At 48.7% G+C, this 60,948-nt stretch overlaps 2 protein-coding genes and 1 long non-coding RNA gene across 4 annotated transcripts; 2 read left to right on the top strand and 1 right to left on the bottom strand.

The window, feature by feature from the left end:
- Positions 1–209: 209 nt before the first annotated feature.
- Positions 210–42,338, top strand: Tcea3 (transcription elongation factor A3). Its single transcript, XM_077791665.1, has 11 exons — positions 210–432; positions 5,550–5,612; positions 6,298–6,403; positions 6,895–7,039; positions 14,078–14,140; positions 25,557–25,720; positions 25,892–25,953; positions 29,555–29,704; positions 34,547–34,693; positions 35,470–35,541; positions 38,050–42,338. The coding sequence occupies exons 1-11, from the start codon at positions 364–366 to the stop codon at positions 38,056–38,058; spliced, it is 1,050 nt and encodes a 349-aa protein (XP_077647791.1). The 5' UTR covers positions 210–363; the 3' UTR covers positions 38,059–42,338.
- A 3,608-nt stretch (positions 42,339–45,946) lies between these two features.
- Positions 45,947–46,769, bottom strand: LOC113193178 (uncharacterized). The gene is made up of 2 exons (XR_003302114.1): positions 46,609–46,769; positions 45,947–46,213 (listed from the first exon to the last, which is right to left on the bottom strand). It is a non-coding gene; the product is annotated as an uncharacterized LOC113193178 (long non-coding RNA).
- On the top strand, positions 46,207–55,676 carry Znf436 (zinc finger protein 436). Of its 2 annotated transcripts, none has more exons than XM_026403575.2 (3): positions 46,207–46,386; positions 48,624–48,750; positions 51,573–55,676. In XM_026403575.2, the coding sequence occupies exons 2-3, from the start codon at positions 48,645–48,647 to the stop codon at positions 52,823–52,825; spliced, it is 1,359 nt and encodes a 452-aa protein (XP_026259360.1). In that variant the 5' UTR covers positions 46,207–46,386; positions 48,624–48,644; the 3' UTR covers positions 52,826–55,676. The 2 variants fall into 2 exon arrangements, with proteins under 2 accessions (XP_026259360.1, XP_026259359.1); XM_026403574.2 differs by lacking the exon at positions 46,207–46,386 and adding an exon at positions 47,464–47,841.
- The last annotated feature ends 5,272 nt before the right edge of the window (positions 55,677–60,948 follow it).

Genomic DNA, 60,948 nt, shown 5'->3' with positions numbered 1-60,948 from the left:
GCCCGGGACAAGAGCCTCTGAGCTCGCCAGAAAGCCCTCTTCCCCCAATCGCCCTTCAGTCCCCCGGCACTCCTGGAAGGGTCCTAAGTGAAGTGCCCCGTCCCTCCAAGAGGCCCGACAGACAGGCGCAGGCAATCTTGGCCCGGGCGAGTCCTTGAAGTCTATATTTAGTGCACGTCACCCCTCCCCCTGACTGTGGGGAGGCGGGGGGGGGGGAGGGGAGAGCCCCGCCCCCGCCAGGCGTGTGTGTGTCCTGTGTGTTTGGGGCCCGCGCGGGTTGCGCGCCCTCTGCTCCGGAGCCCGCTGCCCCGCGTCCTGACTGCTGCCCTGCGTCCCTCGCCGGGCCAGGCGTCGAGAGCCAACATGGGCCAGGAAGAGGAGCTGCTGAGGATCGCCAAAAAGCTGGAGAAGATGGTGGCCAGGAAGAACACGGTGAGGCTGCAGAGTTTGGGCCGCAGCCCCCGCCCCGGGAGGCGCGGCGAGGGCGAGCCAGGGAGCCCAGGGGCGTGTGCGGGCAGCGCGCCCGGCGGGCGAGAATGGGGCACTGGGACCCCAGGGAGGCGGGATGGTGTAGGGCGCAGGGCCCCAAGGGACACTTGCTGGGCACCTCGGGGTGGGCGTGAACACGGCCCAGGGTGCCGGGGGATCGTGCAGGCCCAGGAGGCGGAGGCGCAGCTCGTGCATGTCCCTCTGGACGCTTCGGGTTCACCGTGGACGGTTTGTGCAGGGTCGCCAGGGAAAGCGGGCGTGGAGCCTGGAAAAGACTTTAGGAGTCCCTGCGCTCACGGTGTGTGCAAAGCCCCTGAGTGGCGGGGAAGGGTGGGACTACAGGAACAAACTTTGGGTGGCCCGAGAAGGATCAAAGAGACGGGCTGAGAAGGGTGCTGAGCAGCGTTTCCTCCGCGCCCCGGAGGGGATCTGCTGGAGTGGAGCGGGTCCCGCCAGCCCACAGCCTGGGTGCCAGGAGCGGTTCTGTTGGCAACTTTTTCCTTGGCCGCTGGGTGGGGCCGGGGCGGGCGGGGTGGAACAGGTGCGGGCGGGGGAAGGGGCAGGCGGGAGGCGGGGCTGGGCGGCCCTGCGCGGGGAGGTGCGCGGCGGGAGGGAGATGGGGGATCCGGGCCCACCGCCCTACCTGAGGGTTCCTGGGCTCGCAGTCCCAGCAGCGCAGAGCGCGGGCCCAGCGCTGAGTTAATGTTTGATCTTCCCGTGATCTTTGCCTCAGGCAGGAGGCTGCCGCGTCGCCTTGCCAGAGCAAACTTGGCCACAGTACCTGAGGGCATGGGCTCACCCTGTGAGGAAAAGAGAAGGGAGAGGACCCGTGGGTATGCCCTCCACCTTAGCCCTGTCCTAGGGTCCTCTTCCTCCCACCATCCGTATCCTGAACGCTGCATCAGGACCTGCATTTCCAGTACATTTCTTCACCTTAGAAACTTGGGAAGGAAGGGCCCACAGAAAGGTGACCAAGGCTAGAGGGAAGCGTCCCTGGAATCATGAAGTGTCAGGGGGTCCTAGGGTGGACAGTAATGAGATGGCATCCATATAAAGACCAGAGCCTTGGTTTCTTCAGCCATCAGTAGGGAATTCCCTGCCTCAGGATCTCCTGGGTGTTCCTCAGTGTGTGAAGCCCCATTCAGCCTGCTGCCTCGTAAGAGCCAGAGGTGGAGACTGGCTTCTCCACAGCCAGTGGACACAGAAAGGTACAGTGGAGCCCTGCAAGGTGCTGGGAGCTTCTCCCCTGACACCCAGCCTCCACCTGTCCCCTGCAGGGCTTCTCTAAATCCTCAGTAAAACAGAGGGGGATGGGTGTGTTCCCAGCTAGGGGTGGCAGGGCCCAGCCAGGTATCCGGAGCTGAATTCTATTTCAGATAGACAGGTTATCCCAGCACAGCCTCTTGCCAACCCTCACTAGGGCCAGGAAAGAAATTCTGAGCCTCTGGGTAAGGCGTGGGGGTGCAGTTCAGGAGAGCTTAAGGGATCTAAGAAAGAATTAGGATAAAGACCAGGTCCTGCTCACTCCTTTTATGGCCCAAGGCAAGTCACTGTACTTTCCTTCTTTTGGCCTTCGGTTCCTCCTTTGTGAAATGGGAAGAGCAAACAGTGTCCCTTGGGGATGGGTTCCCCTGGAAGTGTCCAGAGCCCTCCCAGGAAAGCTGCGAGCCTGGCGGTAGGGTCCTTACAGTGCAAAACCAGTCTACAGCCACGTCTGCGCCTGGGCTCTTGGCAGCATTTGGGTGGGCACAGAGCTCTGGGCATCTAGCCGAGAAAGGTGGGGCCTGCCCTGGGAGTGAAAGTGGGCCCGCCCAGTGGTGGTTAGGCAAAGGAGGACACACTTCCTGTAAGAAGACGGATGCTCCACGTTGCAGCTCAGCCCAGGGCTTATTATGAATCCTGAACTCCCAGGGACTTAGGGTTTTGTCAGATGCTGTGAGCTGCTGGTACCAGCTAAAACAGCTTCCAACAGACAACCAAGCACCCACAGTCACAGCTACAGTTACATCAACAGACAGTCACACACAGACACCCCACACAGCAATAGCCAATCAGGCATCTAAGAACCTAACTGTGTGGGAATCATGGCTACTGACACTGACATGACAGGCACGACCCAAATGATGCACACTGACCATGATAGTTGTAGAAAGGTACAAAAGACAACCACACACAGAAATGCACACAACCCAGCTAGACGGAGACTTGCAAAGCTACGGACTCGGCAAACAGTCACATTCACACATTTGGACACAGTAACTCAGCTGTCATTCCACAAAGACAAACACCGATGGGCCCCGGGCTGCATACTCAGAGCTCCACACCTGAATCAGAGAAATTGCTGGCTACACACCTAGAGAGACACACCTTGTAACCTTTGCACGTGGCTTTCCAAAGCAGGTACAACCCAGGCTTGTGGCTATTCTCCCGTCTGACCCCACTTTACAGACAGGCATCCAGTGGCAAGCAGAACTGTTTTAGCACTGATTGTAGAATTTTCAGGAATTTTGGAAGCTGGTTGTTAAACTCGGCCATTATTTTAAAAATCAGATTGTCTGCTTTTAATTAAGTTATATGAAAAACAGAGGTAATATTTCAAAATCATCATTTCCTCATTATTTTACTCTCATCTATAGTCTAGAGGTAATTTATTTCTATTAAATAAATCCAGATGTTGAAAGTGCTAGATGGTATGGTACTGCACTTTTCTTCCTTTTATTTGTTTCAATTCGGTGACAGCATGTCAGTAGCTTGAGCTTGGCCATGGGAAGAGTTTTTCCACCACAGAAATTGGCAAACACAACAGATCAAGTGGTTTTTTTTTTTTTGGACAGCTGGCCATCAAATGTTAGTCAGCACGTGACCTTGCTATTCCCTGATCGTGCTTGTCTAGACAGATCTATGTCCATGCCCTCATAGTTTGTCAAGTGGTGAGATTCCAGAGGCCTGAGTTTGAATCCCAGTCCAGCTCCTTACAAAGTTGGAACATTGAGCAAATTATTTAACTTCTCTATTTATTGGATTCCTCTTTTGTGAAAATGGGATAATCAATCTGTAAAAATTGGGGAAATAAATAGTACCTACTTCCTAGGGTCATTGTGAGAACTCAGAGCAGGTAAAATTCTTAGAAGAGAGCCTGGCACATATTGTAGACCGAGTTGTAGGCCCACAAGTTTGAGCACACTCACATCTGCAGGATGCAGCTCTGAAGACACACTGAACCCAAGATCTATAAGAGGCTAAGGACTGACAGAGGGCAGCCTGCGGGAGGTGGTCCAGGTCCTCCCAGGGCGGGGTTGGCAGCTGGAACCCTGCAAAGGACATCCAGGACACAGTCAGCTGGTGTTCCCCAGGGAACCTATCTCAGGACTGGGGGCTGGGACTGGCCTCGAGACACTCCACTTGATCTTAGGTGGAGAAGCAATGGCCTGGCTTCTAGGAAGGGGGAGAGAGGAAGAAGGCTAAAATGGGTCACAAGTGTGTACAGGGCCTGGCAGCCACATTTTCAAATCTAAGCTTCCCTCCTTCCCCTCCCATCTATGCATGCATTCATCTGGGGAGCTCTGGGCTCTGTGCACAGCCCTCAGGCCTCAGATTAAAATGGTTGTCTTTAGCCAAGAGGGATAAGAGTGTTTGTCCACACAAAGACTTGAACATGAGTGTTTCTAGAAGCCTGAAGTGTAGGAACCCCAAGCTGGAAACCACCCAAAAGACCCACCCACAGCAAATGGATAAACACTATGGTACATGCACACAATGGAAAACTACTGAGCAATAAAAAGAAACTGTTGATGTCTGTGGTGACCAGGATGAATCTCAGAATAAAGAAGCTAGTGGAAAAGTGTTCAGCCTGCACTTTTTTTTTTAAGTATCTATTTTTTAGTTGTAGTTGGACACAATACCTTTATATTTTTATTTATTTATTTGTGGTGCTGAGGATCGAACCCAGGGCCTCACCCGCGCCAGGTGAGCACACTACTGCTGAGCCACAACCTTAACTCTCAGCCTGCACTTTTTATATATATTCCTTAAAAATGCAAGGTCATGCCGGGAGCAATGGTACATACCTGTATAATCCCAGTAGCTCTGGAGGCTGAGGCAGGAGAATCTCGAAAGTTGCTTAAGCAATTTAGTGAGGCTTAAGCAAATTAGAGAGACCCTGTTTTCAAAAAGAACAAGCGGTTGGAGATATGGCTCAGTGGTAAAGCACCCCTGAGTACTGCCAAAAAAATAAAAAATAAAACAAGGTCACCTACAGTGATACAAAGCAGAGCAGTGGTTTTCTGGGGTTGGGGGTGATGGGAGGGATGGATTAAAAGAGAGCCCAAGGGCTGGGGTTGTGGCTCAGTGGTAGAGCGCTCGCCTAGAACGCACAAGGCTCACCAGGTTCGATCCTCAGCACCACATAAATGTAAAAAAAAGATATTGTATCCACCTAAAGCTTAAGAATAAATGTTTAATTAATAAATAAATAAAAGAGAGCCCAAGAAAACCTCTGGGGATAATGACCATGTTCTTATCTTCACCTTAGTGGTGGTTTCATGGGTTAGACATTTGTCAAAACTCATCAAATCGTACACTACAATATGTGTCTTTATGGTATGTCAATTATACCTCAGTAACACTGGGGGGGAACGCTCACAAGACCCAGGTGCAGTGGTGCGCACCTGAGGCGGAGGCAGGAAGATGCTCGAGCCCACGAGTGCGAGGCCAGCCTAGGCAACATAGTGAGACCCTATCTCTGGAAAAAAAAAATAAATGCCTACAGTCGTCACCTGTGAAAGCTCACAGCTCCACACAAGTACATCTAGAGGAAGACAAACAGAAGGGGGAGGGCACGGGCAGAAGCACAGCAAAGCAAAGGCCCCGTCAGAGGTCAGAGCGGGTGGTCAGGCTGGACTCCGTGCAGCTCGGTGCCAGAGGCGGAAGTCAGAAGGTTACTCTGGGAGGGGACTTCTTCCTTTTCTGCTCCACGTCTGCCCTTCTATTAGGTGCGTCTTGGGCCCTCTCCTCCCACCAAGCTCACACAGTAGTCAATCTCACCTTGTGACCTCCCACAGGAAGGGGCCCTTGACCTTCTGAAGAAGCTGAACAGCTGTCAGATGTCCATCCAGCTGCTGCAGGTGTGTATGGGGACTCTTCTGGGGGAAGGAGGGACCCTGGGGGAGACCTGCAAGGGTGGAGTCAGGGAGGAATTTCTGAGAGGAGTCTTGTGGGAGGGGCATCTTGAGGTGCAGACATGGAGGTTGGTCCAGAGGGACCCAAAAGCATCTTGGAGGAGGCTGGGTGCTTTCTAACTCACAGAGGCTTTGGTCTGGGGAGGCTGATTTGCTTTCCTTGAGCACCCTAATTCCCAAGACTCTGGGCCTGTGGAATGCACGAGGCCAGGGATCCAGGAAGAGGGAGAAGTTCCACTGTCTTTAAATCCTCCCTGGATTGCCCCCAAACTTACAGAAGCTCCTGGCTCTGGAAGATGAGCACAGACCCAAAGTGTGGGAGCCGGAGTCGCCATCGAGATGAAACTTGAGCTAACAGATGCCAGGGGGCTGGGAATGGGGAGGTGTCCTGAGCAGCCAACTCTCCTGTCCCCAGCTGGGCACTGACCCCACACAGCGAGGCAGGTCAGGGCCTCAGCTGTGGGCTAGCTGTAGGACTGGGGTCGTTACATCAGCCACTGATCAGAAGAGGGGCTCTGGAGAGGTCCAGAGAGGAGAGGATGTGGGGACTGAGCCATGGCAGGTGCTGCCTCGGGGGACGGCCAACCCTGCTCGTCCATTCCAGGCAGCCCTTGACCCCTTTGCTTTGCAGACGACCAGGATTGGAGTTGCCGTCAACGGGGTTCGCAAGCACTGCTCAGACAGGGAGGTGGTGTCCTTGGCCAAGGTCCTCATCAAAAACTGGAAGCGATTGCTGGGTGAGAGGGGCAGGGCTGGTTTTCACCGTGTTTCCCTCCTGGCCTTGGTAGGGGACAGAGCCTGGCTCATAGCAGGCGCTCAGTGTGTCTGCTGAGTGACTTAATAAAAGGCAGACGGACCAGGGAGGAAGCTGGTGAGGAATGTCCGCGTTGTGTACAGGAGAGCGAGCGTCACTATGAGCTTGCCTGTGCGTGTACTTCTTTGCATGTTTTTGTTTGTGCCCGCAGGACGTGGCTACCTGCACACAGTTGTGTTACTATGCACGTAGATGTGGGGCCACTTATATTTATATCCCCATGTGAAAATGTGTTTTATACACATGCACGCATGCTGTGTGTGCGTTTGTGTTAAGTGTGTGTGTGTGTGTGTGTGTGTGACAGTATGTGCACCTGTCCTGGTCCCTGCCCTTCGTTCCCTCCTTCCCAAAGTCACACGGGGTTCTGCTGAGAAGGTGCTGAGCTGAGGGACAATGCCTCCCTTTTGCTTTCAGACTCCCCAGGACACCCCAAAGGGGAAAAAGGAGAGGAAAGAGAGAAAGCCAAGAGGAAGGAGAAAGACCTCGACTGTTCAGATTGGAAGCCCGAAGCAGGCCTTTCTCCCCCAAAAAAGAAAAGAGGAGAAGAGCCCCCAAACAGGTATTTCTCTTCTGGGGTGGGGAGAAGGGGCCTGACCCTCATCCCCCCACCCGCCAGCAGCTCTGTGTATAGTGTCTCACTGCAGCCTCGCAGCCTGGGAGGTACCGTCATTGTCTCCTACAGTGCTCCCTCCAGGGGACTTCGGCTCAACCTGACAGAACCAAATAAACCCAAGGTGGCACTGACTTTGCTTAGGAGGCAGGGAGGGGACACAGGTGTGCCAGTAGGCCTTGCTGGGCCTCCAGAGCTGTACTCCAGCCACCGGGCAACAGCCCAAGGCAGGGAAATGCGACCGCTGTGGGTGGGGGACCCCAGGCTTAGAAGCTCCATGTCCCAGATATGGTGCTGGTCCTGGAGGCAGAGTGTCTGGGATCCATCAAGGGCGCCACCCACTAACACCACCCACAGCCCTCGCGGCAGCACAGAGCTGGGGATCTCCACTGATTATTTGCAGTTCATTCTCGGCCTTTCCTGTCTAGATAGCTTTTCCAGCCAGGGGTCATTTGCTCTCTTAAGTGGCATTGCCTGGTGACCCACCCCATGGGCCACTTTTGTCTTGTCTTCAGGGCCCCTGGGACTGGAGCTCGTTTGTCCATTGGGAAGAAGTGTTTGGGGAAGCTTTTTCTTGGCATTCCCATCTGCCACCAGGAAGCTGAGGTCAGGGGAGCAGGGGCTGCCCCAAGACCACGGGGCTATTATGTGATGGAGTGGGGTTCCAATCTTCGTCAGGCCTCCACCCTTCTGCCAGCAGGAATAGAACAGTTGTTTGCCTCAACTCTGTCCCTGTTCCCCCTTACCCACCCTAGCCAGGTCATCCCCCAATTGCATGAGTCTCAGGTTCAAAGGCCATAAACTTCATAGTAGATTAAAATCTTCATGAACTTCTAAATAAGTCTTGAGGAGGCTGAGACGAGAGGGTCACTTGACCCTGGGAGTTTGAGGCTAGCTTGAGCAACATGCGATCCAGTCTCAAAACCTACCTGTTCCTTGTGTAACCAGAAGATCACTTAACTCCTTAGGGGAATGGGTGGTTACATTTGTCCATCTAGTAGATAAGGGGGATGGTATCAGATAACATCTAACTAAGTCATTTCTGTATTTTCAACGTGCATCCCTTTTGACCCAGTGCATCCTCTATGAAGAATTCATTTAAAAAATCAACCACATCAAAGCATAAAGATTACATGGTCTGCTGGGCCTGGTGGCACATGCCTGTAATCTCGGTGGCTCCAGAGGCTGAGTTCAAAGCCAGCCTCAGCAACCTAGTGAAGTCCTCAATTTGGTGAGACCCTGACTCAAAATAAATCATAAAAAGGGCTGGGGATATGGCTCAGTGGTCAAGCAGCCCTGGGTTCAATCCCCAGTACCAAAAAAAAAAAAATCACATAGATTACATGTTCTATGGGTAACATTTTTCTGCTGATGTTTCTGAAACATTTTGGAACTCTGAAACCCTTCCTTCTTTTTTTTTTTTTTTTTTTTCTGGGCTAGAGATAGAACCAGGGCCTTGAGCATGCTAACAAGCACTCTACCACTGAGCCACACCCCCAGCCCCTCTGAACACTTTCTAAATGAACATTTATTATAATTATATAAAACAAAGATGTTTTGAAGAAAACATCTTAGGAGACAAGACCAGGAGAAGAGTGATTCTCAACCAGGAGGGTGGAAAATACCCTAACCAACCCGCTCTGGTTTTGGGTTGTAAAAGAAATATCCTGCAGTGCACAGAATATTCCCCCCACATTGAAGAACTCCGGTCAGCCCTTCGTGTCACGGGCTCCATATCCACGGATGGCATATCTGTAAATTCACCAAATATAGGTCAAATATATTTGGGGAAAAATTATGCCTGGACTGAACATCTACAGGCTTTGTTGTCATTATTCCCTCTAAAAGACATAGTATAACAACTGTTTATATAGCATTTACATTAGGTTGTATTTTAAAAGTAATCTAGACATGTATATGCAGGAGGGTGGGCAGAGATTATGTGCAAATACTATGGTATTTTACATAAGAGTCTTGAGCATTTGTGGATTTTGGTATCCATGGGGGGTTCCTGGAACCAATCCTGCGTGGATACTGAGGAATGACTGTCTTTATTAATGTTTAAAATACCTGTGGGGCTGGGCCCGGTGGTGCATACCTATAATTCCAGCAGCTTGGGAGGTTGAGGCAGGAGGATTGCAAGTTCAAAGCCAGCCTCTGCAATTTAGTGGGGCCCTAAACAACTTAGTGAGACCCTGTCTCAAAATAAGAAAATAAAATAGGGCTGGGGATGTGGCTCAGTGGTTAAGTGTCCCTGGGTTTAGTGTACCCCACCCCCCCAAAAAATTAAAAAATATCAGTGGGACCCACATGGAGAAACACTGTAGGACAGAAGAATATTTAATGATATGGTGAAATGTTCACTAAGTATTGAAAGAATGTGAACAATATACTATATATAGTATAATCCTGTTGTTATAAAAATGAAAAAGTGAATTTTATGAATATGCATGGAAAAGAAAACTAGAATGGCAATTGCAGTTATTTCTGGATGGTATCATTGAGAAGTTTCTTGTTTTTTTATCTTTCAGTAAGTTTATATCAATTTTCTTTTCCAATAAATATGTACTAATTTTTTTTAAAAAATTAACATTTTTAAAGTTATAGATGGACATAATATCTTTTATTTTTCTTTATTTATTTGTATGTGGTGCTGAGGATAGAACCCAGTGCCTCACATGTTCGAGCAAGTGCTCTGCCACTGAGCTAAAGCCCCAGCCCATATGTACTGATTTTGAAATAAAAAATATTGAGGGGCTGGGGATATAGCTCAGCTGGTAGAGTGCTTGCCTTGCATGCACAAGGCCCTGGGTTCAATTACCAGCACCACAAAATAAATAAATAAGTAGATAGATAGATAGATAGATAGATAGATAGATAGATAGATAGATAGAAGATAAAAAAAGAGCTAGAGATGTAATTTAAAAAAAATTGAAACAACTTTTTAAAACAAAGATGTAGTCAGGTGTGGTGGTGCACACCTGTAATCCCAGTGACTGGTGAGGCTGAGGCAGGATGATTTCAAATGTGAGGCCAGCCTCAGCAACTTAACGAGAATGTCTCAAAAAAATAAATAAGGTTGGGGATTTAATTCAGTAGTATAGTGCCCCTGGACACAATCACCAGTGCCCGTAATAAACAAACAAACAAAAGATATATCTCTGTGATTGTAATTAAGACGATCTTTACCTTCTATATTTCACAATAAAATTTTAAAATCTCTATTTTTAGTTTTTCTCCATGATGATCCTGTATTGCTTTTGAAATAATCAGAACAAACAATGCACTTTTGAGAAGTAAACAAATAAGTGCAATGAAAATCTGTTGTAGAAATCATGGGAAATATAGAAAAGTAAAATAAAAGCATCCGAATTCCCACCACCCAAAGACAAGTACTCTTAATATTTGGTATATATTGTTTCTTTCTGTTCTGTTTTTGACTTGTTTTCCAAACTTATCACCAACTTCACGTCTGCTTTCTAAAACATAATGAGCACCGCTACTACTGCTCGTGTGGCCCTGTGGACCTCCTTCCACTAACAGGTCTGGCCATATCAGAGCACCTTTGGGTTCTAAGCACCTTGGCAAATGAGGGACAAGAATGGAGAAGGTTCTTGTGAGGTGAAGTTGAAAGATAAACAGTCGTTGGGAGAGGAGACCTAATGGACTATGGGGCTGATTTGGAGAATAGTGAACATAGACATCCAGGTAAAGATGACAGCCTGAGCCAGGTGTGATGGTGCACTCCTGTAATCCAGTGACTCAGGAGGCTGAGGCAGGAGGATTGCAAGTTCAAGGCCAGCCTCAGGAACTTAGTAAGGCTCTAAGCAACTTAGTGAGACCCTGTCTCGAAAAACAAAAACAAAACAGAAAGCCAGGCGTGGTGGCACACACCTGGAATCCCAGCAGCTGGGGAGGCTGAGACAGGAGGATTGTGAGTTCAAAGCCAGCTTCAGCAAAAGTGAGGTGCTAAGCAACTCATTGAGACCTTGTCTCTAAATCAAATACAAAATAGGGCTGGGGATGGGGCTCAGTGGTTGAGTGTCCCTGAGTTCAATCCCCAGTATCAAAACAAAACAAAACAAAACAAAAAGCTGACAGCCAGATCATGTGTAGGTTTTTTACTTGGTGATCAGGAAAGGAATTCTCTTTAAAGGACTTCAGGGATAACCAGTATGAAGAGGGGGCGATTGGAAAGCAGAAAGCCAGGCTCTGGACTGACCTTGATCTCTTACTCTCCCCCTTAGTCTCTGAGACTTGTTATTGTGGCCTGAAAAATGAACATTGTTATCTCACTTCTTTCTTCTTAAAAATGAAATATTTTATTTGGAATATATTTAATTATATTGATTGTATAGTTTGACTGTCTTATAATTTATTTTATTATACAGGCAATTACTCATTGTAGAAAAATTTTAAAGATATGAATGGGGGCTGGGAGAATAGCTCAGTGGTAGAGCTCTTGCCTATCATTCACCAAGCCCTGGGTTCCATCCCGAGCACTACAAAAAGAAAAAAAAGTCATCTATTTCCTAGAATGTATGTATGTGTGTGTGTGTGTACATATACATAATTATATTTCTTCTAGACTTTTTCCTATACATCACTATTCATAAAATACTTATTTTTTTAAAAAAGGAATTATTCTCTGTATGCTATTTTGTAACGTTTTCACATACACATATTTATTCATTTCAACAGTAAGTCATGTTTCATGTAAAAAGTGTAGAAAACAAAACAGCAGAATAACAGAAATAACCACTGTTAATATGTTGATGTCTATATTTCTAGTCTTCTAAAAACACCTCTGTGTACATGTATATTTTCTTAATAAAATTTGAAGCCCACGTTATGTTCTCCTGGAATACTCAGTTGTCACACCAGCTCACCTTCCATAGCCTCGGGCTCTGAAATGTCACTGGGGCTCAACAGAGCCTGGGAAGGCATGTCCCCATTCTGCTGGGAGAAGCAAAGGGGCAGGGGTCCTACCTCTGCTCAATTGATGAACTTCCTCTCTTTGTCATTTTCTGAATTATACACTTTCTTAGTATACAGACATCGTAGCCACATTCGTGAAATTTGAAATAACGATCAGAAACCTTTGCCCTCAGTGTACCACCTCTGGCAAATGATCTACCTACATAACTCGGGTGTCCGTTACTGAGAGAGTGCAAACGACTGTCTCCTGTTTAGGAATGTTCCTGTGGTGTCTAAGCGCTTTTTCATGTTTCTGGATAGTTTTTGTAAAATGAATGTTTGCAATAACTGTAGATATTTCTGGTTTGCTCAACAAAGAAAAAAAAAAAAAAGAAGAAAGTGGTGGGTCTCTGGACTGGAGCCTCGTGTTCCCTCCTCTCAGCCAGACACGATGGTCCAGGCCTGGAATCCCAGCGACCTGGGAGGCTGAGGCGGGAGGATCACAAGTTCAAAGCCAGCCTGGGCAACTTATTGAGACCCTGTCTCTAAAAAATAAGAGGGACTGGGGGTATAGCTCAGTGGTAGAACACCCTGGATCCAACCCCCAGTACGGTAAACAACAATAATAAATAATAAATAAATTTAGTAACTGTGACCTCTGGAGAAAGGTTCCTTTCCACCTGTCTAGTTGGATGTTTCTGCACGTTTGATTTCACAGCATTCAGCGTCTACTTGGTGAGCACCTACTTGGTGCCAGGCACGATTCTGTCTGTTTGGAATAAGCTTGGCCACATGGTAAATTGGGTTCCCCAGAAGCAGCCCCTGACACGTAGATTCAAGTGTAGTGGTATTGTGGGAAGTGATTCAGGAGGTGTGGATAGAGGAGTGGGAAGCAAGACAGAAGAGACAGAAGTTGGAGGGACAGAGGGGCGGGGTAGAAGCTAGAACAGTGTGATTTACCCAGCAGCTGACCGGCGTGGGCACTGGGACTTAAATCCTGCTGGGGAACTCTGGGTGACATTGGAAAACATATGTCAAATTGTCCCTCCGAGGGCTGAGGCAACCAGGGTATTTCTCCCCAGTCCCCATGTGTCTTCTTGAATGTTGCTCCTGGGGTCTGCACCTCTCCAGGACTGACAGACAGCACCCCTGGCTGGCCTGGAGAATCCCTGAATGCAGAGGCCCTGGGGAGCTTGAGGAGGAAGCCCATGGGTCTGGGACACTGGACTCTGCAGAGTGACCAAGACCTGCCCAACCCTGCTCTTGTGGAATTTTCCTGGAGGGCAGTTAGGGAATAAATAGAATAAGAAAGTCAGTCATGTACCATGTTAGAAGGTGACGTGGGCCATGGACTTAGAAGAATTGGGTGAGATGGGGAGTAGAAATGCAGTTTGCAAACATTAATTTTATAAAACCAATAAATGGAAGAATAATCATAAAAATAATGAAGTTAAATGCATTTTGGAAAATTAAGAAAAAAAAATTCACCCCCATCTCCACACCCTCCCCTAACAGTGGCTGTAGCTACCGTTCAGGTATGTTTTCTTTTCATCTTCTTCCCTCCTGGACATTGGTTTTCTTGCGTGACTTCAGCACAGTCTACATCTAATTTTGTCCCCTGCTCTTTCAGTTGCCATTTTAACTCAGCTCCGGTGTCTTCAAAGTCTTGGTACTTCTCTCCCTGCGCCTCCTCCCCCGTGCCCTGCAGGGGTGGCTGGAACCCATCTCTCGGTTTCCCTGGCTGCGGATGAGAACAGGCGCCCACCAGGGCCTGCCTAGCAGCCAGGAGGAGAGGGGCCTGCTGGGAGCTAGTTGTGAGTAATTAGTGACACCTGGTAGAACAGGTGCAGGGGATCTTCAGGCCTCCCCTCCTGTGGCCTCACTGGACGGGACAGGTGAGGGTGAGCAGCCAGCACTGCCTGGACCTCCCTCTCCAGGTGCCCTGGCCAGGTGGGTCCTCATCCTCCCCCAGCAGGCCTCCTCGCTCCAGGACCCTTTCTCGCAGCCTCCTGGGGAATCAGCGCTGGTCCAGCCTGCCAGACGGCTCACCTCCAATCTCTCTTCTTTCAGGAGAGACTCTGTGGACTCCAAGTCTTCCACCACCTCCTCTCCAAAAAGGCCTTCGATGGAAAGGTAAGGAAAGTCACTGATTTCTCCATGGTAAAAGTCCTAGGGCGTTCAGCAGGTGTCCCCCTCTCTGCTTAAGGGAGGAAGCCTGAGGAGGGGGAGGAGGAAACCGCATGCATCATGTTGCCTCTAAATTCTAGGCCCCACAGGAGTGGCTTCTCTGCTGGGGCAGCTGACCAGGTGCTGTTGCTCCTTCATCTTGAAACATTCTCAAGGTCAAGTTGAACCCAGAAAGGACAGAGGTCCTAAAAGCCTTTTTCTGGAGTGATGCATCTGCATTTGGGCTAAACTGCTTAGGATGTCCACCAAAGGGTGTCCACAGATCATCCAGACATTGGGTCATCAAATAGTTACTGAGGGAGCCGGGCGTGGTGGCCCACACCTATAATCCCCAGTGGCTTGGGAGGCTGAGGCAGGAGAAACACAAGTTCAAAGCCAACCTCAGCAACTGAGAGGCCCTAAGCAACTCAGCAAGACCCTGTCTCTAAATAAAATATAAAAAAGGGCCTGGGGGTGGGTGGGTGGGCGGGCTGGAGTTGTGGCTCAGTGGTAGAGCGCTTGCCTCATACTTAGGAGGCACTGGGTTCCATCCTCAGCACCACATAAACAAATAAGCAAAATAAAATTATTTTTTTAAAAAAGGGCAGGGAATTTGACTCAGTGGTAAAGTACCTCTGGGTTCAATCCTCAGTACCAAAAAAAAAAAAACAGTACCGAGGGCCTGCTGCGTGCCAGGAAGTGTTCCAGGTGCCAGGAATACAGATACAAAAGAAGAAAAGTCCCCGCCTGAGTGGGAACAGGCAGTACATTCAGTAAAGAAGTCACACAGCGGTGCAGGAGGCGACTAGAAGTACAGGAAAGCAGAGCGGGAGAGGAGGATGTTCATCAGAGGGATGAGGAGAGCCTGTGTTGAGAAGGTGACCTTGGGGCAAAAATTTGAAGGAGGTGAGGGAGTGACTGGTGCAGATATCGGGGTCTTTTCAAGCTGGGGGTGCTAGGTCTGATAAAGTTCAGGGACACTGGAGGTGGAGGGAGCAGATTGGGGGAGTGGGAGGGTTGGAGGGGACATTTAGAAATGGGAACCACTGGAAGGCACTGAGCACTGGAATTAAATCATATTTACCAGGATCCTTCCGACTGAGGGTGGATTGCAGGGACCCCTGGGTAGAAGCAGAGACCAGTCAGAAAGCCAATGAGATGATTCAGGCCAGATATAATGGTGGCTTGGATCAAGTGGGAGAAACGTAGGTGAGAAGAAGGGGTGGATTGAGGATCTATTTTGGAAAAGAGCTGATAGGATTTCCTGGCAGGTTGGATGTGCAGTATGAAAGAAAAAGATTTAAGATGATTCCAAGGTTTTTTCATCGGAGCATCTGCAAGGATGGAGTGGCCATTAATTGGTATGGACAAGACTGTGTGGAAATCGGGCTTGGGGTGGAATATCAAGAGTTCAGGTTTGGAAGCTGCATACACATGCCTGTAATTTCAGCTATTTGGAAGGTTAGGGTGGGAGGATCACAAGTTCAAGGCCAGCCTGGGCAATTAGTGAGACCCTGTCTCAAAATAAAAAATAAATAAAAGGACTATGGGAAACTGGGCACAGTGGTAGACACCTGTAATCCCAGTGACTTAGGAGGCTGAGTCAGGAGGATTGCAAATTAGAGGCCAGCCTCAGCAAGTTGGCAAGACCCTATCTCACAATAAAGTATAAAAAGGGTTAGGAGGGGCTGGGGATGTGGCTCAGCGGTAGCGCGCTCGCCTGGCATGCGTGCGGCCCGGGTTCGATCCTCAGCACCACATACCAACAAAGATGTTGTGTCCGCCGAGAACTAAAAAATAAATATTAAAAATTCTCTCAAAAAAAAAAAGGGTTAGGAGTGCAGCTCAGTGGTAAAGTACCCCTGTTTTCAATCCCCAGTACCAAAAAGAAAAAGGGGGAGGCCTAGGATGTAAGTCAGTGCTTGCCTAGCAATGTATAACACCCTGGATTTAATCTCCAATACTGAAAAAAAAATAAAGTTCAGGTTTAGACATGTTGGATTTGAGGTATGCGTTAAGTCATTCAGGCAGAGAAGTTGAATAAACAGTTATGCAAAGGTGGAATTCAGGAAGAAAGTCTAGGCCAGAAATGTAAATTACAGAGTCATTAGTGTGTAGCTGGCATTTAAAGTGACATCACCAAAGTGACATCATCCAAGAGATTGTAGATAAAGGAATGAGCATGGGTCACGGCCCAAGAGGGAGGACAGAAGTCAGAACAGTAGGAGAAGTAGGGCTGGGGAAGAGTAAGGCAGACAGGGAGGTGGCTTAGAAGTGGATCAAGTCCAATGGTGGGGGTCCAGGTGCCATTCTGCATTCTGGAGAGGCCTGCTGGAACAAGCAGGGTGTTGGCCTCTAGACTATGTGTGACAACTGAAATCGTTTTAAGCCTAATGTACCAGTAAGACTGCCATCGGAAAGAAGAGTAAGGGCACAAAAATTAGGTCATCTACAGCATCATCAAGATCAAGCAGGCCTGAGATGTTGACACAATTCCAATATGGCAGCCACAGCTGGGGGGGGGGTCGAGGCTCTCTGGAGTGCTCCTTGGAGAAGGAGCCTGAAGCTGTATCCTGCCTCTGAAGTTCTTAATCAGGAGAATTATCTTAATGAATGCACCCGACTAGAAATGTCTGCCATGGGTCAGGCCTAGGAACAGAGGCTTCAGTATCTTCTTGCTTCTAGACTACTGGTTCTCAGTAGGAGTCACTTAGACATTTGTGGACACTTTTTGGTTGTCATGACTTGAATGGGGGTGAGGGGTGGGGGCAGGAAGACACTACTGGCAATTAGTAGGCAGGGACCATAGATGTTAAGTGAACAGTTGTCCTATCCCCAAATCAAATGCTGACCACTAATCCAGTTCTGGGTTTGATGCTATAATCCAAACAGTTGACCTTGATGTAGGACTGATGCCTCCAGACCACTTTCGTGACTTTGCTTCAGTGCCTTAAAGTCTCCTGGCTCTCTCCACTAATGCATTTTCCCCCCTAAAAGTCAGTCAAGCAGAATATATTTGCTCTTCTAGAGGTTGTACTATTTCCTGCTGGTTCGGTATTGGGGGTGGGCAACCTAAAGGACACAAGCAAGTCTTGGAAATTCACTTTTTTTTTTCTATTTAGACTGTTTTCTGCACTGTTTCACGCGTCTTATTCATTCATGTATGCATGCATTTGGCAAGCACATCTTTGCAAACTCAACATCCTCCAGGGATCCAGGGCATATGTGCAGCCTGAGTGACTAATGGAGACCATGACAAACCAGAGAGAACGTGCCTATCCAAAGGAGGCAGCTGCTCCCCAGCCCCAGCTGGTTATTGCCTTGGGAAATGCAGACCCCATGGGCTATTTCCTCCAGGGTTTTGGTTTGGATTTTGGTTTTGGTTTGTTGTCCAGGTTGACTTTGAACTCCTGCTCTTAAGCGACCCTCTTGTCTCAGGCTCCCAAGTCTCTGGGACTTACAGGCACACCCTACAATGCCAGGCCATCTTCCAGTGTTTTGAGGAAAGCTGGACATCTAGATTTTCATATGACACTCCCAGTTTTCAACACTGGCAACATATTCATATTTTTCTAAGACACGGGAGGGCCCCAAACATTAGTTTGTAACCCACGTATTCACAGCATCTAAAGCCAGGCAAAACTGAAGCTCAGGGTCTCTGATTTTGTGGCTCTGACAGCTCATGAGGAGACAGGCCGCAGAGTGAGGGCTTTTAGAAGGGAGTAGGTATAACACACAGAGGGAACGCACGGAGAGTGTTTCGATATGACTTGAGTAGTCAAGGGAGACTTCATGGCAGAATTAGTTCTGAGCTGGGAATCAAAAGATGCATGGCTGATGGCCGGGTAGACAGTCCAGGAGAGGGCGTCCTGAGCAGCGGAATGACACACGCAAACGCTTGGCAGTAAAAGTGAGGATGGTGCTTTCATAGATGTAGCTGGAATACCAAGAAACCGACCAGGAAGGGCACCGTGGTGACAGGAGAGGACTTGCACTTGAATCTTCTGCCCTTAACCTCGCTGTCAGAATTGTTGGACTTTGGCCAGAGCAGTTACTGCATGTTGGCAGTGCAGTCACCGAGATGCCCTCAAGGTGGCGCACAGGAGCAACGAGCCTCCAGGTGCCTCTGCCCAGACCTGAGGATGAATTTTCTAAGAACTGGCGCTGGCCCTTGGGGAAGCAGAAAGAAGCTGTGGATAAATCCAGCCTCCGCCGATACCCCAGTGGATGATGCCCTCTCTGCAATTTGGAATGGTTCCCAATCTTTTACTGCACTGATGCCACCCAGACAGATTCCAGCCTGCCAGCCAGCTCCTCGCCAAGCTGGAGGGATGGGGCTAGGGTGCTCTGCTGGAAAGGTGGAGGGGAGATGCTCCAAGCAGCCTCATCTTGCTCTAATAAGATGATTCTGGAAAGCTTTTATTTAGAAACATGGTGTCATGTGCTGAAAAGAATTGGGAAAGCAGACAGACCTAAATTTGTGGTTTGTCTCTATCATTTGGTAGTTGGATGGCAGACCTTGGACAAATCAGTTCAACTCTCTGAGTCCCAGTCTAATGATCAGTAAAATGGGAATAATTATGACCCCCCCCCCAAGTCACTGAGGATCAAAGTGGATAATGAACTGCCTAGTACTGTTGCCGGCCCTACAAGGGTTCATAAGTGTGTCATGTGGAGTAGTAATACTCGTGCAATGTGTTCGCTTCTGTAAGTTGTCTAATGCTTTTTTAGTGGAACTCTTCTTAGGTCCGTTAATCATTTCAGTAACCCCATAAGATGGCTGCTACTGTTATTTCCATTTTATGTGTGAAAAAAATGGCATGGTGGTGCATGCCTGTATTCCCAGTGGCTCGGGAGGCTGAAATAGGAGGATCGTGAGTTCAAAGCCTGACTCAGCAAAAGCGAGGTGCTAAGCAACTCAGTGAGACCCTGTCTCTAAATAAAATACAAAAAATAGGGCTGGGGATGTGGCTCAGTGGTTGAGTGCCCTTGGGTTCAACCTCTGATACCCCAAAACAAACAAACCAACCAACCAAAACCCGAGGCACCTAGAGGTTAAGGAGCTTCCTTGAGGTCCCATAACTACACAGTGGATGTCCCTATGAGTTTGGCTCTGGAGTCTGGATTCTTCGTGAATCTACCACCTGGTGTAGACAGTCCAAAAATGACAACTGTTGTTATGGCTCCTTCAAAGCAGTGTGCTCTAGGCTCCCCCCAAGGTCTCCCTCTGGTGAGCCCTACATGTTGAGGATGTGTGCAGGCTTCATGCCACCACAGGAGATGGGAGAGCAATCCCTCTCTTAAACCCAGGGCGAATGGCCACTGACCTGCCAAGAGGGCCTCCCCACCCGCAGCTCGGCCCCACCTGGAGCCCCGGGAAGTGGCGCTCATCTGCTGGCCGGCTCCCTCGGCCCATCATGTGTTTGTCCTTCCACGGTGCATTCATTCAGCAGAGCGTCTTCAAGTGCCTACCTGGAGCACTGTCACCGGTGCTGGAATAGAGGGTGAAGCCTCAAGGTCGCTGCCCTGGGCAGCCTGTGACCTGGAGGTGGAGGCAGACAGTGTTTACAAACACATAAACAAGTTAATTATAGACTTGCTCTGGAGGAAAAAAAAAAATCAGGGCAGAGACAGTCTGCCTTGGCTGAGGTGGTCAGGGAAGGCCTCCCTGCGGATGTGACATTTGAGCTGAGACCTGGCTGGCAGGAAGGCACCTGTCGGGAGGAAGAGTGTTCCAGGAGGAGGCAGGAGCCAGCGCAGAGGCATGGCCACGGAGCAGTGGCTATGTCCCAGGGACAGAAGAGGCAGCGCTGTGGGCGCTTCAGTGAGCTGGGGTGGGGCGGTGGCACCAGGCCAGGTCTGACGGGCCAGATGTGCAGGGGCTGGAAAGCCATGGTGAGGAGTTTGACGTGGGGATGAAAATAAGTGGCTGTTAGAGGGTCAGAAGCAGGGGGAGGATTTGACCTGTGTGGGTTTTGAGAGGTCCCTCCAGCTGCTGTGTGGATTTAAGGGGGCAAGAGCATGGGGTGATAGCTTCAGGGCCCTCCTGCACGGGCAAGAGCCCAGGGACTAGGACCAGGGTTGGGGTAGGAGCTGCAGGAAGCACCCTGTTCACAACCCTCCCGCCCCTCCCCACCTTTCTCTGAAACGCACCACAGAGAGGTGCAGGTGGGTCTCTTGGCTCTCTCATCTCTTGCCCTGCTCCCAGCCACCTGTAGTCAGGCAGAGGTGGGTAGAATCAAGGGTGAAGATCCAGAACAGGGACTGGGGTTGTGGCTCAGCGGTAGAGCGCTCACCTAGCAGGTGTGAGGCCCTGGGTTCGATCCTCAGCACTACATGTAAATAAATAAAAGTATCCTGTCTACCTATAACTAAAAAAAATAAAAAATAATAATTAAAAAAATCCAGAACAGTAAGTTTCAAACTGCATTAAAGAATGAATAAACAAAAGCATGGGAATCATTTTGAACAAAATTTTAGGAACTTACATTGCACAAGAGCTGAGCCTGTGCTCCCTGCCCCTCTCACCCAAGTGGCAACTAGGAGAAGCATCACGTCTCCGGAAGACACAGAAATCCCAGTGTCTATGGCCATAAAAGGAATCCAAAGCCAGGCCAAAGAGCAGGCACTGGGGGATGAGGAGGTCACAGGCAAAGTTGACACTAAGCAGTGCTCTGAGGATGTTGAGTAGGATTCTCTTATAACCCCAGGTTTGGTTTGGTTTTGTGACCCTGGGGACAGAATCCAGGGCCTCACACTGAACTACACCACCCAGCTCTCTCTCATTATTTTCACATAGGGCCTCTCTAAGTTGCCGAGGCTAGCTAGCCTTGAACTTGTGATCCTCCTGCCTCAGTTGCTGTGATTATAGGCTTGTGCCATTCAGCCGGCTGAAACCCCAGTTGTTTTGTTGTGGTGGTGGTGGTTTGTTTTTAAAGAGAGAGAGAATTTTTTAATATCTATTTTTCAGTTTTTGGTGGACACAACATCTTCTATTGTTATGTGGTGCTGAGGATCAAACCCAGCACCCTGCACCTGTCAGGTGAGCGCGTTACTGCTTGAGCCACATCCCCAGCCCATCCCCAGGTTTTAATACTTGGAAGCCCTGGCTGCTCAGCCAGGCCCTGTCTCAGCCACAACTCCTCAGACCTGAAGACTCTCTCAGCAGCCCACCCTCCTCTTCCTGAAGGGAAGCAGCATGTCCACAGACGGAAAATGAACTTGACAATCAGCTGCAGATCCAGACCCTGGTGTTGCGTGGTGCAGGTGCAGCTGCTCAGACTGCAGTGCACAACTGGGAGGCCAGTGGCGGGGAGGGCACCTCCTGCTGCAGGAAGCCCAGCAGCCTTTGGGGCCCTTTCACAAGGGCTCAGGGTGACTAGATGCTGGAGTGGAGGAGGGGAACCTAATTTCTTTGATGAGTCAGTTCTGGTGTGATTGAAGGTACCTGTGATCCCCGCTGCTTAGGAGACAGATGCAGGAGGATTGTGAGTTTGAGACCAGCCTGGGCTGCACAGCAAGACTTTGTCTCCAAAAAAAAAAAAAAAAAAAAAAAAAAAAAGCCAGCACAATCTCCCTGGTGAGCCATTTTGCAAGCAGAAGCGTGAGAGTCGGCGTGGCACAGAAGGAGGACTTTGCAGGGATGAAGGCGGCGGCAGAAACGTCCTGCCTGCCTGGCCCCTTCCCACTGTGGTGCGGAAACAGTTCTGGAAGGGAGGAAGGAGCTATCCACAACTGTCACCAAGTCCTTTCACTTCTCCAAGTCCCATTTCCTCATCTGTCAAACAGGGTCAGGAATTTGTGCCTCTCAAGGCTACCACGAGGAATAAGTAGCGAATGCACGGTAAACGGTGGCTTCTGTTAGCACCATCCTTAACCAGCCCTGGGTCAGGCCTTCTCTCTCCTTCCACCTCCCTCTCCTCCACAAGCCCCCATTTCACCTTTCTCTCTCTCTCCCTTTCTCTCTTTTGTGTGCATAGCGGTGGGTAGTGCTGGAGGTTGAACCCAGGGCCCTGGCTTGCTAGGCAGGTGCTTAACCACTCAGCCACATCCCCAGCCCTTTTTATTGTTTCATTTTGAGGCAGGGTCTCACTAAGTTGCTTGGGACCTGATAAGTTGCTGAACTTGCGATCCTCCTGCCTCAGCCTCCTGAGTCTCTGGGATTATAGGCATGTGCCACTGTGCCCAGCTCCATTCGCCCTTCTTAAATCATGTGGTAAAGTCTGGCATCATAAGACTGTGAGCACAGAGAACCATGGGGACACTGGGCCATGCCCCTCGTGCACTCCCAGCTCCTCTTCATGAGGACCCAAAGGACCAATAACAGTTGGAGTCTGAGCTCCAGCCTGTTTATTTATTTATTTTTTTGGTTGTATGCGTTAACATTTCAATCTTTTTTTTTCTTTTTGTTGTTTTTTAAATTGTGACAAAATATACATCACAAAAGTTGCCATTTAACCTTTTTTTTTCAGCTTGAGAAAAATGAGATAGTTTGTCATTTCAAATGCATTAAGATTTACCAGATAGGGCTGAGGTTGTGGCTCAGTGGTAGTGCACTCACCTAGCACATGTGAGGCCCTGGGTTCGATCCTCAGCACCACATAAAAATAAATAAATAAATAAAGGTATTGTGTCCAACTACAATTAAAAAGTAAATATTAAAAAAGATTAACTAAATATATAAAACAAATAGCTATCACTGTTTATTGCAGATTTCCAGACTACTCTTTTTCACCCCACAGTGCTGGAAATCCAGCACAGGGCCTTATGCAGACTAGGCAAGAGTTTTACCACTGAGCCGCCTCCCCAGTCCAGCTTCCTGGCCAGTCCTAGTCACTGAACTTACTATATGGATTTTTAAAATTTTTTTATGTATTTATTTTTTTGTGGTAGTTGGACACAATACCTTAATTTTATTTATTTTTATGTGGTGCTGAGGATCGAACCCAGTGCCTTACACATGCTAGGTGAGCGCTCTACCTCTGAGTCACAACCCCAGACCAGGATTTTAAAAATTAAAAAAAAAAATATGTTTAACATACCAGGCACAGTGGCACATGCCTGCAATTCCAGCAACTTGGAAGTCTGAGGCAGGAGAATTGCCAAGTTCAAAGCCAGCCTGGGCAACTTAGCAAGATCCTATCTCAAAACAAGAATTACAAAGGGCTACAGATACAGCTCAATAGTGCAGTGCTCTTGGGTTCAAGCCCAAAAAAAATCAATGAAAAGAAAAAAAAATTTTTTTTGCCATTTTAGGTGTACATCAAGTGGCCTTGAGTCTGTACACCATGTTGTGCAACCTTTACAAACACAGTTTCAGAGATGAATGGAGTGTCTCAGACTGAAACTCTACACCCATTAGAAAACCACTCCCCACCCTGTTTCCAGCCCCTCACAATCACCATCCTACTTTCTGTATGATTTGGATTATTCTAGAAACCTCATCTATGTGGAATCATGACGTTTGTCCTTTTCTGTCTGGTTGATTCCACTTATGTTGTATTCAGAGTTTACCCATGGTGTGGCACGTGTCAGGATCCCCTTCTTTACAGCTGAATAATATTCCATTGTATGTACACATCACTTTTCTTATCTGTTCATCCATCTCTGGACCTTTGGGTTACTTCCACCTTTTGCTGACAGCTCCTTGGGAAGAAGAAGATAAGAAACCTGTCTCAGCTAACAGCTCAGAGTGACCTCTCGTGTTTGTCAAATGTTAAAACAATTTTATTACTATATATATATATATTCTTCATAGAAGATTTTAAAAATGTGTATAAGCAAAAAACTCTTACGATAAAAATCTCTTACGATCCCCAAATATCTGAGAGATAATTACTATTAACATGGTTTGTGGACTCAATGTTTGTGATACCCAAATCCATATGATACCCACCCCTAAAGCCTCAAACCCCGATATGACTTCATTTGGAGGTAGGACCTTTATGGAGACTTTAAGGCTAAAGGAAATCGCAGGGTGGAGACCTGATCCATTAGGGTTAGCATCCTTATAAAAAGAGACACCAGAGAACTCACTGGCTCTCCCCCATGTGGAAACAGCAACAAGTAGCCATTTACAAGCCAGAAAGAATCCTCACCAGAAACTGAATGGGCTAGCACCTTGATCTCGGACTTCCCAGTTTCTAGAACTGTGAGGCATAAATTTCTGGTTTTTTTGTTTTGTACCAGGGATTGAACCCAGGTGTGCTTAACCTCTGAGCCACATCCCCAGCCCTTTTTTATATTTTATTTAGAGACAGGGTCTCACTAAGTTGCTTAGGGCCTTGCCGGTTGCTAAGGCTGGCTGGGGACTCACCGTTCTCCTGCCTCAGCCTCCTGAGCCACTGGAATTACAGGCATGCGCCACTGCATGCCGTTAACTTTCTGCTTTTGAAGCCATCTTTCTGTGGCATTTTGTTATGGGTGCCTGAACTAAGACACCTGTTTAGTTTTCCTGTCATCTCTCTGTGTGTGCATTTATATTTGCTTTTTTAAAAAAGGGAGATTGGTCTTAGGCAGTACACCCTAGAGCCAAGAACGAAGGCACTGGAACCAGGCTGCCCGGGGTTCACAATCTCAGAGGTGCTGCTGTGGGGATCGAAGTAGAAAATGCTGGTAAAGGGGCTGGGGCTCTAGCTCAGTTGGTAGAGTGCTTGTCTTGCATGCACAAGGCACTGGGTTCAATCCCTAGCACCACACACACACACACACACACCACACACACACACACACACACACACACCACACACGCACACACACACACCACACACACACACACACACACACACACAAAATGCTGGTAAAGTACCTGGTGGCCCTCAGGCACCTGGCTGGAACCAGCCTGTACTCACAGGACTCCAGCTCCTAGAGGGAAATGCTATGGCTGGTTGGCTGCTTCATCCTTGTTCTTAGCACAGAGCCTGCAGAATGGTGCCTAATACATAGTTACTGAAGTAACAAATGGCTCATATTCTTACGAGTCCATAGGTGGAGAGAAACTAGTACAATGCTCAACAGATTGTAGCGTTATGGGTGGCGTCACCTGTCCTATGACTTGTAAAGCACGGTGGTTGGTCAAGAGTGTGGGTTCCCAGGAGGTGCACTGCTAGGGTTTGAATCCTCTTGGCTCCCAGAGGTGTCATCTGAGTCAAGTGCATCTTTAAATGGATCTACGTCTAAGATGCACCTCTAAAGTTGGGATGAGAATAGCATTGACCTCATGGAATTGTGTTGGGGATTAAATGAGATGATCTGTATCAAGTACCTAAAATAGGACCTGCCTCATCAAGCAAGAGAGAACACCCCTATAAACATCCAGAATGGTGCTCCATCAATGCCTTGTCCACGTAACGTCAACTTGTCCATCACTGATTGTCATCCTCAGATCAAACAGCAGCAGATCAAGAGCAGAGACCCCCAAAACACCCAGCAGCCCCTCCACTCCCACGTTTGCCCCCTCCGTCTGCCTCCTGGCGTCCTGCTATCTCACAGGGGACTCTGTCCGGGACAAGTGTGTGGAGATGCTGTCAGCGGCCCTGAGGGCAGAAGGTGAGAGCGCGTGGGCCAGGGAAAGGGGCTCCCCAGGGCAGGCGAGGTGCCCCTTCCCCAACACCACTTCCTGGGAGTGGAAAGGGAGCACTGCTGTCCCCAGCTCAAGCAGGTACCTCTGTTGGTGGCAGTCGAGTCTGGCTCATGTCTGTATGTCCTGGTCTCTTTCAGATGATTACAAGGATTATGGAGTCAACTGCGACAAGATGGCTTCAGAAATCGAAGACCATATCCTTGAAGGGTGCCGGGTCTGTGGGTGTCTGGACCGCCTGGTGATGGGGCAGGCTCTGGGGACAGCCCCAGCCTCTTGTTAAGCACCTCAGCCACCACGGAGGACAGCCCCACAAGGTTCCCTGATGGAACCGTTGTAGGTGGGGCAGCGGAGGCGCAGGGAGGTTGCCACTTGCCAAAGCTCCTGCAGCGCATGGAGGTGGCAGAGTTGGGATTTGAACTGCTGGGTTCCAGCCGCTGTGCCAGATCCTAACGTGGATCTGGGTGGTCAGACAGGAAGCAGGTCTCCCGCGTGGCCTTTCCCCTCTTCCTCCCTCGGATAGTAACATCGCCATGTTTGACCCCCTGATGTTGTACCAGGCGTGTGCGCTGTGCACCTGATGCTTCCTGTCTCTGTTAAGGCTCCTGACAACCTCTGAGGTGTGAGCTGCTGTTCCCATTGTATGGATGAGGAAGCTGAGGCCCAGGAACTACTGAGTGTCAAGTCTGACTGGAGGCTTTGGCCTTTGGGTTTCCACAGGCCCTGCTCCCCGCTTCCTGTCTGAAAGGGCCCTTGTGTAGACAGGGAGGGGCGACCTCACTGCTGTAGGCCCATTAGTCCAGAGGATTCTGCTTGGGAAAGAGTCTCTCCCTCCACTGTGCCCTGCTGAGTGAATGCATGGAATGTCTTTTTACTGAAGACAAAGGTTTGCCTGTCAGAGACAAAGAGGTGCGGAGGGAGGGGACAGAATACCCAGGAGAGAGGGAGTCTAAATGTTACATGGGGTGTGAGTGGCCCTTTCCAGACCTCCTGGGTTCTAGCTAGGTCTGTCAGAGAGGCCCAGGGCCAAATCTGCAGACAGCAAGCTTGCCTGCTTCCGCATCCTGCCTGAAGCCAACCCTAAGTCCCCCAACATGTTTTCTGGAAGTTTCTCTCTATACATCCCGCGGCTAGAACTACCCAAGGCCTCAACAAACACGCCGCCATCCTCTCCTGTTAGTCCAGGAAGGCTGAGCCCACCCAGGGTGTCAGGACTTCATTTTCTCCACAACGGCCACCCCTCTAAGCAGGTCCCTCTGTCCCCAAGCCCAGTTTGAAACTAAGTGGATGGCCTCAAACCTGGTTTCCCTCCTGGCCTTCCCTCCTCATTCGCTGCTTCTACTGGACGCTGCACAAACCTTATAGCCCAGAGGATGGATGTAGGGCTTGAATTCCCTGTGTCCCCAGAAAAGCCTGGTCCTCTTTGGAGACCCCTGAACCTACGTGGCCTATGTGTAGCACAGGCCACACCCCTTCTAAGGGGTCAGACCCCTAGGGTTGCCCTCCTGCTCCTCCTTCTTGGGTTTAGGAAATGGAGGAGTCAGAGATAGACTGAGGGGGGGGTGTGGCCAGCCCAACTGTCCCCACATTCTGTCCTGCATAGCGACAGATACACGATCCAGAAATCCTGCATGGAAGGTTTCCCGACACATATTTTGACTCTCAAATTGCATCGTGACATATTCTTTTCTTTTCACACTTTTACGGTATTAAAACCACAATCGCTGTAAAAAGCAATAATACCTCCTGCCTCCCCACCATTTCTGGCGAGTCGGCTGCCTCCGTCCTGCATGTCCCCCGCGGGCTCCTCTGTATGTGGCTTTTCCCAGCAACCGCTTTGTTTTCCTGATTCTGCTTGGCTCAGGAGAGCCAGAAAATGAGGCTGTGTTCCCGAGCTGCTCCAGAGGGTGGAGGGGAGGGAGGCCCATCTGGGATGCAGCGTTGGGAAAGAAACTCGCTGTGGTCGGTGGCCAGGGGCAGCTTCCTGCAGGGTGAGCGGCCAGAGCTGTTAAGAAGGGGTCTGGCCTCCAGCCCTGTCTGCCGGGAATCTGCCCTGTGACCTTGAGCCTGCACCCTTTGCAAGCCTCAGCTTCCTCGTCTAGTAATAGGAGAAGGAGTCTCTGGTCAGCCATTCCTGAGGTGGGTTCTATGGGGTGAAAATCATGGTCATGGCAATTACCAAAGGAAAGGAGGAGAGGGGCCGGGCGCAGCGGTACAGGCCTCTAATCCCAGCTAATCCCAGGCTGAGGCAGGAGGATCACAAAATTTAGGGCAGTCTGGGCAATTTAGTGAGACCCTGTCTCAAAATAAAAAATGCTGGGCATGGTGGCAAACACCTATAATCCCGGCGGCTCAGGAAGCTGAGGCAGGAGGATAGCAAGTTCAAAGCCAGCCTCAACAACTTACTTAACAAGGCCCTAAGCAATTTGGCAAGACCCTGTTTCAAAATAAAAAACCAAAAGGCTGGAGCTGTGGCCCAATGGTAAAGTACCCCTGGCTTAAATCCACAGAACCAAAAAGCAGAAACAGGATGTAGCTCAGCGGTAGAGCATCCCTGAGCTCATTTCTAGTACACAAGTACATAGTGCCCAAGGGAAGGGAAAATATAGGAGGGGGAATCTATGACCAAATATGTTGGGTACACCATGTTACGCAAAGTTCAATGCTTTTTTTTTTTTTTGCAGTACTTCTTAGAATATTAAATATGTATCCCTACCCCCAGCCGCCCAGTACACTGGGGATTGAACCCAGGGCCTTACACATACTAGACAAGAGTCCTACCATTGAGTTATATACCCAGCCCTTTTTATTTTTTAAATTTTGAGACAAGGTCTCACTAAGTTGCTGAAGCTGGCTTTGAACTTGCAATCCTCCTGCCTCAGCCTCCTGAGTTGCTGGGATTACAGGCGTGTGGACCACAGCACCTGGTCAACATGTAGCTTTTTTTTTTTTTTTTTTTACTATTTATTTTTTAGTTGTAGTTGGACACAGTACCTTTATTACATTTATTTATTTTTATGTGGTGCTGAGGATCCAACCCAGGGTCCCGCACATGCAAGTTGAGCGCTCTACCGCTGAGCCACAACCCCAGCCCCAACATGTAGCTTTTAATCTTCTCTAATAGCTGGACTCACAACCTCCAAGGTCCCTTCCAAACTAGAGATTCTCCTCATCTTGTCATTGTCCTCACAGCCCATAATGTTGAACATTTGATACGTTCCAGACACCATGCCAGTGAACTCACTGTATCTTTCTAACAACACTGAATTTTACTTATTTACTTATTTAGTGGTACTAGGGATTGAACCCCTGGACACTTTATCACCAAACTACATCCCCAGCCCTTTTATTTTTTTTATTTTGAGACAGTCTCACTAAGTTACTGAGGCTGGCCTCAAACTTGCCATCCTCCTGCCTCAACCTCCCACATCACCGAGTTTATGGGCGTGTACCATCCTGCCCAGCTCCAATACTATATTTTATAAATAAGGAAACGGAGGTACAGAGAAGTCATGTGACTCATCTGAAGTCACACAAGAGGCTTAGAAAAATCAGGGTGCCTGTTCCCCAGGGTCCTTGACACCATAGTGCTTGCTACCATTAGTCACTCCATGGAGGGTATTTCCTGTCTGTGTTACTTAGATGACCCCAAATGCCCAAGTGCTACTTCCAGTGGCCAGTCAGAGGTCACAAAGGTGCCGCCAACCCCTGTAAAGTCCAAGGAGAGGAGGAGAAGGCTCTGGATTCTGATCCTCTGTGCCCCTCTGTGAGTGGCAGGCTGTCCCTTGACCTTGTCACATATCTACCAGGAGCTCAAGAGCACAGACATGAAATACCGGAACCGCGTGCGCAGCCGCATCAGCAACCTCAAGGACCCCAGGAACCCTGGCTTGAGGCGGAATGTGCTCAGCGGGGCCATTTCCGCTGGGCTCATAGCCAAGATGACGGCAGAGGTAAGGACCACGGGGTTTCTGGGTGGGAGTGTGGGAGGCCAGGCCCCTCCACTGTGCCCAAGGCCCTTTTCCCACCAGAATCATCTCAGCCCCCCGACAGGGCCTCGAGAACCATCAAGATGATGAACACAGGCAACTTGTATGAAGTGCTGTGTAAGCACAGGGACCGCGGCCATAAGATAGAAATGTGTCGTCCCCATGTTACAGATGAGGACACTGAGGTCAGCCAGTGTTCCGCTGCACGCAGCTAGAAAGCGTTGAAGCCAGGAGGCAGCTGTCTGGCCCCAGGGCACCCACCTTTCTCTGCTTCTCTCTCTTGTTCAGTCCTGTATCCCAGTTCCCAGTACCCAGGGCCCTGGCCAGGATAGGAGTCCAAGGTGAGGAGTCAGATTTTAAGTTATAATACCGAGTGGTAAATAATGCCACTGTGGGAACCTACAGGAGGGGAGGACTGACCCAGCCTAGAGGGGTCAGTAGGGGAGAGACCATTTGAGAAGCGATAGTACAGTCCTCAGAAGCCCTGAACCGTGTCAGCCTTTGAATTCCGATTCTGCCACTTATCTGTGTGACCTTGGATGAACTATTTAACCTCTCTGTGCTCAGATTTTCCCTCTACAAAATGAGGATGAGAATCAGAACTGCTCTCTTGGGAAGGACTAACTGAGTTAATATACATGAAGTAACAGATGGGTGAGACAGGAGAAGCTGAACCCGGGGCCTCCTGGGCCTCAAGGCAGGGCTCCCATCAGGGTCAGTAAGTGATGGGCTCCTTCACCTCTCATTTCCTGTAACCCTTCTCATGGTGTCATAGAGGAGGAAATATCCCCATTTTGTTGATAAGAAAACTGAGGCTACAGTTAGTGAGAGCTGAGTACTTGATCTCAGGTCTGCTTATTTCAGAGCCCACATCTTGGAAAGACACCTTTTGCCACCCTCAGGCATGACGGCTCTCTCCCGCCAGAGCTCACAGGGGATCCCTGCCAGTAGCCAGAAACTGGAGAATTAGCCGAGTGCAGTGGTGCACACCTGTCATCCCAGTGGCCTGGGAGGCTGAGGCAGGAGGACTGTAAGTTCAAAGCCAGCCTCAGCAACTAGCAAGGCCTTAAGCAACTCAGTGAGACCCTGTCTCTAAATAATATATAAAAAAGGAATGGGGATGTGGCTCAGTGGTCAAGTGCCTCTGAGTTCAATCCCTGGTACCCCCCAACACACACCAAAATTGGAGAATTGAAGTGACCCCGAGAAAGAGTGAAAGTGTTAGGTCCCTGGATCCTGGCTGGGCCTCAGGGTGTCTGGGAACCCACTGATCACTGTGACCTGTGTGTAGTGAGTGGTGTGGCACACGTGTTGTGTGTATGTGTGGCGTGTGTGATGTGTTTGGTGTTTGTGTGTGTGTGTTCTCTGTGTGCTATGTGGAGTCTGCGTAGTATATGTGTGATGTGCAGGGTGTGTCTGGTGTTTGGCGTGCATGTGGTGGGATGAGTGTGTGTGTGTGTTACAGTATGTGTATATCTACGTTTCAGGGAGAGGGCTCACTGCCTTCCTCAAATACCCAAACAACAAAGAGCTCTGGCTCTAAGGTAAAGTGGGAACTTGGCAAATGAGCACCAGGGTTATCTTTCCGCTTAATTTAAAATATCTGATCTTTTTGACAAATGGAAGTGGATGTCCATGATTGCAAATTGCAAGTCAGCTTACCAGTATCTTAGTTCAGGTTGCTGTAACAAAAATCCCCCCGTCGGGCAACCGATGCATGACAGACTCATTCAGTGCTGAGTGCTGACAGTCCAAAATCAGGGTGCTGGCAGGTTCCATCTGGTGAGGGTGAGGGCCTCATTCCTTACAGACAGCTCTCTCATGTGACCACCTCACCTGGCAGGAAGAGTGAGAGTCTCTGGCCTCTTTATAAAAGTAATCCCACAGCCCTCCAGACCTAATCTCCTCCCAAGGACCCTACATCCAAATCCCATCACTTTAGGGGTTAGAATCTCAGCATTGGAATACCTGGGAGTTTCCTCCTGGGTCATCTCTTGCCCCAAGAAAGAAGTTTCTATAAGAAATACAAAACAGGGCTGGGGACATGGCTCAGTGATGGAGCTTGCCAAGGATGCCCGAGGCCCTGGGTTCGGTCCCTAGCACCACAATCAATCAATCAATTTTTTAAATATTTATTTTAGTTTTTAGGTGGACGCAATATCTTTATTTTTTATTTTTATGTGGTGTTGGGGATCAAACCCAGCGCCCCGCGCATGCCAGATGAGTGCGCTACCACTTGAGCCACATCCCCAGTCCAATCAAATTTTTTTAAAAGGAAAGAAATACAGGACAGTGTTGTTTCAGTAAGAAAAATGATGGTAGGCAGCGTGGCACATGCCTGTAATCCCAGCAACCCTGCAGGCTGAGGCAGGAGGACCAAGAAGTTCAAGGCCATCCTGAACAACTTAGTGAGAGTCTGTCTCTGAATAAGAAAGAGCTGGGGGTGCGGCTCAGTGGTAGAGCACCCCTGGGTTAAATCTCTAGTTCTGGGGGAGAAAAAAATGCATTGGGCAGATCCTTACTGAATTCACAGTTGGGGCTCTTCTCTGCCAGCACATGAAGGCCCAGCGTCCTCTCCTGCTCTTCTCTGCTGAGTTGAGCGCCTGTTTTCTACATCAGTGTGCTCATTCCTCGTGTGTTTGCGTTCTGGTGGAGCAGGGGGTGGAAGCCAGGGCCTGGCGCATGTTCAGCAAGCGCTCTACCACTGACTGGCTGATTCCCTGTGACTCTGAGAGAGGTCAATGGGTTGGCGGGTGGGGGATAGTTTTTCCTGTTCTCTGTTAGCAGGCACTTAACAACCTCCTTCCAGGATCTAGCCTCCTGCCATGTTTCCCACGCTCCTCAACTTGAACCCACCCATCATACCCGTCCCCAAACACGCTGTCCTGGTCTTCTGCTCTTTCGTGTCTGCCTGCTATTCTTTGTGTCTGCAATGTGCCATCTCCTGAGAATCCATCTGTGGAGACTGGCTAAGGTCATCAGCGTCTTTTTGACCAGCCCTTCCCAGGCACTTTCCAGGCACCAGCCCTTCCCAAGGGAGGTGAGCTTCCGGCACCTGCACACCTCTGCTCTGGACTCCCTTCCCTCTTTGGTTATGGGGCAGGGACCAAAGCTTCCTGTCTGGAGCCTGGCAGCCTGGGGGCTGTGGTGTGCCCGGCCAGCTGCTGCCAGCTCCAGAGCTAAGTGTGTGCAACACTCAGTTACATCACTGTAGTAGCTTGACATTGACTGGTGCCTGGCGCAACTGCACACACCAGGAATCCCAACAGCATGGGAGGCCGAGGCAGGAGGATCACAAGTTCAAAGCCAGCCTCAGCAACTTAGCGAGGCCCTAAGCAACTCAGCGAGGCCATGTCTCCAGATAGAATATAAAAAAGGGCTAGGGATGTGGCTCAGTGGTTTAGTGCCCCTGAGTTCAGTTCCCAGTACAAAAAAAAAAAAAAGAAAGAAAGAAAGAAAAGAAGTTGACCACCGTGGGAATATTTACACCAGGTAAGTTGACAGGTGCTTCCAAGGAATCAGGCACTCCCACTTATCAGCACACCAGTTAAAGGCAAACTGTAAATTGGCATCTGATAAATTTCAAATGGCTGACTGCATTACACTCTGGAAAATCCCCCCAAATTAAAGGCAGCAGCTTTTAGCTTCCGTGACCCTGGGTTGACTTATCTTTCTCTTATTGTTCCTGCGAGGGGTGAGGTCCTCACCTACGAATTTAACACAACAGGGCTTAAACATTAGTGCGCACCGGAACAACTTGGGGACACTGGTTAAAAAAAAAAAAAAAATGTATGTTCCTGGGTCTGCTCTTGGCATTTCAGAGTCAGGAATATGCTTTTGACCAAGAAGCCTGAGTGGTTACAATGCAGGGTCAACACACTGAAACCATTTGACCTTTATGCCGAGTCTGTTCCCTGCGGAAGCCTGACAGACGGCAACAATTGAAGTGGCCGGCCAACACCACGTCCTGGCTTCCGTCTCGGCTTCAATTGTGTTCCTTTCCCCGCACAGCTCTTAGGTGGCGCTGCCTCCAGCTGAGCATGCCCTTCTCTCCTCTCCTGTGGCAGAGGCTTAAGGGGAATCCAGTAGCCAGGGGACGGGAAGGGAAGGGTCTGGGTAATGCAGACCCTGCGAGTCCACCGTGGGTGCTGTGGGAGGGGAGTCCTGCGATCAGCACAGGTGAGCACTTAGCTCACCTGTGAGCCCAGACGCCTCAGGGTTCTGCTGAGGGCGGGGATGGCGGCAGCAAGTCATGGATAGCTGGGCCACGGCTCCCAGAGGCAGGACGCACCGGGCAGTGCTCATAGCTGGAACAGGCTCTGGGTCAAGTCTAGACTGGAAGGGTTAGGGGACACAGGACATATAGATCAGATGGGCAGTGGTTCAATCCAGGCCAAGGTCCTGGCAGGCAGGGGGAGGGCCAGGCCTGGTGGAATGAGCCACAGCACTAATCCCAGGCACCGGCTGTTTGCCTGCTACCCTCCCGTACACGCCCAGCTGACCTTGGCCCAGCCGGAGCCCCCAGGTTTGACCTTGCAGCCAGAGATGGAATGGGAATAGGGATGCTTCAGGTCCAGCATTTTCCCAGCTGGGGAGGACCAGAAAGCCAGGCCTCCCGCTAGCTCCATCCAGCATGCTCCCTCTGTTCAGATGCTCTAGAAAGCAGGGAGGTGGGGTGGGGGCTGGAGATCTAGCTCAGGTGGTAAAGTACTTGCCTCGCATGCACAAGGCCCTGGGTTCAATCCCCAGCACCGCCAAGCAGATGTGGGGCCATCAGCCCTCACAGACAGGCTCATTTCTCTCCAGGAAATGGCCAGTGACGAGCTGAAGGAGTTGAGGAACGCCATGACCCAGGAGGCCATCCGGGAGCACCAGATGGCCAAGACTGGCGGCACCACCACCGATCTCTTCCAGTGCAGCAAATGCAAGAAGAAGAACTGCACCTATAACCAGGTACCGGTGCTGCAGGCTGGGCCTGCGGAAGAGGAGCCAGGGGCCGTGGAGGTGGTGAGCCAGAGAGATGCTTAGGAAGGAGCCCGAGGGGAGAAAGGGCTGAGGTTCTCCAGGCCGCAGAGACCAGGGCCAGGCTTGGGATACCACAGTGGTGCTTCTGCGGCTTCTAGAACATTTTCTGGCTGTAGAACAGTTGGCTGTGTGATGAGGAGGCGGGGCCAGTGTATTCTGGCCTGCCCTGAGGTAAGAATGAGAAGAGCCAGACACACAGGGGGCCACCCCCGAGAGTCACTGATGGCCCGAAGGGAACTGAGCCGTGTGGAGCCGGCTTCTTGGTTATAACCAGGGAAACTGAGGCCCCTGGGCCTCCAAGCCCCTTTTCCTCTCCAGGCCTCCGTCCTTCCATTGGTAAAACAAAGATGAACGAGGTGATTTCTAAAGTGCTCCCGGCTCACTCTGGCGCTGGTGAGCTGGGCACGTCTGTGTCCGGGGTGAGGCCTGCATGCGGCCTGTGGGAGGCCACAGCAGAGAGATCCGTTCGGAAAGATCAACCCAAGTGCAAGTGGAAGGCCAGGCTGAGCCGTTGAGGTGCTGGGGGCGACTCATGGACGGCTCTGGGGAGAGGGAGGTATACGTTAGGGAGTTCTTAGTGCTAAGGGAATTGCCAAAGTGGGGCAGGAACATCAGTGCCAACCCCTGGGATCCGGACCTACTAGACGGGAAGCCACAGCAGGTTCCAGATCCGCAGAGCGACTTCACGGCTGGTTCTCTCTCAGGTGCAAACGCGCAGCGCCGACGAGCCCATGACCACCTTCGTCCTGTGCAATGAATGCGGGAATCGCTGGAAGGTCTGTAGTCTGTCTGTCTCCCTCTATCCCCACCTCCCAGAAGGGCCTCATGCCTGGGGGGTGGCCAGCCCACGCGGAGTAGGCATGCAGAGCCAGGCAGAGTGGCAGGTTGCTTGGGGCAGCGGGGAGAGAGAGCACATGCATGTGTTAGTTCTGGAAGGGCGCCCAGCTGGGGTGGGAGCAGCATCCTCCATTTTACTGATGGGTGGGCAAGTCTGTCTTTGGCGCGCAGATGGAATCCGCTTCCTGAGGCGCACGGAGGGGAGGGGAGACAATGGCCCTGGCCCTGGGACCGCACCTCTTTGCAAAGTGCTTTCACAGATGGTGGTTCCTCTGACCTGCTGCTGCTGAGCCCTGTGGGGGTGGGTGGGGGAGAGCTCCCGGGGCCTGCTATGCATCCTCTCCTCCTGAGGCAGTTCTGGAAGTTTCCCAAGGCTGGGGCCCCAGGCTGCCCCCCGCTCCCCGCAGAGGCAGAGGCAGAGGCTTTGTTCTGAGCCAAGAAGAGACTCCTCCCCGAGTGCTCCTCCCCTCCAAGCCTTCTCCTGGGGGAACTGGGTGTGGTCACGTGGTTGTGCCAGTGTCCAGTCCATCTGATTTATCTCACTTGTTTGTGCGCTGGGTGACCTCTGGGCCATCAGACAGGTCATAGGGCTCCAACAATTCTAAGATGCTCAGCAAGGGGCCCAAAGCTGTGATTGGGAGCCAGGAGCCCTGGCTTCATGTCCCGTTCGGCTCCCTCCTTGCTGTGTGACCCTGAACATGTCACTTGCCTCTCTGAGCAGAAGGGTGGCCAGAATACCTTTATCCAAGGGTTGATGTGAGGATGGATACATATGCACACAGACTCTGCAAACAGAAATGGTGGCAGTCTCACTTTCAGATGAGGAAACAGAGCCAGAGAAAGAGTTAAATTCCAGAGTTCAGAGCTCTGAAGACCAAGGCTTCCAGTTCCTGATCAATTGATTTTCTGATAGAGGGCCGGCCTCCACAGCCTCACTAGGCCTCTGTAGAACTGCCATGTGGTTTCAGGTAAAGGCCAGGTGGTTGTGCCTGTTTCCTTTATTTACTTTTTGAGCACTCATGGGTGGGTCTGTGCAGTGGTCTAGTGGTTTAGAGCAGGGACTTTGGCACCAGGCTCAAATCCTGGCTTTACTTTTTTTTTTTTTTTTTTAAAGAGAGAGTGAGAGAAGAGAGAGAGAGAGAGAGAGAGAGAGAGAGAGAGAGAATTTTAATATTTATTTTTTAGTTCTCGGCGGACACAACATCTTTGTTGGTATGTGGTACTGAGGATCGAACCCGGGCCGCACGCATGCCTGGCGAGCGCGCTACCGCTTGAGCCACATCCCCAGCCCAAATCCTGGCTTTACTACTTACAGAATGGCCTAGCTCACGGCTCCCACTCTCCAGGCCTGGATTTCCTCATCTGTAATATGGGGGTTGTGATATCCAGCCCACGGTGCCGTTCTGCAGAGGACATGTGTAAGGCATTACGGGCCTCAGGGCCTCTCTGGCTGCTCTCTGGCATCTTTGTCAAATTAAAAAAAGATGGCTCTGCTGGGAATAGTGTGCACACCTGCAGTCTCAGCACAGGATTATAAGTCCAGGCCAGCCTCGTAATTTAGCAAGACTGTGTTTCAAAATAAAAAATAAAAAGGGCTGGGGATGAGGATGTAGGTCCATGGCAGAATGCCCCTAGGTTCAATCTCCAGTACTGCGGCAGTGGGGGGCGGGGTAGCCCTGTCCCAGGATACACAGCAATCAGAATGTGGGCTGTTTCAGCCTCAGCTTACCCTTTAGTCTAGGCACTTTGTGCAGTCAACAACTTGCACAACCACACAAAAAAAAGCCCTGAACACATATGTAAAAACCACTCTGAGTGCCATTTTGGTGATGTCATCTAGTATTCTGGGATGTGGAGTAAGTCATTTAATGCTGCTTGCTTACCTATATAGATTGGAGTAACACTAGTATCGACCTCATGGAAAATGTGAGGTTGAAATGAGTTGAACATAAACACTACAACCCCACCCAGAGTAAGTGCTCAGTAAATGACCGCTCTTGTAACTGGCGCCACTAGGGGAAGGTGTCCTGGACGCCATAAACCCAGCACCTGCTCCCTGACTCCTATTGGTCGGAGAGGCAGGACCCATGAGAGGTGGCAGCCATGTAGCTTCTGACAACATTTTCAGTTATCGTCCATTGCTGTGGGGGAGACTCAGCCCACCCAAGGCATTAGTGACAATCACAGTGTGTTCTCAGCCATTAATCAGGAAGCTGCAGTGTGCCTGCCGGACGTGGAAGGGCCACTCACTTCTTACCTGACCTGGTTCTCCCACTGGCCATCGTATGATCCCATTTTACAGATGCGTGATTTGCTCAAGGTCACACAGCGAATAACAGCCGATCCTGGCCTGTGGCTCCAGACCCCACCTTCTTCCTCATGTCCCCGAATGCCCTCCCTGGAAGTCACAGGAACCTCTCCGATTCTGTTCTTTTTTGGTTTTGTAGTTCTGCTGACAGGACAGCCCACCAGGACCGCAGCATCCGAGGGCAAAGAACAGAGAGGGCGAGCTGAGCCACCCAACTGGAGAAAAATAAAAGTTAAAATGAAGAAAAATACTGAACTCTGAATGAGGTAGTAGGGATCGGAGGGAGAATTCTTACACAAACTGGTAATCAGTTATTAATAATAAATGGCTAATGGGGGGAGCCTAGTTGGGGTTCAGTGCTGAGAATCTATGGACAGACCTCCTGTGCCAAGCCAGAGCATCAGAACCAAGGGGTCGTGTGTCTCACAGTGGGCCAGCAGACCTTTGCTTTCACCCTTCCCCGCCCCCGTCTGAATCACAGCCTTTTTTGGATTGAAAAATTCCAGAGGAGGCCGAATGGGGTGGCACATGCCTGTCATCTCAGCAATTTGGGAGGCCAAGACAGGAGGATCGTGAGTTTGAGGCCAGCCTCAGCAACTTAGTGAGGCTCTGTTTCAAAATAAAAAATAAAAAGGCTGGGGGTGTAGCTAGGTGTTAGAGCACCCCTGGGTTCAATCCCCAGTACCACAGAAAAACAAAAACAAATAAAAAAACAGGTCAACACGAATGCTCCCCCGCCCCAGAGCCACACTTGGGGCGTAGCTGTCCTGTGGTTTGGCTCAGGGAGATATGACTCCCACACCAGGCAGGAGCACCTCGACTCCCTCTCCTCTCTTCCCAAACTCCCTGCTATATTCCCTGTTCACAGCTGGTTATAGGGGGCCTTGGAGGACCCCAGACCAGGTCCCTCGAGGTGGAGAACGGCTCCTCTAGAGGCAGTGTCCGGACTTTCACAGTCCTTGGAGGCCCTGAGCCTTGGAACCTGCCCAGGCCCTAGCACTGGGCTCCACCGGGCTCCATCTGTGGCCCCAACTTCAGAGGAAGTCAGCAGACCCCAGGGGCCTTGTCATGCTTCTCCCTTGAGGACATCAGCTTGCTTCTCATGCTGATAAGAACTCTAGGCAAAGCTGGAAAACTTCTGGAAAAGTCCTTGGGAGCAGATCTGTGGTTGAGCCTTATGGGTCTCGGTCTCTGTCCCTGGCCTTCCATCAGCCCCAGGCTGAGCTGCCTTTACCTAAAATGGACAATGTGCACGAGCCCACGTACTCCGGGGACCTTGGGCAAGTCACCTACCCTCTCTGAACCCTTCCTTACCTATAAAAATGGAAGCAGTACTGCTGCTGCCCCCTCCTCGGGTGACATGTGGAGGTCGCTGGGTACACCCTGGGGTGAACCGTAACAATAGCCTGAGCTCCTCATCTCCCCGGGCATCGTCCCCTCTGCCACTGGTGACGTCCTCTTCTTCTGCCCGTCATGGGATTCTCCTGAAGATGCAGCCCGTGAAGAGACTGTTCAGAAATCTGCCATCATCTCCGGCTTTTCCCCGTTAGAGCTGCAGGGGCCAGTGGAAAGGCCGGGTTCCTCCCCGAAGGTGCAACACCCACAGCTCCTACAGGCAGAACAGGACTGAGACCCAGGTCTTCTGTCCCTGTCGTTGTGTTTGTCACTGAGACATCTAGAGTCGGACACAGTGCTCAGCCTCCTTACCTTCCAGAAATTCATGGACTGATGGGGAAAGAAACCATAGACTTCCACACTAGATGGAGTGTGACAGGCCGTATCTGAGGTGTGAATATTGTCTGCAGAAATGCAGAGGGTGCTGCTTAGAGACCCAGGTGCTCCGTGAACTTTGATATTAGAGGGAACCCCTAGGAATTATGCTAAACTACAGATTTGGATTCAGTGCATCTGTGATGGAGCCTGAGGTTTTTCACTCCCCACAGCCTCCCAGGTGATACTGATATTGCTGTCCATGGGCTGCACCCTGAGTAGGAAAGGCTTGACTATCTAACTTTTGTTTGCATTGTCTGATCCTCCATCCGAATGTTTAGAAACCAACAGTAGAGCCAGGCATGGTGGTGCACGCCTATAATCCCAGCAGCTCAGGAGGCTGAGGCAGGAGGATCACAAGTTCAAAGCCATCTCAGCAATTTAGGGGGCCCTGTCACAAAATAAAAAATAAACAAGGCTGGGGATGTGGCTCAGTGGATAAGCAACCCTGGGTCCAATGCCTGGTACAAAAAAAAAAAAAAGAAGAAGAAGAAACCAACAGCAACATAATAAAATAGCAGCCACTATCCATTAAGTGTCAATAAAGGTTTCTTTGGGGTGATTTTTTAAAGGTGGTGCCCTGGGGCAATTTTCTTTAGTCACAGTCCAATCTCCACTGTGTTCCCAGTGTCGTGGGGACTTAAGCATAGAGTGAGGGGGACAACTATGAATCCACCCTCCAATAACCTGTTTACAAAGGCAAAGTGCCAGAGTATACAGCTAGAGAACAAACCGGCTCAAGTCCACACATCTGCTGGTCCTCGTGTAGGTTCACAAAAGGACATAGGAAGGCATGAACAGGCCAGGCTGTGTCCATCAGCGAGTGTCCACCCCAGTGGCCTTCCTGTGTCCTCCGTGGATGTTCTGCCCATGTCCTCCACTGTGCAGAACAAGACTCAGGGTTTGTTTATTTGTTTGTTTTTGTACCAGGGATTGAGCCCAGGGGCACTTAACCACTGAGCCACATCCCCAGCCCTTTTTAAAATATTTTATTTAGAGACAGGGTCTCACTGAGTTGCTTAAGGCCTTGCTAGTTGCTGAGGCTGGCTTTGAACTCACCATCCTCCTGCCTCAGCCTCCCGAGCCACTGGGATTATAGGCGTGCGCTATTGCACCCGGCTCCAGAACCAGCTTTTCAAAGTTGCCCATCGTGTGGTGTTGAGTCCCCTGTTCTGCCTGCCGTTTAGAAGCTTCCATTTCCCCACTGTTCTTGGCAGGGCCTTTGAGGCCTTGCAGCGCCGGCCTCTGCCTCACCCCCGCACTTTGAGCTTCAGCCACACTGGCCTCTCCCAGTTCTCCGTGGCGTGCTGTGCTCCTCCTGGGCACAGAGGCTTTCCACAGGCTCTTGGCTGGCACACAGGGTTTAACCCCGTCTTCTCCACCTCAGAGGTGAGGAGGGTGTGAGCTATAGCAGCTCAGCTCTAACCTCTCCACCCAGGAAGGCTTCAGGGGAAGGGGAGAGTGTTCCCTTGTAGGAGGAAAAGGACGAGGTTAGAGGAGGTGAAACCCAGGCAACATGCTTGGAATGGAGGAGAGAAGTCCCTACAGGGACATTCTGGCCAAAAGAACCTGAGAGCAAAAAAGCCCATACAAGATCCCGTGACGCAGTTTAAAAGAGATTTTCCAAGGGTGAGGGGAATGTAAAACACTGTACAGAAGCCTCCCTTAGTAACCGCTCCCAGACTATGGAACCTGTCTCTAGGCCCCATTTTCCTTCAGTTCAAGGCTTATGTCACCAGGTGCCTGTTAGGATTCTCCTCCCAAGTAGACCCTCCCCAGACAAGTGATCTGAGAAGATGCCCTCACTTCTTCCCTTCCCGGGTCCCTTCTGCTTTCTCTTCTGTCAACTACTTCAGTCCTTGAACCACCTGGGGCCTTTCCCCTTCACTTCCTCAGCTACCAGTTCCACAGCGTCTCCCGATCCCACCCTTCCCGCCACTGCCAGCACCGTGGACGTGGCCTTTCAACTTTTCTTTTGTGGGACTGGTGTGAAGGCTCCTTATTGGGCTCCCAACTGGCGCCACCCCTCCCTGTCCCGACTGCATGTACCTGCATGGCTGTGAGCCTCCCTCTCCTAGTCATCTGCAGAATGTCGCCCTTGGTGAGCCAATCAAATTCAGATTTCTTGGTTTGATTTACAAACCTCCCTCCTTCTGTCCTCTGTGTTTCGATTTTTTGTTGTTGTTGTTTTTGAGGGGTCTGGAAGCTTTTACTTCTTTGTCTGCCTGAGGACCCTCACCCTCTGCGTGTCTTTGGTGGCTTATCTTCTACCCCTGCTGACCCTGGTGCTACAGCCCATGGGAGATACTAGCTCATGATACATCATGGTAAATGTATTTTGACATATTCTACATACATGGAATACAACTTGCCATTCCGGTTGTGCGTGATGGGAAATTACATTGGTATTTTTGAATACCCAATGGATCTTCCCACCTACCACCATCCGGTCTGCTTCCTTCTCACCCTGGTTCAAACCTTACCCATTCCTCAAGGCCCACCTTGGATGCGCATCTTGTATGAAGCCTCTGATCCCCTGGCAACATAAGACGGTGCCCCAGGACTTCTACAGCTCTGTGTAACCTGTCACCCCTGAGTCTATCATGATTCTAGCTCCTTCTCTCACTGCATTCTACCATCATGATGATGATCTTTTAATACTTCTTTGTCTGACAGTGTCAGTAATATCTATTGAGTATTGACTCTCGGAGTGTCTTGCACACACCATGCAACTTCTCCCAACTTCCAGTTTTCATCTATAAAACAGTGATAATAACCACCTCGAGCTCCAAGGGTTGTTTTGAGGATTCATTAAGTTAACACAAGGAAGGCACTGAGAATCCTGCCCCATACAACAACCAACCAGTAAATACCTAGGTAATTATTATTAGGCATGTAGGAGAGCATGTCATGTTGTCTGACCTAACCTCTGGCCCCAAGTCACTGTTATTATACTGTTTTTGAAAATTATACATCCCAGCTCCTCAGAAGGCTGAGGTGGGAGGATCAGGAGTCCAAGACCAGCATACCAAGATCTCCTCTCTAAACAAACATAAACTGTTTTAACCATTTTTAAGCATACAGTTCAGTACGCTACACTCACACTGTTAAGCAACCGATCTCCCAAAATTTTCTTCTTGCAAAACAAACTATTAAGCAGCTCCTCATTTCCCCTCCCCCCACCTCTAGCAACTGCTGTTATACTTTCTGCCTCTACAAATGTGGATTGCTATACTCTTTACAGGCTGAGGGACCCCAGGTTTGGAAAGTAATTTGTTCTAAGGAGACGGAGCCCAGATTTGAGCCCAGGCCCCCTTTCACACTCTGAGCCAGTGTGAGATATGGCTTCACTTCAGCCAGTATCTATGGCAGGTTATACCTCCCCAACGATGATGGCCATTGTGGGCCAGAGCTCTCCTCTGCCATTCTCACATTTACTCCCCTGTCAGCTCTGCAGACATGGTTGAGGGGTGGTGTCCAATTTTCGAGTTCTGTGCCTGGTACAGAGGAGGACTCAATAATATGGGCCCATGTGATGTCTTTAAATAGGCCAGACAATACCAAATAAGCTGGCTGTACATTTTTAATGCAATTGTCTACTATTTGTTTTTTGTTGGTACTGGGAATTGAACCCAGGGGCACTTTACCAATGAGTGTTTTTTATTTTTTTGAGACTGGATCTTACTAAGTTGCCAAGTGTCTTGTTAAATTGCTGAGGCTGCCCTTGAACTTTTGATCCTCTGGCCTCAGCCTTCAAGTTGCTCGGGTTACAGATTCCAGGTTAGCAATTGTATACACTTTTTAAAAATATTCTCACTGAAAAAAACAACAGAAATGTCTGATGTCAGAAAGCCTCCCTGTCCTCTGCAGTCTGCCCTCCTCCCATAGAGTCAATCTGCTCTTCCCACCCCAGGCCAGTCCCCAGGCCACCCCACATCTGTGTCTCATCACCAGCTTTGCTGATCCATAGCCAAGGGCAGAGACAGGCAGGCAAGGGGACACAAGACACCAAGACACTGTCCCTGCTCTGCTTCCTTCCCCTGCTGCCCTACCAGCACACTCTTCCCTCTAGCCATAACCTATCCTGGCCATTCTGTCCTTCACGCCTCCTGGGCCTTTGCACATGCTGTTCTTGAAACCTGGAATGCTTGTCCTCCCACCTTCTCCACCTCCCAGAAACTCCTACAGTCTTTGCAAAGCCAACTCAGATGTCACCTCCTCTGGGAAGCTCCCTCTCCTCCCCCATCTAAGAGTCTGCCCTGTCTGGGTATAGACTAGCTCACTCCTTGTGATAGCACTTGGAATGCAGGGACTGTCATTGTGTCCCCTCTGACCCAACTCCTTGTGGAATCCAGAGAAGCCCAGGTCACTTCTATTTTTTGATGTTCTTTGAGAAAAGAAATGACAAAATAGGAACACAAACGTTGAGGCGTGTTTTAAAATATTTAACAATACTTCTGATACCAAAAAATTATAACACAGTTGTGCTGCTCACAAGATAACAAAGATTTATTAACGTGATAATTCACAGTGCAACACAGATGCAGTGGTCTGGTAGAAGGGCACAAGTTTAAGGACATACATGGAAGGTCTTTGATCAAAGCAAACAGTGGATCCAATGTAATACAAAACCTCACTTGAAGATAATGTTGAAAACCTAAGTTGAAAATTCTGGCCAGATGGCTCTCCTGGCCCCTTTCCCCAGTGATAAGCTGTACTGCTGCCTTTGCACACAGTAGGGGCTCATCCTCTGCTAAATGATGGGAACAAATATGGTTTTCCAAGTGATTATTGGAAACCCCAGATATAGTAAGTGTTCCTGAGAAACACTGAAGTCCTCAACAATGGGGCAGGAAGCTACCTCCTCCTCCAGTGACCCCATCCCTCAGATGTTGATGGCTGCAACAGGAAGCCCTCCACCGGGTCTTTCCTCCCTCCCCCTCTTCCCCATGCCCCCCCCCCCAGGGGCTCCAGATGCAGTCTTGCTTTCCATCCACTGGCAGCCTCTCTCCTCCTCCACCCTCTGGAGGGTCCCAGGTGAAGACAGAAAAAAAGCTTTTACTCAGAAGGAGGCAGGAAGCCAAGCTGGGCTCCAGGCAGTCCTGAGGAATAAAAGAAACAGCAAGAGGACAAAGAAGGGCTTAAAGCACTGGAGCAAAGGGAGGGTGGGGGGTAGGGAGGCTAAGAAAGTTTACAAAGCAATCTGCCAAAGAATGGATGAAAAGGGAGCCCCGCTGGGCTGAGAGACTCAGGCCCTCCCTCACCTTAGGCCCAGTTAGAAACCTGCAATTTCTCAGCCAAAGCCTGCACCTCTCCCTGCTCCTCCCATTCCTTGGAGTCTGGTTAACAACCCCTGACCTAGAAGTTTCCCTGAGTGTGAGGGCCCAGCTTGCTGGGTCTGTGACAGTTGGCAGCCTTGCTCACAGAGCATCCGCTTGAACCCACCACTGGCCCAAATTCCAGGCTGAATTTCCAGCAGGAAAACAATGTGAGGAGAAGGCCAGATGCTCACAGCCATGAGCCACTCTTAATTTCCCAGACTTTCAAGGCCACTGAATATACCCATGGGCCTTTATGGAAGTCTCCCCTGCCACCAAAGGTTGAATTAATAATCACAGCTATCACCTGAGTGACCTGTGTGGATCTAAGTCATCTCAGTCCTCACGACTCCCCCGGGGTATGACTATTGCCATTTTACAGAAAAGGAAATGAGCTGGGCAGAGTAAATGACTTCCTGATATGCAGCCTGGAATCCAACCCAGACCTGTCTGACCTTGATGCCCACACTCCAGGGATGCTGTCTCTTGGGAACCCTCCAGGATGCCAACTTCTTTGGTGTCCAGATCTAAAATTTTAGGTGGGACAGGATGGTACAATTCTGTGGTATTTAAACAACCCCTAACCCCACAGTTGGGGGTTGGAAGAGGAGTAGGAGTGGGAGATGCTGCGTTATGCCTGGGTAGGGTCCTAATAGTTCTTTTTAGACACTTGAGTAATTTAACCATAAATAACTGGGCACCGGGAATAGGACACTCAGTAATAAAAGCATGGCCTGGAGTCATGTTTAAAAAAAAAAAATTCAAGTCCCTCAGTGGGTGGATGTATCTGCAAAACAAAAGAAAAGCCCCTTTCCCAGCCCAGGCAGAGAAGTCTCCTGTACAGTTGGAGACAACAGGCTTCCGGGCACGTAGCCAAGGTTCTGGGGATATTTATAACTTGAAGAGGGTGGGAGTCCCTAATAAGCTGCTATATTCTTTTTCCATCACTTCCCTCTCCAAGGCTACAGAGAGCTCGGAGCTCTTCCCCATGCAGAATGCCTGCTTTGCCTAGTGCTCGACTTCCATTGTCTAATTCCCTCATCCTGGCTGGGGAAAGGGAAGGCTGCAAGTCCGTCCGTTCGGAGGAGCTCCAGCTGAACGCGGCTTAGCTGGCAGTGGGGTTTCTTGGCCGGTTGTCTTGGCCTCGGAGATCTGCCTATGAGCCTGTGGTTTCACGGAGGTCTTCGGGATCAGCCAATGATTCCTGGGCTTTGCCTGCAAGTCAACGGATTCGAGGTTGGTCTGTGGGTCTGGTCTCCGGAGTCTACCAGCGATCGCCAGAATCTTTCAGCACATCAGAGGTCGGAGAAAACTCTGCGGCTTTGGGATGTTTGAGGCCTCTCGGATCTTGAAGCCGGCGATCTAGTGGCTATCTGGCAGGCCGGGAGGTAAGTCTGTTGGTCCCCAACTCGGGTTTGTTGTTTCCTATCTTCACAATGACTGCTAGCATCCTGAGGACCCGCTGGGCTCAGGCTCTCAGAGGCCCAGGGTCCCCTCAGTGAGCGAGGCCTCCAGAAACCCTTTCAGCAGACAAACCCTCCAGGATGATAAGGACCGCCCGCCCTCGCCCGGGGGCCTGGCTCTCTCCTCCTCACACGCCCTATCCTCACCCCTGCGTCTGATTTCCTTTAGGATTTTCGCTTCTTGTCTCTCAACAGGCGCCCTCTTTAGAAGGACGCGGTTGGTTGCCCCTAGAGGGTTAACAGCGACGAAGCCCGCACACCCCAAGCTGGGCACCGGACCGCACTCGCGCGCAGAAGAGTAGCGCAGAGCCGACTGGGAATTGTAGTCTGCGTGTGCGCAGGGTGCGAGTGCCGCACGCGCTGCTGGGACTTGTAGTCTGTGTGCGCATAGGGTGCGAGTTCCGCAGGTGCTGCTGGGAGATGTAGTCTGCATACGGGCAGGGTGCGAGCTCCCATGCTGGGAAGTGTAGTGCGTAGGCGGGGCTCAAAGTTCCAGCGCGCCCTCCCCGAGGGAGTGGGCGGCTACTGCTTTTCACTCTGGCCGGTGCTGTCAAATGAGGGATAGATAATCCCAGCAGAACTGAGCCCAGGCCAGCACCTAAATCAAGTCCGACTTTGCGGATAATGAGATGTGACTCAAGAGAAGTTTCTAGGGACGTGAAGGAAAGCAAGGCAACATCCCTGGTTTAACCGGGCTGTGGTCTCCAAAGAAGAAAGCGGGAGGTACTCCACCCTAGCTAGGAGGACACGCTTCCTTCTTCACCCTTTTGTTCTTTTCCCTCCTCGGCTCTTGGCCTCTGACTGGCCTTTGTACGCCGAAGTGGAACTACAAGTCCCGGCAGGCCACCGGGTAGGCGCAGGCGTGATAGAGGTGCTGGGCCACGCTGCAGGAGGCGGGCCAAGTATTCGGCATCTGATTGGTAGGGCATATTGCAAGCTTTGATCACGGTTGGCTGAGGCAGCTGCCGGAAAGGACCCAGCCTCGAGTTGGAAGAGCGGAGGCGTTCTGTGGGCTGGGCTGAGGAGCCTCCTCCCTGAGACAGCATCGCCTAGACCCCCAACCAGGGAGTGACCACCCTGGGGCTGTCCTAGTCGATTCTGGCATTGCTTCCATCCGGTGGTGGCGGAGACACAGAGGGCGGGTCATGCCCTGGGATCAGGGAGGAGAGTGACCGGCCCTGGTCCAGGGCCCTCCCCGCACGCCTCTTGGCCAGAACTAACTCCAGCCCTGGGGAGTGGGCAGGGCCTATTTGCAGTGCCTCACGCCCTGCTTTTCGCCTCCTTCAGCGCTGTCTGCTAGCTGCTTTTCCTGCTGTCTCTCCCGGGAGGCCAACCCTTGTGCCCGAGATGGCAGCCACCCTGCTCATGGCAGGGTCCCAGGTAAGCCGGGGGTGGTTCCTCGGACCTTGAGTCTGCTTAGCCACCTCGTCCGGCATTTCTCCGCTCCGCAAGTCCCTGTGGGGAATTCCCTGGGGTTAGTAATTCGTTCACTTCGTTATTCTATCTCCAGGGGCCTACTGCTGGGCTAATACAGCCGCAAACAAGCATATATTGAACACCTGCTGTATGCCTTTAGGTACTGGGGGGATTACAGATGGACAGGACGGGAGCTACCTCGCCTGCTCACAGTCTGTTGGGAGAAAGACGCATCCGGTTAACCGTGATACAACGTGATAAGTGCTGTGTTTGCCGTAGCAACAAAGTGCTCTGGTGTGGAAACAGAAGTGGGAGTGATTAATTCTATCTGGAGCATCCGAGGGCGGAGCGGCGCAGAACGGGGGTGGGGGGCGGCGGCAGGAAGAAAACCGTAATGAATGGCAGTATTTCACTAGTCTGAAAAAGATATTTCGAGAGAAAGAGGAACATTGTATGTAAAGCTATGGAGTGATGAAATTGCTATCTGTGTTCTCAAAAAGGCATGGCTAGAGGATAAGATCCCCCAAGTAGGGCAGGGGTATCCAGCTATGGAACCAGAGCAGTTCGGTTTTTGTTTTGTTACCACGTGTGTTTTCCTGGTTGTTTAATTCTTTTTTGGACTTTACAGAGGAGACTCAATGCCTTTTACCTCCTGGACATTTCCAACCATGACTCTAGTTTCAGGAAGAAAAACTGTTACTAACCTCCTTGATACCAAGTAGTGAGGAAGCATTGTGTGATTTCAGGCACCTGTGACATTTGAAGATATGGCCATGTACCTCACCAGGGAAGAATGGAGACCTCTGGATCCTACACAAAGAGACCTTTACAGGGATGTTATGCAGGACAATTATGGAAATGTTGTCTCACTAGGTAAGTAAGGATTCTACCTGTCTTCACACCAGCGTTTTTGAAACTATGTCAGAATGGCTTGGCTTTCCAACAGAGCCTAGTTGTTTGATCTTTTAAGTCACTTAATTGGATATTGGCTTGAGTTGAGTGTTCAGGCAATCTTTGAATGTGGAAATATGCATATCGTATATTTGAAAAGAAAAAGAAATGATTTTGCACATTATAGAAACATTCAGATTTCTTGTGCCCTGAGTCATTTGCCATTCTCCAGCCTGTTTGTACAGAGCCCTGACCAAACAGGTCTGGCATAATGGTGCTTGCCAGGATATAAATGCCCCTGTAAATGGTGCTTTTACTCTAGGGCACTGGAAGATGAGGGATTCTAAGCTAGGTTCATGGGAGGGCAGAAGCACCGTTTGTGTTTGTTTTGGCTGCAGAGCGCCAGCCTTGCCTCAGGTTCTTTGTCTGAATAAGTTCTTGTCTAGAGATGTGTCAGGGTGAGTGTGTGAAATGTTCCAGATGTATCCCGAAATAGTGGGATCACAAATTCTATTAGCGGAGGCAGTTTCATTTTGTCTGTCCGTCTGTCTCTTTTCTTTGGCAGTGTTAGGGATGGAACCCAGGGCATCTCACATGCTAGGCAAGTGCTTCTACCACAGAGCTGTATCTCCAGCCTCCATTTTTTTTTTTTTTTCATGTTCTGCAAATCTGTTTTCTCTTCCAGCTGTATTTTGGTCTGGGTGTAACTAGAAAAAACAATTTATCCTAGAACTGAACAGTCTTTTGACTCACTTTGTCTCCTGTTAGCAAGTGTGTATGCTTCACTAGGTCATCTGCCGTTTGTTAGAATGAATCCACTTTTCAAAAATCTTGATCCCATGACTTTTCTCAGCACAAAAGACAACCTGAGGGTTTCTTCTTAATTTGGGCTTTCTCTCTGGTCCGGAGTTGTTTTGATCCCTTTTGTAGAAAAGCAACCATAAATAATGTTATCCTCTCATGTCTTTAACCCAAATATTTCACTCAATCCAACAAAAACAAGAAATGAAAATCTTAAAAAGTTTAAATTTGCATTCCTGTGGTCTGGCACAAGGAGTGCTTATTAGAAGGACAGAAGCACTTAAAGAAAAAGCTGGTTTCTTCTCCAAATAACCTTGGGAGAGGGTTAAATAATATTTACAAGACTTCTTTATCTCAGGACTCCTCAGAATCTTTAATGTGTTATTAGGCATTGTGGATTCCTAATGAGAGAATAGTGTATGCAACATTTACCAAACTAATTTATCCACGGGACCTTTTCTCCCAGCATATTTACTAATCCCTTTATGAAAAATATACTAAGAAATCTACTTGGGCTGGGTGCAATGGCACATGCCTGTAATCCCAGCATCTTGGGAGACTGAGGCAGGAAGATAACAAGTTCAAAGTTAACCTCAGTGACTTAGCAAGGCCCTAAGCAACTCAGCAAGACACAGTCTCTAAATAAAATATTAAAAAAGGAATTGGGGATGTAGCTCAGTGATAAAGCACCCTTGGGTTCAATCCCTGGTACCAAAAGAAAAAGAAAGAAAGGAAAAAAAAGAAAGAAAGAAACCCAGCTTGGAAAATTTAGTGTTTGGGTAGAAAATTCTTTCAGACAGTGGTTGTGTTTTTTATTTTCATTTGAGAACTGTACATCTATACGTGTAATATAGTCAGTCAATGCCAAGAATGTTCTGATGCAGGACTGTGGGTGTAGCTCAGAGAGTCCCTGGGTTTGATTCCTAGCACCACACACACAAAAGAAGAATATTCTCAAACATCTTTTTTGCCTCTCCATGTTCTCACATCTATTTTCACTTAAAAAGGCCACTGGAAAATAGCAAGTGACATTTAGCACTTTTTTTTTGTTAACTAAGGTATGACACAGATAACTAAAAATTCATTTTTCTTCATACCAACCTAGCAGATGCTTTTGAATAAATATTATTATATGATGGTAATGATGAAAACTTGACAAGTTAAAATACATACATACATAAAATATCCAGGTTCTTGGCTTTTAGAAATTCTGATTTAGTCTTTTGTATGTTCCGTTAATAGTTGTTTTGATCTTCCAAAACACCAAAAATATGTAAAGTTTTTATAATGAACCATTAACTGCAAAACATTTGAACTTCCTAATTTTCTTTTTGCAGTACCAGGATTGAACCCAGGGCTTACATATGCTAGGCAAGCACTCCACCACTGAACTACACCCCCAGACCTTTTTCTTTTATTTTGAGACAGGGTCTTGCTAAATTGGTTCTGGCCTTACTATATTGATGAAGCTGGCCTGGAGCTTGTGATTCCTCCTGCCTTGGCCTCTGAAGTGTCTGGGATTGCACAACCCCTAACCAGAGCATAAACTTTTTATCTGACTTTCTGGCTCTACCATTTACTGCTGTGACTTTGGGAAAGTCACTTCCCTTGTCTCAGGGTCTTGGCTTTCTCATTCATTAAGATCATCCTAACACCTGCCTCTCAGGATGGCTGTGATCATAAGTGAAGTAATGCAGGTAAAGAACTTAGTGTAGAGCTGGGCAGGCGTGGTGGGCATGCTTGTAATATCAGCGGCTCAGGAGGCTGAAGCAGGAGGCTCACAGGTTCAAAGCCAGCTTCAACAACTTAACAAGAGCCTAACCAACTCAGTGGGACCCTGTCTCTAAATAAAATACAAAAAAGGGCTGGGGATGTGGCTCCCAGTGGTTAAGTGCCCCTGGGTTCCATCACCGGCATAAAAAAAAAAAAAAAATAGAAAGAACTTAAGTGCAGCAACTGCCCACAGTGCAATCTCCGGTCTCATTATTTATGCTTTATTACAGATTTTGACATCAGGAGCGAGAACGAAGTGAATCCAAAGCAAGAGATTAGCGAAGATGTTGAATTTGGGACCACATCTGAAAGACCCGTTGGGAATGCTGAGGAAAATCCTGAAGGGGAAGAGGCCTTTGGAACCGGGGACAGGTCGGAAAGACAGTGGGGAGATTTGACAGCCGAAGAGTGGGTAAGCTATCCTCTCCAACAAGTCACCGACCTGCTCGTGCACAAAGAGGGCCACACGGGCATCCGCTATCACATATGTTCCCACTGTGGAAAGGCCTTCAGTCAGATCTCGGACCTTAACCGCCACCAGAAGACCCACACGGGAGACAGACCCTATAAGTGCTACGAGTGTGGAAAGGGCTTCAGCCGGAGCTCCCACCTCATTCAGCACCAGCGCACGCACACGGGGGAGCGGCCGTACGACTGCAGCGAGTGCGGCAAGAGCTTCGGGAGGAGCTCGCACCTCATCCAGCATCAGACCATCCACACCGGCGAGAAGCCGCACAAGTGCAGCGAGTGCGGGAAGAGCTTCTGCCGGCTGTCCCACCTCATCCAGCACCAGAGGACCCACAGCGGGGAGAAGCCGTACGAGTGCGAGGAGTGTGGCAAAAGCTTCAGCCGCAGCTCGCATCTGGCGCAGCACCAGCGGACGCACACGGGCGAGAAGCCCTACGAGTGTAACGAGTGCGGCCGGGGCTTCAGCGAGCGGTCGGATCTCATCAAACACTACCGCGTGCACACCGGGGAGAGGCCCTACAAGTGCGACGAGTGCGGCAAGAACTTCAGCCAGAACTCGGACCTGGTGCGGCACCGCAGGGCGCACACCGGCGAGAAGCCGTACCACTGCAACGAGTGCGGCGAGAACTTCAGCCGCATCTCGCACCTGGTGCAGCACCAGCGCACCCACACCGGGGAGAAGCCCTACGAGTGCAATGCCTGCGGGAAGAGCTTCAGCCGCAGCTCTCACCTCATCACACACCAGAAGATCCACACCGGGGAGAAGCCCTACGAGTGCAACGAGTGCTGGCGGAGCTTTGGCGAAAGGTCGGATCTCATCAAACACCAGAGAACGCACACGGGAGAGAAGCCCTACGAGTGCGTGCAGTGTGGCAAAGGGTTTACCCAGAGCTCCAACCTCATCACGCATCAGAGGGTCCACACCGGAGAGAAGCCTTATGAATGCACCGAGTGCGAGAAGAGTTTCAGCCGGAGTTCAGCCCTTATTAAACACAAGAGGGTGCATACTGACTAAGTCCTGTAATTATGACTGAGAAGCGATTCCTTTGAAGGTACAGTTGACATCTGTGAGCTCGCTTGAGGCCGAGCGGCTTTTACCCTGCTGACTTTCCTGGTTGTGGGCTGTAATTAGAGCATCCAAGAAGACCGTCACTATGAAATTCAGACGCACAGCTCTGAAACTTTATCCCTCCTCCAAAAGAGAGACTTTCGTTCACTCAATTTTTATTCACTCAATGGATTACTTCATCAAATTCAGTCCTGCAAATAGCTGGAACTCTGAAGACCAGGGGCAAATGCTGGTGAAGGCTCAGGCCTGGGGTTGGAGTAAATCTTTAAAGGTTACTTCTACCATCCAGGGCCCAAAATCTCTGCTAGGGGAAATGTGGACTGTAATAGGGTGGTCAAGTTTGCTTTGGAAAAAGGCAACCAGACTTGGCCTGAATTGCCACCCGTGTTCACACACCAGAGTAGAGGGCACACACATCCTCCCCTCCAAAGGGCTTTCCCTTGAGTCGCTCTGCATCTTTCCTTCTTCCTGAGAGCAGGATTCTGCATGATGAAGGCAATGATCAAATCTTTTCTCCTTCTCATTGTTTCTGATTAACTTGTTTGAAGCTGTGTCTTTGTAGATACAGGTGTGAAAGGAAAAATGAGACTTGGGTTTGAGGACCAAGACCCATCATCAATGGTGGTGACTTTAGCAAGAGGTGCCCACTGTTGTAATTGCTATTAATCAGGCTTATGAATTTTCTTTGGGAATCATTGTATGGAATATTGTAGGGAAAATATCTTCAAGGAAAGATAGGACCATAAGTGATGGTGGAGTGAAAGGAGTAAGTGGAACCGAACCCCTACGGGAAGGAAGCACAGAGTCCCTTCCCAAGGAATGTAGGCCATTTCTGTATTCTTCCCCTTCTAATCTTTAAAATCAATTCTCCCTAAACTGCTAACTCTAGGGTTTGATAGGGCCACATCCTAGTGTTTATCTTAGCTTGCTAAGGGCATGTCTCTGTACAGTGAAATGTGTACTCCTTTGGTTTTACTAGTAGTGGTAACTGAATTTTCAAAGAATTAGCATGTTCTTGGGTGGTGTGGATCATGTAACAGAACTATAGACATAACTCCAATGTGAGAAATGTCCTTTTTTTTTTCATTTGTATGGAAAAAAATTTAAATGCTAGTGCTCATGTGTGCACCGTCCTGTAAAGTTTGTCTTTGTATAGAACACAGCACTTGTTTGTATGTTTCCATCAATTGGAGAGATAAGGACTGGACAATAAGTTTATTGTCCTATTCTCAGACTGCATTATCTTCAATGGCAATGAAGACCTCTTTGGCCTAGTCAGAAGGAATTACTAAACCTACGTAGGAATGTGTTTTTATCCTCCCAACCTACAAATAGAAATGGTTAAAGCAAGAGTTGGCCCCATTTAAGCCCAGTAGAATCAGTTTTCCATCTCTTAGCCCAAGTAGAAATTAAGAAATAACCTAAATATTGATACTTCTGCAAGTCTGTGGGGGATGGGAAGGAACCAGCGTCCAGGAGGTGGGGCTGGAATAAGGAATGTTTTCCTTTGAGAAGGCCCCAGTGTGTTTCTACCATGCTTTCTTGTGAATGTTGTAACATTTGGAAAAAAAAAAATTTGCCATATCTCTTTAGGACTGGTATGCACTAAGCATGTACAAGGTCCTGGTTTCAATCCCCAGCCATTGGTCTCTCTGGGGCAGAGACTGTACTAGTGAGTTACTGTGACCCACCACTGTGTGGGATCACATCAGTTGCAAATGACAACACATCAAAAGTAAGAAAATGAAAAAACCACTCCAAGGGGGTTTCTTCATATTTAAAACGAGCGTGGGGCAGGGAGCATGTTATTTTGTTCTATACAAAATCTAGAAGACTGTGAGAATTCCTATTTTAGTTGTCAGGTGACTTGTATGTTCTTGGTAACTAAACTCAAGTATGTCTTCTCCCTTATCAATGTTGCTGATGATTTTAATGATTTCAGCATTCTGGTGCTACGTTGATCCACTACAAGTGTCACCCTGGGAGTGGGCATAGAAGTCAGCACCTCTGTCACCTAACTGCATCTCACACTCTTCTCTTACTCTGCTCTTCTTACCTTACCCCAACCTGTTCCTGTTGCTGCCTTTGGCTTCTTAGAGGTGAAGGGCTCAAGAAAAGGCTTCTAGGTGCCCACCCATCTCCATACGTGTATGCTCCAGTGGGGAAGTTAAAAGGGCTAGGGCCACATAGCCCTGTCTCCTCTTTCTGCCCATTGTTACCCATTTGCTGTGCTGAACTGGGTGCAGAAGTCCTGCATCAGACCCTCTTGGCTAATGGTTTTGCTTGGCTTCTGTTCTCAAGTCCCTGGCTGCTTCTGCACATGAACACCCTGTGCCTGTTTTCTGTGGATGTGGAGAGTGAATGAACAGTAAATCTGTAGAGCATTTTCCCTTATGGTATTGGTCACAGTTATCCTAGTGTCAATTGACATCTGTATTATTCTAACAATACTCTATAATTAAAACTACAATTTAAAAATCAAAACAGCTGAGAATTATTTTAGTAATTCACTCATGCATATAAAGGCTTTTCATCAGATTCATTAAAATTGGGCACGACCATTTTGACATTGATGCTTTGTTTGTATAGACACTGTACTGATGTTCTTGTGGGGATTTGGGAGTACAGTGTCTTGAGCCCTCTAGATATTGCCATATCTTGAGAAGATGCAAAAAATCTGTGAAGGGTAACCTGTTTCCTGTGAAGGTTATGCTGGTGCAAAGCAACATGGAAGTACTTGGCATGGATGACTCATTAACTTAAGAAAAAGGAAAAACACATCCAAAAGGAAAAATGGGAGAAGGCCTCGTTGCTCTAAGGAGATTTTGGGGGGTATGCATTAAGAAGACGAAAGCAATCTACTGAGCTAGGACTGGGTTCCCAGAACTAAGTTCTGTCTCACACACAAAGGTTGTCTCGTTCACAATGCTGGAGCACAGTTTGCCTAAGGCAGTGTTTATGTACTACTAGGGTGTGGTCACAACTTTAAAATTACAAGTAATTTTCTCTTAAGAAATCTTTCTTTTTCCGTGGAGGGCCAGCCTAGGCAAGGTAGGGGGCAGAATACAAATATGAAAAAAAAATTAACCCTACATCCAAGAGTTAGAAAAAAAGAAATTTTATAAAAATGTTTTTTAAAACATATTTGTCAATAGACGCAGTGGCAGGGACCTGTTGTCCTAACTACTTGGGAAGTTGAGGCTGGAGGATCACTTCAGCCCAGATGTTGGAGGCCTGGGCAACACTGCAAGACCCCATCTCATTAAATAAAGTGTGAGAGGGAGGGATGAAGCTTGGTGCTTGAGAGTGTGGTAAGCATGTACAAGGTCCTGGGTTCAGTCCCTAGCACCAAAAACAAAGCAAAACCTGTTTCTCCTTTCTGTATGTTCACCATTTTTTTATTGCTAGAAAGGAAAGTTAAAGGAATCAAGGAATCATGTACAGCCACAAGAATGGGAAGTTACATTCCATGTATGTACAATATGTCAAAATACTCTCTACTGTCACATATATGTGAAAAAAGGGGGGACCGCAGTCATATCTCAGTAGTAGAGCACTTCCCTAGCATGTATGAGGCACTGGGTTTAATTTTCAGCACCATGTAAAAAAATAAATAAAGGTATTGTGTCCACCTATAAGCAAAAAAAAAAAAAATTTTAAAGAGAGAGAGAGAGAGAATTTTTATTTATTTTTTTAAGCTTTCGGCAGACACAACATCTTTGTATGTGGTGCTGAGGATCCAACCCGAGCCACACGCATGCGAGGCGAGCACGCTACCGCTTGAGCCACATCCCCAGCCCAAAGTAAAAAATTTTTTTAAAAATTAAAAAGTTGAAAAACAAACATCAGTCTCCCCCCCCCCCCAGCCCCTGCCCCCAGAGTAACTCAAAAGCCTCCTCTCTGAAGGTATTTGTTTGGTCATTGTTGTTATTATCAAAGCACTTTTCCTTCTCTGTGAAATGTCCTCTAGGAGGCTAGAGGTAGGTTAGAGCTGTGTTTGCAAGTCATTAGGGCACCTCAAGTGCACTAAGATGATTATTTGCTAAATGGCTTCCTAGTGTTTGAGAAGTTAGTGTAGTCCACATAGGAGTTCCCATGCCCTGGGGGAAGAGCTTGTTCACTAACACCCACCTCTGTGGTAGCCTTGTTTATCTGTAGCGGACTTAAAGATAAGAAAGACTGTTAAAGATCATTAGCAAGACATAGCCAAGGAGTAAATTTTCTTTTCTTTTTTAGTGGTAATTGAACCCAGAGCAATTCCCACCCTCCCCCCCACCTTTTTTTTTTTTTTAAAACAGGGTCTCACTGAATTGCTTGGGACCTCACTAAATTACTGAGGCTGGCTTTGAACTTGCGATTCTCCTGCCTCAGCCTCCAGAGTTGCTAGGATTACAGGTATGTGCCACAGCACCCAGCTCACTTTGCATCTCACAGCTGCCTCCTGAACAACCTCAGATGGGAATTATCTGGGCACCTTGAAATCAAACCCCAAACTCAACTTTCTGCTTCTCCTGTATTTATTTCTTTTTCTTTTTCTTTCTTTCTTTTTTTTTTTTTTTTTTTGAGAGAGAGAGAGAGAGAGAGAGAGAGAGAGAGAGAGAGAGAGAATTTATTTATTTAGTTATTGGCGGACACAACATCTTTGTTTGTATGTGGTGCTGAGGATCGAACCCGGGCTGCACGCATGCCAGGCGAGCTCGCTACCGCTTGAGCCACATCCCCAGCCCTCTCCTGTATTTCTTAACTCAGTAATTGCCTAGTTACTTGAGCTAGACCCTTGCATATCACCCATAACTCCTGCCTTTAGCCTCTCTCCCCAAATCAGTAATGAATATCAATGGCATCATTATCCATTCAGTCCCGTCCATACAAATCTGTCTACTCCTCCTCTCTACTGCCACCACTTGCCTTGTGACTTTGGGCAGTTACTTAGCTTTTCTGTTCCTTGAATTCCCCGTCCATAAATAGGAAATTATTATATCTACCTCATTGAGTTGCAAAGATTAAATGAGATAATGTGACTCAGAGTATTAGCAATTACTCAGACTGTCACTGGGGCCACATCTCATTTACTGAAAGAACCTCTTAATGAGTCCCCTCTAGTTTGATCCCTGTCTCTTCTCTATTTGCAGCTCTAATGATCTTTCTGAAAGGCAAAATCCTTTATGCCACTCTTCTGTGTAAAACTCTCTCAAGACCCTAAATTACATCTTTAGCACTGAGGGTGGGGTGAGGAGATTAAAAAAAAATGGTCAAGGTCAGGTGTGGTGGTACAGATCCGGAGGCTGAGGCAAGAGGATCACAAGTTCGAGGTCAGCCTCAGCAATTTAGCAATTCTGTCTCAAAAGGACTGGGAATGTAGCTCTGTGGTAAAGTGACCCTGGTTCAATCCCTGCACCAAAAGAAGGGGTGGGGGAGCCGGTGTAGCAGGAAGTCCCACTCTTAATCTCCGGCACTGCAAAAGAATAAACAAAAATTTAAAAATAAAATCACCTTGTGCTTGCCTTTGCACACAGCAAACAGTGAGGCTCCTTTGGTGTGATTTATGAGAAGGTTGTCCAAGATCTGATTTCCCCACCTCGAGTTCTCCCCAACTTTCCTGCCTCAAAGCACACCAGCTGCATCTGTCTGTCCACTCTCCTTCTGGCCATCTCCTACTCATTCATTGGGTCTCCAACCTGGCTTGTTCCAGCAGATCTTTCCTGATCCCACAAGATGGGATCAGGTGTTCCTTTTCTATTTTTTCTCAGGTTTATCCCAATGTACTTTATCCCTATTTTGTAATTGCCTCTTTACTTTTTTGTCTTCACTAAAGTTTAATACCTTTCATGAAGTTACTGTATCTTGATCACCCCTGTTTCTTCAACCTCTAGCCAATGTTTGACCTGGAGCAGGTAGGCAACAAGTATTTCTGGGGTTGTGGCTCAGCAATGGAGCGCTCGCCTAGCATGTGTGAGGCCCTGGGTTCTATGCTCAGCACCACATAAAATAAGTAAGTAAAATAAGTGTCCAATTACAATTTAAAAATAAATTTTAAAAAATAAAATGTACACCTTCGTTTTCTTTCTTCCTTTCTCTCCCTTCCCCCTTCTCCTCCCTCCCTCCCTCCCTTTTAACAGGGCTGGTGATTATTTCTGATTTATCAACCCAAGCTACTCATGAAACAAAAGATTCTGTCATTGGTGCATCTGGTGGGACCTTATGCAAGAAGAGGAGATGGTGTGACACATCAAAACCTTCCCTTAAAGCTTAGATAAGAACAGACACACACACACCTGACTGCTCCAGTATTTAATGAGGAATCATTGTCATTGACCTTCCAAAGCCTATCTGGGAATAGCCTTTTTCTATAACTTTGAACCATGCTGCATGGCAGGTTCCCAGTTCAACGAGCTTGGGCAGGATTCTAAGCTCCAGGTGCTCAGTTTGACATTTGGTTAATCTGAATTCTCCAAGTCCAGTACATAAATAGGTGGTTAATAATATTTGGGGGAGGACCCAAATTCCTTTATGAATCTAATGGAAGTTTTGGATCATTTGTTATTTTCATCAAGTTTTGAGGGTCTTAATATATTTTAGACACAAATCCTCTTAAAAAATGCTTTTATTGGGCTGAGACTGTAGCTCAGTGGTGCAAGCCTCACTGTAGCTAGGCTTGCCTCACAGGTATGAGGCCGAGTTTAATCCTCAGCACCATATAAAAATAAATAAGTAAAAATAAAGATATTGTGTCCATCTACAACCAAAATTTTTTTGAATGTTTTATTGGCACATTATAATCATACATAGTGGGATTCATTGTGACATATTTGCACATGCACTCAATTTAATTTGCTTTATTTCATTTCCCAGTATGTCTTCCTTCCCCAGTATCTCCTTCCATTACTGGTTGTCCTTCTGTTTATTTTTTAAGTTGGTTCATTATATTGTACATAAAAGTGGGATTCATTGTGATATATTCATATATGCACATAACATAATTGGGTTGATGTCATTCCCTGTACTTCCCCTTTCCTTCCCCTCCATCTCCCCCTTGATCTGATTCCCTTCCTCTGCTGTTCCCCCTTCTATTTTCATGGGATTTTTAAAAAAAATTTTTAGTTGTTGATGGACACAATATCTTTATTTTTATTTGTTTATTTTTATGTGGTGCTGGGGATCAAACCCAGGGTCTCATGCACGCAAGGCAAGCCCTCTCTACCACTGAGCCACAATCCCAGCCCCAGAGAATCTTTTTTTATTGCTTTTTTCTCTATAGCTTCCACACATGAGAGGAAACACTTGAACTTTCTGAGTCTGGCTTTTTTTTTTTTTTTTTTTTTCACTTGGTATGATGTTCCTCAGTTCCATCCATTTACTAGCAAATGACATAATTTCATTCTTCTTTACAGTTGACTAGAACTCCATCATGTAGATATACCACATTTTCTTTCTTCATTCATCTGTTGATGTATACCTAGGCTGGTTCCATAACTCAACTATTGTGAATTGTGCTGCTGTAAACATTGATATGCATGTTTTGCTGCAGTATGCTGATTTTAGTTCTTTTGAATAAATACCAAGCAGTTTATTTTATGTGGTTGAGTCACATGGTAGTTCCATTTCTAGTCTTTTTCTTTTTTTGGTGGGGGGTGGGGGGCGCTGGGGATTGAACTCAGCAGAGCTTTTACCATTGTGCTATATCTCCAGGACTTATTTTACTTATTATTATTTTCAAACCCAGTGCCTCACATTTATGAGGCAAGCACTCAACCACTGAGCCACAACCCCAGCCCCTCCAGTCCTTTTTTGTTTTTATTTTGTTGTTGTTGTTTGGGGTTTTTTTGTTGTTGTTGTTGTTTGTTTGTTTGTTTTAGGTACCAGGGATTGAACTCAAGGGCACTCAACCACTGAGCCACATCCCCAGCCCTATTTTGTATTTTATATAGAGACAGGGTCTCACTGAGTTGCTGAATGCCTTGCTTTTTGCTGAGGCTGGCTTTGAACTCTTGATCCTCCTGCCTCAGCCTCCTGAGCCTCTGAAATTACAGGCATGTGACACCGAGCCCAACCCCAGCTCTATTTCTTAT

This window comes from Urocitellus parryii, chromosome 11 (assembly GCF_045843805.1).
Source record: "Urocitellus parryii isolate mUroPar1 chromosome 11, mUroPar1.hap1, whole genome shotgun sequence".
Taxonomy (NCBI): Eukaryota; Metazoa; Chordata; class Mammalia; order Rodentia; family Sciuridae; genus Urocitellus; species Urocitellus parryii.
This window is presented reverse-complemented; position numbering and strand designations above follow the sequence as displayed.

Excerpts from the sequence above, each read along its gene's own strand:
- Znf436 (XM_026403574.2), top strand. The coding sequence starts at position 47,809 with ATGGCAGCCACCCTGCTCATGGCAGGGTCCCAG. Across the intron at positions 47,842-48,623 it reads TGCTCATGGCAGGGTCCCAG|GCACCTGTGACATTTGAAGA; the intron begins GTAAGCCGGGGG and ends GTGTGATTTCAG. Across the intron at positions 48,751-51,572 it reads TGGAAATGTTGTCTCACTAG|ATTTTGACATCAGGAGCGAG; the intron begins GTAAGTAAGGAT and ends GCTTTATTACAG.
- Tcea3 (XM_077791665.1), top strand. The coding sequence starts at position 364 with ATGGGCCAGGAAGAGGAGCTGCTGAGGATCGCCAAAAAGCTGGAGAAG. Across the intron at positions 433-5,549 it reads TGGTGGCCAGGAAGAACACG|GAAGGGGCCCTTGACCTTCT; the intron begins GTGAGGCTGCAG and ends GACCTCCCACAG. Across the intron at positions 7,040-14,077 it reads GGAGAAGAGCCCCCAAACAG|GAGAGACTCTGTGGACTCCA; the intron begins GTATTTCTCTTC and ends CTCTTCTTTCAG.